The 72089-nt window shown below is 44.7% G+C and overlaps 1 protein-coding gene and 1 long non-coding RNA gene across 3 annotated transcripts; one reads left to right on the forward strand and one right to left on the reverse strand.

Moving 5' to 3' along the window:
* The first annotated feature begins 13448 nt into the window (after positions 1-13448).
* Positions 13449-25447, forward strand: LOC123933505. Of its 2 annotated transcripts, none has more exons than XR_006816619.1 (6): positions 13449-13491; positions 17056-17077; positions 18811-18899; positions 19079-19162; positions 20473-20574; positions 25414-25447. It is a non-coding gene; the product is annotated as an uncharacterized LOC123933505 (long non-coding RNA). The 2 variants fall into 2 exon arrangements; XR_006816618.1 differs by lacking the exon at positions 13449-13491 and adding an exon at positions 15245-15386.
* A 29490-nt stretch (positions 25448-54937) lies between these two features.
* Positions 54938-63672, reverse strand: LOC123934184 (transport and Golgi organization protein 1 homolog). Its single transcript, XM_045994187.1, has 8 exons — positions 63628-63672; positions 63484-63519; positions 63337-63404; positions 63120-63214; positions 62069-62133; positions 58231-58384; positions 56765-56901; positions 54938-55113 (listed from the first exon to the last, which is right to left on the reverse strand). The coding sequence occupies exons 1-8, from the start codon at positions 63670-63672 to the stop codon at positions 55093-55095; spliced, it is 621 nt and encodes a 206-aa protein (XP_045850143.1). The 3' UTR covers positions 54938-55092.
* Positions 63673-72089: the final 8417 nt, after the last annotated feature.

Here is a 72089-nt window from a genome sequence, read left to right on the forward strand (position 1 = left end):
TTTTGGAACAGCTTCAGGAGAATTGGTGTTATTTCTTCTTTGAAAGTTTGGTAGAATTCCCCAGGGGATCCGTCAGGTCCTGGGCTCTTGTTTTTTGGGAGGTTTTTGATCACTGCTTCAATCTCATTACTAGATATCGCTCTTTTCAGGTTGTTGATTTCTTCCTGGTTCAATTCTGGGAGTTTATAGTTTTCCAGGAATGCATCCATTTCATCTAGGTTGCTTAGCTTATTGGCCTATAACTGTTGGTAATAATTTCTGATGATTGTTTCTATTTCCTTGGTGTTAGTTGTGATCTCTCCCTTTTCATTCATAATTTTATTAATTTGGGCTTTCTCTCTTTTCTTTTGGATTAGTGTGCCCAGTGGTTTATCGATCTTATTGATTCTTTCAGAAAACCAGCTTCTAGTTTCATTGATACGTTCTACTGTATCTCTGGTGTCTACCTCATTGATCTCTGCTCTAATCTTGATTATTTCCCTTCTTGCATGTGGAGTTGGTTTGATTTGTTGTTGATTCTCCAGTTCTTTAAGATGTAGAGACAGCTGGTGTATTCTGGATTTTTCCATTTTTTTGAGGGAGGCTTGGATGGCTATGTATTTCCCCCTTAGAACCGCCTTTGCTGTAACCCATAGGTTTTGGACCGAAGTGTCTTCATTCTCATTGGTTTCCATGAATTGTTTAAGTTCATCTTTGATCTCCTGGTGGATCCAAGCATTCTTATGCAAGGTGGTCTGTGTTTGAGTTCCTTCTGAACTTTTCCTTGTGATTGAGTTCCAGTTTTAAAGCATTGTGATCTGAGAATATGCAGGGAAGAATGTCAGTCTTTTGGTATCGGTTGAGTCCTGCTTTGTGACCCAGTATGTGGTCCATTCTGGAGAAGATTCCATGTGCACTTGAGAGGAATGAGTATTTTGTTATTTTAGGGTGGAATGTTCTTTATATGTCTATGAGGTCCATCTGGTCCAATGTGTCATTCAATGGTCTTATTTCTTTATTAATTTTCTGCTTCGATGATCTGTCTATTTCTGAGAGAGGCATAGTAAGATCTCCTACTATTATTGTATTCATATCAATATGACTCTTTATCTTGATTAATAGTTTTCTTATGTAATTGGCTGCTCCCATATTGGGGGCATAGATATTTACAATTGTTAGATCATCTTGGTGGATAGTCCCTTTAAGAATGATGTAGTGGCCTTCTGTATCTCTGACTATAGTCTTTATTTAAAATCTAATTTATCTGATATGAGAATCGCTACCCCGACCTTCATTTGAGGCCCATTGGCATGAAAGATGCTTCTCCATCCCTTCACTTTCAGTCTGGGTGTATCCTTAGGTTCAAAATGGGTCTCTTGTAGACAACATATGAATGGGTCCTGTCTTTTTATCCAATCTGCAACCCTGTGTCAGTTTATGGGCGCATTTAGGCCGTTCACATTGAGAGTGATTATCGATAGGTTGTGATTGACATCGTGTTACCTTTGAAGTCTTTCTGTCTGTAGATTGTTTCTATATTTCTGTTCAGTGATATTCTTAGGATTTTTTCTCTTTTTCAGGACCCCCCTTAATATTTCCTGCAGTGTCGGCTTGCTGGTTGCATAGTCTTTTAAGCCTTGCCGGTCTTAGAATCTCTTTATCTCTCCATCCATTTTAAATGTCAGTCTTGCTGGATAGAGTATTCTTGGTTTCATGTTCTTCTCATTTAGTACTCTGAATATATTTTGCCAGCCCTTCCTGGCTTGCCAGGTCTCTGTGGAAAGGTCTGACATTATTCTAATGGGCTTTCCTCTGTATGTAAGGAGCTTCTTTGTCCTAGCTGCTTTTAAGAGGGTCTGTCGTGAAACATAATTCCTCATTTCAACTATAAGGTGTCGTGAGGACTTTCAAGAATCTAAAATCTTGGGAGGAAATCTCTCTGCCTCTAGTACATGAACGTTGTTTCCATTCGTGAGATTGGGAAAATTTTCATAGACAACTTCTTCCACTATATCTTCTAGACTTCTTTCTTTTTCCTCCCCTTCAGGGATTCCAATAATTCTGACGTTGGAACGTTTCATGGCATCATTTATTTCCCTGATTCTGTTTTCGTGGCTTCTGAGCTGTTTGTTCCAGGCTTCCTCCTGATCCTTTCTGTCTATCTGTTTGTCCTCCAGATCACTAATTCTATCTTCTGTCTCAGTTACCCTAACTTTTAGAGAATTTAGATTAGATTGGAACTCATTGAGAGCATATTGAACATCATCCCTGGTGGCTTTCAGTTCTGCCCTGATCAATTCTCTTTGGTCATCCATGGCTTTCTCCAACCTAGCTATTGCCTGGATAATTGTTAGTCTGAATACCTTTTCTGACATATTGTCTATGTTGATAGCCATTAGCTCTGTTGCAGAAGGTCCATCCTCTGTATTTTTCTTTTGTTGGGTATTCCTCCTCCTAGTCGTTTTGGTAAGAGATGACTGAACAGATGCAGCTGGATGTATAGATTGTGGTGCAGTCAAGGTGCACCCTGGAACGCTTCTGTGCAATCAGGGTTCCCCACCCAAATGAGAGAAAAAAAAAAAGAAAAAGAAATAGAAAAGAAGAAAGAAAAAAAAAAAGTAAAGAAAAAAAAATGATAGAGACAGGGAAAAAAACGAAGATACAAGAGAAGGCTCAGCCCAAATGGGCCCAAAGTAAGATTTATGAAGTATACAAACAAAAACAGACAAACAAAAAGACTGATAAAAGTATATGACAAGAGAAAAAATATATATATAAGCAAAAAAAGGGAAGAACCTCATCAGAAAGAACCCCAAGTATAAGATTTATATATTATCAGGACCAACACAAATGCACAGAAACACTGGCAGAGGGAAAAATTGGGAGAGTGGTTATAAATTCTCAGTGTGGGCGAGGAAGGTTATTTTGATTCTTCCTGGATGTATCTTGATGTTTTTATAAAGGGACTCAACTTTCCTAAGTTACAGGGGGATTAAAAAGTGGTTTGCCTAGAGGGGTAGCATTGATTGGGGAAAGGCGGTTACCTTGAAGTTTAACTCTATATGTATGGTAGAAAATAAAAATTAAAAAAGTATAAACTAGACTAAACTAAGGTAAAATTTAAAAAGAATTAAAAAAATAGAAAATCAAAAGAAAAACCTGGGTGTATGTATCAAAAAGTTCAGGTTATAAGGTTATTAAGGAATTTGATGTACTGGACATCTCAGTTTGATGGTAAATAGGTTAAAAAATTATCTGTATGCATTAAAAAAAAAAAGAACCAGAATATTGGTAAAGAGTTACAAATAAAAGTTGTATTTATGAAGTAGTGGTGGTTGTTCTCTTGTAGTCTTCTTCTTTTTTTTTTCCTTCCTTCCTGGTTGGTTTTCTGGGGGAGGGGCCTGCCACGTGGGTTTTCAGAAAATGATGTTCCCTGAGTTAGGTCCTCCCGCTCCCCTCAAGGGGGTGGGCTCTGAGGAAACTGTTTTTTTCAGGCTTTTGTTCTCTGGGGGGTTTTATGTTCTTTCATCTGTTTTCTCTCGCCTTGACAGCTTTTGATGGTTTTTGGAGTTTTAGAGGAGAGCAAACTGCACCCCGACCTCCCTCTCAGAGAGAAGCCTCAGAATGCTCTGCAGAGCTGCTGGCAGTGTCGGTTCTGAGTCACGGTCCCTGGGGATGCAGGAGCTCCTCGTTGTACCCAATACCAGGGTAGCGGCAGCTGTCTAGGCAGCTCCAGTCTGCCAGAGAGGTTCCGCGCAGAGATCGCACACTGAGATTTCCCCGCTGTCCCGGGCTGGGAATGTCTGGTTTTTCTGGATGCCAGAGCTCCAGGCTAGCGCCTATGAGCACCTCTCCCAAGGGAGGGTGTGGGACGCGTGCATTACAGGATTGCTGTCTGGCCAGGCTCCCAGCCCCTCACGGGAGCCGGACCCCACTTGTTCTTGGGTGCGCTGGCAGCTCAGGTGCACTGGCGGCTCAGGGATGGAGACCTGGTTTCTCCACCACACTCTCTCTGGCTCAGCGCCAGTGGAGGCTGTCCTGGGTCCAGGGTCTTAGGTCCCTGTCCCTAACCGCCCAGATTCCCACTATTTCCCCCAGCGATCCTTTGCTCTTTGTTTTTTGAGTGCTTTCAACCAGACTCCAAGTTAATGCTGGTCCCGAGACGCAGGACACTCTCGTATTGGGGTATTATTTTCCAATCGGTCACCTCTGGTGGCTCCCTCCCCCTTTTGTTTATCTTCTGATATAAGTCCGATGTTCCCACTCTGCTTTACCTGCCACTGGCATCTTCTGCTCCTGTAGAGATCCAGACGTGTATAATCCTGATCTCAGGCTGATTTCATGGTGGTCAGAGTTCTTTGGTAGGTAATCAGCTCACTTTAGGGTACAGGTTGAAACGGCGCCTCCTCCTACTTCCCCGCCATCTTGACTCCCCTCTTTTTAGTTTTTAATTTTACTTTTCGTATAGCCTCTATTTTTTAAGATTTATTTATTTATTTATTTATTTGACAGAGAGAATGACAGTGAGAGAAGGGATACAAACAGAGGGAATAGGAGAGGAAAAAGCAGCCTTCCTGCCAACCAGGGAGCGCCGTGCAGGGCTGGATCCCAGGACCCTGGGATCAAGACCCGAGTGGAAGGCAGAGGCTGAAGGATTGGGCCTCCCGAGTGCCCCTCTTTGCATAGTCTCTCACTTCCTTTTTTTGTTTGTTTTTAACTTATTTATTTGTCAGAGAGAGAGAGAATACACAAGCAGGCAGAGTTGCAGGCAGAGGCAGGGGGAGAAGTAGGCTCCCCACAGAACAAGGAGTCCAATGTAGGACTCCTTTCCAGGACCTTGGGATCATGACCTGAGCCCAAGACAGAGGCTTAACTGACTGGGCCACTGGGGGGAGGGAGGGGGACGGTGTCCCATTGCATAGTCTCTTAACATTAGGTCCCTTTATCATCTCCCTTTCAAGTTCATACCTGCTCCTCTGCTCACAGCTGAGGCAACAATTTATTGCAAAAAAGAAGTCTTCTCAACCAGTGTCTGGTTTAAAAAGGGTCACCTCAGGAGAACTAGAAAATACCTTTCTCTTACATTCCATTTTGTTCTGTGCTTGCTGGCTTCAGGCTTTAGAAACAGAGCTATCTGGAAACAGTTGGTAGAACAGTGACTAGAGTGGTGTCTAGATACAGCATGACTTAAGGAGGAAAAGAATTCCAGTTGACAAGATCATGAAGTCTGTGTTTTTCTTGGAAATTTTACAGCTGAATAGGACTCCAGATGACTGGGCTTCCCTTACTTAGCAAGGGATTTTCAAGAGGTGGGCTGGACAATCTTTTGAACTATTAGTAATTTAGATACTGGTATTTTATCTGTTATTTTTCAGATTGAAGTCCTAGGTGATCTTTCCTTTCCGTTGGTACCATTTTATAAATGAAGCCTCTTAAATTGTCTATTTTATCTTCTTTTTTCTTTGGATTTCATTTGTTTATTTGACAGAGAATGCCTCTGTGCCTGGAATTGAGCACACACGGGGGGGGGGGGGGCTTGGGGGGACTCGAGGAGGTGGCACGGAGAGGGGGAAGCTGACTCCCCGCCCAACAGGTCGTCTGATGCGGGGCTCAGTTCCAGAACCCTGGGATCATGACCTAGGCCAAAGGGAGATGCTTCACCAGCTGAGCCCTCCAGGTGCCCCTGTATATCGGTACTTCCAAAAGTCATTGATCTAATAATGAATTTCATGAGAGAGGATATGTCTGATGAGTTGGAATGTTCTGGTCAATAAGAATTTGTGACATTTTAAAGTTGGTAACTCTTAAACATTTCAGGAATAGAACACAAACTTTGAGAATCTATCAATTCTCAGTGAAAAGAGAGACTAATGCTGAACTGCAAGTTGGCTTCTAAAGAGATTTACATGCAACCTTCCAAAATCCATACCTCCTTGTAAAAACATTTGCAAACAGGAAATGTCCTATTCAGACATGAGTAAATTTAGTACACAGCAGCATGTTGATCCCTAACTGGGGAACTTTGGCTAAACTTAGTGTTGGGCCTAATCGTATTTGTTAAATCAGCTAGTGGTAACTTGAATCATTGGGATCCTCTCGTGGTTTTGAAAGGTGTATTTTCAGAATTAATTTTATTCAGAACATGCTCAGAAGATTGTACAAGGATATTTGCTTTGTTCTTCTCAGTGACCAGTGTAATCTTTACTTTTCAGTTTCGTTTTGCAAGCCCCAGAAGCTTGCTTTGTTTCCAGTTCATTGATTCTTGTCAAGTAAATAGATCAGTAGGCCTAATTAGTTTTTCCTATTCGTCCGTCCTTTATCCTGTCCCTCTAGTTTTATATGAAATACTGTTTTAGAAATGAGGATTGTATTTGTACCTCTTTACTTTCTCAAGTGTCTTCTCTATACAGTGAAATTTAAATTTGTAGTAGTTTTCTCCAAAGTTTTAGTAATAGTATGTTGAAATGTTGGAAAGTCTTTGAAATTCTAACATAATGACAGATATATCTGGACTATTTTGGTGTCATTTTAGCTTTTCTAACTCTAGTGCAAACAAATTAGATTTGTGAAGAAAGAGGTGTTGTGAGCTAAACTGATAACTTGGCATTCATGGGTGGTGTCTGCTACTTATTCTTTCGTCATCAAAAACTCTCTTACCGGGGCACCTGGGTGGCTCAGTGGATTAAGCCGCTGCTTTCGGCTCAGGTCATGATCTCAGGGTCCTGGGATCGAGCCCCGCATCAGGCTCTCTGCTCCGTGGGGAGCCTGCTTCCTCCTCTCTCTCTGCCTGCCTCTCTGCATACTTGTGATCTCTCTCTGTCAAATAAATAAATAAAAAAAAAACTCTCTTACCTTTATGCAATTGAGCAGATCTGTCTAGATGATAAAAAGTAATCTACAGAATGCGATTTTATTGTATTTTTTTAAATATTTTTTTCTTTCCATTAAAGAACAGGCTTTTGGGCTGGTGGATTGTCCTTTTGAGTAAGAATATTTTTGTTAGCAGATAAATCAGACTTTTTCTATAGGTCCGTTCTGGAGGATTATAATTTGACCTTCAACTTGGCAGATATTTGTATTAAATTGTGGAATACTGTTTATTGTATATGAATGAGCACATTTTTAAGTTTTGCCTCTTTAGAATCAAGAAAGCAATCTCGGCCTCCTCTCCTTTGCAGCAAAGAACAGCTGATGAATGCAGAGCAGTTTGTGCCATTTTCCACTCGAATTTCTATGACTTTGTTCATGTAACCCGGAAATTCCTTTTAATTGTTAGTTTAAACCTTTTTATCGCTACTCAGCCCCAGATCTAAGAAACTAACCAACCCAAGCCATGGAATTTTAAAAAAAGAAGGCTTCTGGCAAGTGGCTGTTGGTTTCCCTTTCTTCCCTTCCCCCTCTGGCTTTTCAAGACTCAGGGATTCAGCAGTGGTGAAAAGAAGTGCCACCTCTCCCTGTGTCCAGCCCCACAAAAACTTTCAGATGCTATGAAGCAAGAAACAGCGAAGTAGAATATTGTTCGCTAAACTTAGCCTGGCTGTATTTTTTGCTGGATCAGATACTGATGTGAAGATGGGGAAGAAGAGTAAGATTTTACTCTGCTCTAGGGAATGTAAGAGCACAGTGACCCCCAAATTACATAAAGTTGTAAAGCAGTTAAATCTATGAACTCTTCCAGCCATCCAGAAAACCCCTTTATGCCTTGGTGAAACCCTGATGGTACAGATTGTTTCTGAAAAGATGCATGTTAAAATTTATGGGTTGTGTTTTGTGTGTGTGTGTGTGTGTGTGTGTGTGTGTGTGTGTGTAATGGTAGTTACGGTATTGATCCTAAATGTAAATTTTAGATTTCTTAGTTGTTGTGTAATGGTGTGTAATTTTGAACTTAATTTTGATTCTTTCAAATGACTAATAAGGTTGAACATCTTTCATGTGCTTTGCTGTTTATATATATATTTTTGGTGAAGTGTCTGCATGAAACTTATACCAATATTTTTATTGGTTTGTTATTTTACAGTCAATATTCACTATTCACAGATTCTACATTTGCAAATTTTCATACTTGTGAAAGTGTATTAGAAACTGAAATCAATACTCAGTAGGATTTGCATACATTCATGTTTGCAGAACAGTGAACAATTTGAGTCACACAAGATGCGTGTTCCCAGGAGAGGTCAAACAGTCACCCTCTACCTCACTGTTTTAGCTCTCACGCTCAAGTTTACTTTTGACAGACTGTATAATGCAATGCTCTTCACACTTTTTTGTGTGTTTTGTTGGTGATTTCATTGATTAAAATGACTTTCAAATGTAATACTGAAATGATGTGTAATGTTCATGAGTGTAAGAAAGACACAATATGCCTTACAGAGAAAATGCATAAGCTAGGTAAGTTTTGTCCAGATATGAGTTATATAGTGCTATTGGCTATTATTTCAATTTTAATTATTAACATTGTGCATTAAATAAGGTGTCTTAAAACAGAAACACACATAAAACAAGGTTTTGTATTGATTAGCTTATGAAAATGTTTCAGTCAGAGACTCCTTAGCAACCTAAACCTATAGATCCCCTAGGAAGAATGTTCTCTGTTCAGTAATTCAGTGTGTGTGACGACTCCACAGACAGTACTAACATAAATAATGATAATCAAGTGTACTTACTTTGAGCATTCTTCATATATTCTGGATATAAATCTTCTGTCTGATATGTAATTTGCGGAAACTCCCTGTTTGTGGCTTGCTTTTTAATTCTCTTTACCGAGAAAGAGAGTAAAGAGCAAAGTGTTCTTTTTAGAGTAAAATATTTTAATTTTGATGTAGTTTAATTTGTAGATTTTACTTGTGGTTTATGGGTCTGCTTTTTGTGTGGTATCTGAGAAGACTTTGTCTGAAATGAGGTCATAAAGATTTTCTCCTAGGCTTTCTTTAAAGAGTCTGTAGTTTTGCATTTTATGTTTGCTTTATGAACTGTTTTAATTTTTCTATGCATTGTGAGGTATAGGTTGACATTCCTTTTATTGAACATGCATGTCTACTCATTCCAAAACTATTTGTTGAAAAGATTGCCTCTTTGCTATTGATTTACTATTGTACTTTATTTAGCATAATGTTTAGAGAAATAAGTTTGATCTTGAAGAAAAAATGATGGTAATGATAGGTATAAAATCAGTTTAAACTAGCTTCACAGTTTGTATGACCGATCTTGATGAATCTTGGCATCCATGCCCTGAAAAATGAATCCGTGCTGTCCCCACATCACAGAGAAGGACACGGAGGGTAAGAGAGGGGAAGTAATTTTCCAGGCAAAGAGTAGAAATTGGAAGAATGGAAACTGGTCCTGTTCTCCTCCAGAGGCTCAATTGTCAACTCGTTTTTTTTTCCCATTTCCTTAATAAACATTTACTTTTTAGACTATGAACCAGTGCTACATTCTGTCCCTCCAGGATTCTCCCCAGGACCCATCAGAGAGGGCTCTGGGGCCAGATTCTCCCTCCCTGTTCCAGGAGCCCCGGGTGACTCCTTCTGTCTGTTCAACAACCAGGACACAGAGGTCTTGGGGGGGACCCTTCCTTGGCCATGGGAGTCCACCTCTGCCTGGCTTTTCCACGCCCTGCTGGAGGGTGAGGTCAGGGTCAAGGGTAGTGAGGTGGCTGGGGAAGGAGAAAGAGGCCGAGGGTATCCCAGCCTGGTGATTCCACTTACCTGCCAGACCATTCTTCCCAGCTCCATCCAGCATCCCAGTGATCTGTTGCTGCTGCAACAGATCAGATCCCCGCCAGCACCAGCAGAGGTGAGGGGGAGATCTGCCCTGTGGGGACCCAGGAATCTTGTAAGATGCCTCCAGCCCTTTCCACGGCTGCCCAATCCCCCATTCCTTCCAGGGAGCCCCGGATCTCTGTTCCCCAGTCCTGTAGGATCCCTCACTTGCTCACCTTTCCCAGGGTCTAGGAATCTCTCAGTCTCACCAGGGGCCCAGAGCTCTCCCCTCAGTTCATGGGGTCCTCCTGCCATCTGGAGCCCGAGAGCTGATGTGAGCAAAGGGCAGGGCATAGCACAGGCCTGAAACAGGAGGGACCTGTGGTTGTCACCCGGGCTGCCATTAAGAGCTGTGAGACATGAGGCACCGGATCTCCGAAGACACTCAGCCCATGGAGATGATGACACCAAGGTCTATGTGTTCTCAACATGTGGCTTCTTCTTGTCCTCTGCACAGTTATGGAAACAGGTATGGACACTCTCAGTTCACTGAAGGAAATGAGCACTGGGCCAAACAGCAGGTAAGGAGGACAGCTGGATCTCAAACTCTAGGCTCCCGGCTTGTTTCCAGAGGCTACAAAGAGTTTCATAGCGATATGCCCGAGTTTTCATGGTGTGAGTGACCACCAAGGAGCCAACACCGATGCAATCGCATGAGGGTTTATTTGACAAGCTTAAGCTTGGGCCCAAGTATACCCGAAGCAGTGGAGTAGGGACTTGGACCCTGAACCAGATTACAGTCAGAGTTTTTAAAGGCAGAGTAGGGGTAGACTCAGCGGTGGGTGAGGACAAAGTGGGTGTTCAGAAGGGCTACCAGGGTAAAGAAGACTGTCAGGATATTGGAGGCTTGGTTATTATCAAGCCAAGGCCGTTTTTCCTTCAAATGAGGCACTAACATGAAGACAGTTGGGAGTTTCCTGGTGGAATGTCACATTCCTCCTATCAAGCGTCTTTGTTAGTGAAATTTAGCACTGGGACATTTGTGAACCAAGGGAGACTCCTGTCCTGCAGGATTGTGATTTCTACAAGTTAACTATTTGTTCACACATACTACCAAGGAGAGAGGAGCAGGTGGGGGGGGGGGTGCAAGGTGCCAGCTTTGGCTTTGTCAAGATGGCTGTACTTATGTCAGGGCTAGACTCGAGGTGGGTACAGCCTTGGTTTTCTTGACCTCCACAATGGATAGGAGGCTTACTCTGGCTTTGGGGACACCTCCTCAACTCCATGACTGATCTCACCTGTTTGAGGCCCCCAAACTCTGTTCCCTGCTTCTTTCCCTGCTCCCAATTCCAGATCTAATCAAGGTGACACTGGCCATCTTTCATGGACGTCCCGGGTCCCCCTCACAGGCTGGGCCTCTCTCCTGTTCACTTTTGGGCTAGTCTGACTCCACCCCTTCCATAGCTGGTCTGTCCTTTCACAACCAGGGCAGCCCAGCTCTGGGACTCTTGAGGTGGACAGCAGCATCTAAGCAGAATTTTACTTTGTTTTGTTATCCTTGTTTTGTTGCTGGCTTGTTTTTTATGGTTTCCATATATGTATGTTTAAGATGTTCTCCTAACTGAGGGTGGTGGGAGGGGAAGTGGGTGGGAAGGATGGGGTGGCTGGGGGATGGACATTGGGGAGGGTATGTGCTTTGGTGAGTGCTTGAGTTGTGTGAGACTGATGAATCACGGACCTCTACCCCTGAAACAAAAAATACATTATATGTTAATTAGAAAAAAAAGCTGTTGTTCTATTTAAGCAATACTAGAATGGTTCCTGTTTACAAGAAATTTACATAATGATAAAGTGGTGCTTTGTAGAGTACTGATATTCAGCTGTCTTGGGCCAGAAGGAGTTGAGGAAACATTGTGAGCGTCCTAGGGAGACACAATTTAGGAAGTTCAGCTCAGGACAGGGCCCAGGAGAGATGATAAGAAGGGGTTTGTCGAGTCTCCTGGGTCCCTGGCCCTGCCCACCTGCTTGGCTGTCCCCACCCAGCACATCTGGAGCTGCCAGCTCCCTGGGTGTTGTCCTGGATCCGCCAGGGGAGAAGCTGGTGAAAGTCTTCTCTTAAAATGCTCTCGTTCCTGGAGGTCCCAGGAGATGCCATGAGAGTCTGATCGGATTGTTTCCCTGTGAGGTTCATCATGTAAAGCCGGAGCTAGTGGGTAGGAGGGTCACAAAGTGAAGCGACAGATCTACTCTGTTGGAGGTGTTCAAATGTCTCGGCCAATTAGGGGTGGTTTTGAGACCATGCAGTCTTCTCACACTAATACCGGAGGATATTCCAGCCCAGAAGACATATTTGATTACAATTGTATCATGCTCCTATCATTCCATTCCAGTGTTGCTCTTTTTATTTCTTATTTCCTTTTTTTTAAAGATTTTATTTACTTATTTGACACACAGAGAGAGAGAGAGATCACAGGTAGGCAGAGAGGCAGGCAGAGAGAGAGAGAGGAGGAGGCAGGCTCCCCGATCAGCAGAGAGCCCGATGTGGGGCTCGATCCCAGGACCCCAGGATCATGACCTGAGCTGAAGGCAGAGGCTTTAACCACTGAGCCACCCAGGCGCCCCCCGAAGGCAGAGGCTTTAACCCACTGAGCCACCCAGGCACCCCTCTTTCTATTTCTTTACTCCTGTTCCATTGATAGAGGTACTTCTCAATTTCTAAACACATGGGAATTTCTAGTTCGCTTTTTAGTAGTAATTTCTAACACATTATATTACCATAACATGCTCTGTTGTTGTCTGTGATTTCATGCTTCTGAAAAAAAAATTGAAATTTCCCTTATGGCTAAAGTAAGTTGGGCGCATTTTTGTAACGGTCTCCTATGTGCCTAAAATCGGTGGATGTGGTCAGATGTATGGAGACAGCTATGGGATTCAGATGGTTTGCCATCAAGATCTACATCTTAAATAAAATCTTTAAAAAAAGAGAGGACTGGAACCTCCTCTTCTGATTGTGTATTTGCTTATTGTTGCAGTTTGGTCCTCCTTTGCTTTCTATGTTGTTCAGCCAGTGGCTCTCAGATGGGAGTTTGGAAAGGAAGGAGGGAGTGCCCAGAAGAGGGAACAGGGACCTGGGTTGGAGGGAGCAAACAAGAAGGATGGCCAAAGTTCCAGAGAGGACCTGTCGTTGGGATGGCACGTGGTGGGGTATCACATGGGAAGGGGCTTTGTACCAACGAGGTCACCTGTGGCATCCATGTTGAGCTACTAGGGGCAAAGGCAGCTGATTGGTGGAGAGATTAAAATGGTTCTAGGTTGCTAAGGAAACGTTCAAACCCGGGAAGGCTTGGTGGAGGATGGATTCTCCACACCAACTGCTCCTGAGAGTTCACTTTACCTGCTAATGTGTCCTACAGACCTTGTGCTTTACTAACCTGCTGACCTCCTAACCTTTGTGAACCTTGCTCCTTCGCCTCAAGTATTTAATTTGACCCTGACCCCTTCTCCTGACCAACACCTTCCCCATCCTACCCTCTATTTCCTCCCTTTTCCCATCCCTAATTACCACCCTGTCCCCTCCCCACCCCTCCCTAAGGCCCCACCCCTCCTTCCACTTCCCCCCAGCCATCTCCACCTCCTCCCTGGGCCCACAGTGCCCCTTAAAAGGATGAGGGCACTCTGGCTCCTCTTGCTCCAGTGTCCCAATTCACAAACCCAAATGTGAATAACTGTGACACTTCACTGGTGTCTTCCTCCTCCTCCTCCTCCTCCTCTAACTTGTGCCTTTCCCATTTACCTCTGGAGAACCGTCCTTGCTGTAAGTATATTAATATACCTTCTGTACTTTCATTCATAAATAAGCAGAAAATTTTATAGTCACTGAGCATTTTTTTTATTTTTTTATAAACATATAATGTATTTTTATCCCCATGGGTATAGGTTTGTGAATCGCCAGGTTGACACACTTCAAAGCACTCGCCATAGCACATACTCTCCCCAATGTCCATAATCCCACCCCCCTAGTCACTGGACATTTCTATGTCCATTCAGTACTACAAATTTCCCTCTAATATGTCAATTTTGATTATCACCTAGATTGATGTAGTTTTAAATTTCTACTGAAGTGCCTTCTTGATCCATATGTTCTTTTTCTTTTTAAGTTCAAGAATAATTGGCAAACAGTATAATGTGAGATTCAGGTGTACAACATGACTCAGCAATTCTGTACATTTCTCAGTGCTCACACCAGAAGTGAACTCTTCTTCTCCTTCACCTCTTTCACCCTTCCCTCCACCCACCAGCCCTCCCCACCATGTTCTCTTTAGAAGTGTGCTGGTGAATCTCCATTTTTGGTCAGTCCCAGTTATCTTTCTGTTCTCGATCTCTAGTTTGACTCATCTGTGGTCTGAGAACATAGTTCCTATGGTTTTTATTCCTTTGGTGGTTCACATGTGTTGCATGGTCTGGAATATGGGCTCTCTCGGTGACTGTTCCATATGAGCTTGAGAAGAATGTCTATACCTGGTTGTTGAATGAAGTATTCTGCCGATGTTAGTGGATGCAGTGGATGGGTGATGCTGGTCAGTTCACCTGCGTTCTCATGGAACTTCTGTATCTCTGGGTCTGTCAATGACTGATAAGAGGGTTTTGAATTCTCCAGCTGTAGGAATGGATTCATCTGTTCCCACCAGCAATATTTTCAGTTTCTGCTTCATGTGCTCTGATACTCTGTTGTTGATGCATGCGCATTAGAAATTGTTGTGTCTTTTTGGAGAAGTGACCCCTTCCTCATTGAAATAATGCCCATCATTAATCCTGATGGTTTTCCTTACTCTGTGGTGTGTTTTGAAGGATCATTTCACTGGCCACAGGTTTCTAGCTCGATGTTCCTTTAAACACTGTAAACATTTCATCCTTCTTGATGGCATGGTTTCTGAAAAGAAGTGTGATGTTCTTATCCTTCTTCCTCTGGAGTAAGGTGTTACTGCTCCCCTCTCTCCCTTCCCCCACCCACTCCCAACCGCTGCTCCAGATTTCCAGAACTGCTTCTTTGTGTCTAATGATCTGTAGCTGAATATTCTAGATTAGGCATCATCGGTGTTTTTTGTTCGTTGTTTGTGTGTGTGTTTTGGTATTTATCCTCTCTCAATGTTTTCATTTTCCTGGATCTTGATTTGGTAACTCCATTAATTTTGTACAATGCTCTGTCATTATTGCTTCAAATATCTCTCCGTCCATTCTCCTACAGGAATAGGTATTCCTGTTACATGTGTGTTACACATTTTGTAATGACCTACCAATCTTGGATTTTCTGTGCTGTCTTTGTCATTTTTGTCTCTGTGTTTCTTTTTTGGAAGTTTCTACTGGACATTCTTTACTGTTAATGAGTCTTTCCTCTGGTTTGTTTTGAGCCTCTTCAAAAGGCCAGCACAAGCACTCTTGATTTCTGTAATGGTGGTGTTGTCTGGAATCATATTACAGCCTTAGAGTTTCACATCTCTGCCCACATTTACCATCTCCTCTTCCTCTTGTGCACTTTTCCCTTAGACCCAGTATCATACATTGAAGAGACTTTAAAGTCCAGCCTGCTCTCCCCATCATTTCTGCCACAGGAAATGTGATTCTCGTGCTTGCTGTCATGGTTTTTACCTGCAGTATGCCTTGTTGGGTTGTGTTGAAAGCCAGATACTGTGTCCTGGTAAAGGAAGTGAGGTAAGTGGGAGTTGGGGTGAGGTTTTCTGTGCCTCTGGCTCGGGGTTAGACTGAGGTCCTCGCCGGTGAGACAGGGAGGAGGTGGCACTGGAGTGATTTCCCTCAGCTCTGTGGCTTAGTCTTTGGGAAACCCCCAGTTAGACTCTGGAGACATGGTTTCACTTGAGGGCAGACCCTTCTAAGAAGAAAGAGCTCTTTTGAGGTTCTTTCTACATGGGACTATCCCCTCTCCCTGCCAATGGAGAAAACTTCCCTTCAAAGAGAAAAGAAAAATATTACGTATTTGGTGTAGCCATCTACTTTCCACTTGCCCTGCCCGTGGGGCTGGTGACATGGGCCAGGGGAGCTCAGAGTTTCCTAACCAACATGGGAAATTAAAGGAATAACCACGACTTTCTGATTGCCCTCCCCTGATGCACTCTCCCCAACAACATACTATGGTTTGTTGATAGCATGGTGATATTCCAATATCCTGGCAAGATTTGGAGATTGGCCCCAAACTCTCATCATCCTGTAAAGTTTTAGAATGAGGAAATATGTTAATGGTGTCAAAATGAGGTCTTGCCTCGATGTTATTGAGCTATAATAACATCAGGGTGACTCGAATCTGAATTGCCTGGCTCCCCTTTTTGGAAACATCAGCTGTCATTTCTGTTGTGGCTTATGCTTCATCTCTCATCATGGGCCACTCTTTTTCTCATCCTATGACTTTTACTTCTTTTTGATGACACCACGTTTGAAACAGTCTCTGGGAAACTTCATAGCACCTGATGGACCGTGACTCTGTGTGAATTCAGCGAACAGCCAACTCTTTGTAAGGTTTCAGGAAAGCTTTGTAGAGAAGGAAAGAGGCATATCCTTGACACAGCCTTTGCTCCCTTGCCTCCCTGCCTTCCTTCTTTCCTCCTTCCTTCCATTTTCTTTCTTTCAGGATTTTAAAATAGTCCCAGGTTCCGTACTTCAGTGCAGATACTGGGTTGCAAAAAAAGTGAGGGAAATATGCTAAGTGAAATAAGTCCAGTGGAGGAAGTCAGTTATCATGTGGTTTCACTTATTTGTGGAACATAAGGAATAGCATAGAGAATATTTGGAGAAGGAAGGGGAAATGAATTGGCAGGCAGAATCAGAGGGAGAGATGAACCATGAGAGAATATGGACTCTGGGAAGCAAACCTAGGGTTTTAGAGGAGAGGGGTGGGCGGAGCCTGGTGATGGGTATTAAGGAGGGTAGGTATTTCATGGAGTACTGGGTGTTATATGCAAACAGTGCATCCTGGAACACTACATCAAAAACTAATGACAGACTGTGTGGTGACTAACATAAATAAAACTAGGGAAATGATGAATCAGTGGATTTTTTTCAATGTCTGCATGATCCCTTGTCAAAATTGAATAGGTTGAACATTCATTGACTACAATGTGAATAGAATTTGGGGTCAAAAATAAGCTAAACACACGTGTGCTCTTTATCAGAAATGGATTTTGAACAATGATGATGTAATCAGGAAATTCTAAGTTTGTCTTCTTTTTTAATCCTGCGAATTCATTCTGGTAAGCACAGTGATTATTGTAATACCTTTGGATTACATTTGCGGTATTTATCTGAACTATAGATTTTTACTCGTAATATATTTTGACATCCAGCTTATCTTTGTTTTTTCCTCTCTTAGATAAAGCCTCGACAATATGAAGGTAAGATTTTCGGCTTCAGTTTTCTTTACCAAAAATTCTCAGTATCGATGTTTGATGTGGGCATAATTTGACAAGGGATAAATATGGTGACTTCTGATGTCTCACTGACTTGTTATGTCTTGAAAATGGTTCTCTTCCCCATGTGGAGTCTAAGTGACAATGTGGAGGGAGTTGCCATCTCTAAGAGACCAGGACGAGGAACACCTGGTGGGACTAGGGAGAATACAAGGTGTAATTTTGCAGAGAGATGTTTAGGAGGCAAGTGACTATCACAGCCTGAAGTCTGGAGTGAGTACTTCACCATGAGCTGGCTCTTGGTGAAATGTCAAGAGGAGAAAACTCTCTGAGTCTAGCAAACACGCTACACTTAGAGAAGGAGGCACATATTTCCATGCAGAGCGTGTGTCACAGGAGAGGATTAAACTGTGGTTGAGTCTGAAGTGGAGGGAGCCTTATCTGCCAGGGGAGAATGAATGAAATAGAGCCTGTGTCAGCGGGGATAATGGATAATGCCTGGGGCACCTAGATTGTGGTGATTCCATGGTGCTGGCTTTTTACGGCCTGGGTGGTCGCCTGGCACTCAGGAAACCATCAAATGTCGTTGTTCATCGCTGTGAGTGTGGCAGTGGTGCTGGTGAGAAGAGAGGTCTCAGAGCAGGAGAGCGCTCACAGTGGGCCAGAAGAAGAGAAGTTAGCACTTTCAGGAAAGATGATAGAATTATTTTTTAAGACATTCTGTTTATTCATTTGACAGAAAGTGAGAGAGAGAGCGAGCGCACAAGCAGCGGAGTGGCAGGCAGACAGAGAGGGAGAATTGGGCTCCACGCTGAGCAGAGAATTGGATGTGGGATGCGATCCCAGGACCCGGTGTCCTGACCCCAGCAGAGGGCAGACCCTTAACCACCTGAACCACCCAGGTTCCCCAAGATGAGAGAATCAAGTGATTCTTAGAGGAGTCTGTGTTCTAGACCTTACATGTGTTATCCAGCTGTGATCAGGCTCCTCTGAATGTTGTTTTCCTGTAAGGGTAGAGGGTAACATTCTCCTGTTGTGATGAAAAAAGCTTGTCTTCTCGGGCGTGTGCATTATCCAGGCCCTCCAGAGACTCTGTGTAACATGGAGATTGTTACCCAAGTGTGTTTATAGCAGAGATCTTGTCCTCCAGAGCCCCCAGCCTGGGGTTCATGAAAGGCAGTCTGTGAGCAGCAGAAAGTCTCTGAAGGCCTGTGAGTTCTCACTCACCTGACATCTTGAGTTTTCCTTGTGTGGAATTCCAAGTAGGACCTGGAAGTGGACATGGCACTGAGCAGGACCAAAGGATAGATTTGCTCATTTTGGGTTGTGTGCAGGGTCCTGCTTTTGTATCTGAATTATTGGAGGAGAGAGATATTAGTTGATAGGATGCTCGGTTTTTCTCTCACAGCTCTGGCAATGACATGAGCATTTGCAGGGATCGGATTTTCCAAGAATGGTGCTTACAGATGGGAGAAAAATGAGAAGACATTCGATTGCCTTTCTCTATGTTTGAAAAACATTTTAAGTAGGAATCTCACTGATATAGAAAGTCTTAGGTTTCAAATGCTGCTACAACTTGCTTTCTTCAGGCACACTGGGAATGCTAGGAAGTTAGTGACACCCAAGTGTCAGAGAATGCTCTCTGGTGCTAACACACTGGGATTATTCAATGTCACTGTTTTTGCTAATTATCTTAAAATTCTTTTCTCTCCTTTCAGTTACATTAGACCAAATAAAGAAGAAGATTGATGACTTTAAAAAGGAAAACAGGGATCTTGAAAAAAACATAGCGAGTTGGGAGGAGAAGGTATGTGTGCCCTTTCAAATATTTTTTGTGATTTCATTTTGGTTACTTCCCCCTCAGGTAGTTCATTCTATTGATCTATTTTGTGCGATCCAGAAGTGGTTTTGTGAAAGGAGTCACAAAGATAGATTTCTCCAACATGCTATTTTGGAATTCTGATTCCTTTTTTGTATGTTCTATAGGTCAGGAAAGCAAAAGAAGCCAAGAAGCAGGCAGAAACGAAGAGAGAACATAAGCTTTCCCTTGCTGAAGTACATAAATTGAAAGTAAGAATCCTTTCTTTGCCTGAATTGTTTTCTAACAACAGAAATACGAGCAACTGAAATATTATTATTATTATTATTAATTTCTAAGATTGATTGCTTTGAGAGAAGGATAGAGTGAGGGGAGGGGGTCTGAAGGAGAGAGAGACAGAATGCTAAGCAGACACTGTGCTGAGTGTGTCGCCTGATGCAGGAATCAATCCCATGGCCCTGAGATCAGGACTTGAGGCAAATGAAATCAGGAGTCAGACACTCCACAGACTGGGCCACCCAGGTGCAACCCAGGTGTCCAAAGGAATGAATCATTGCTACTCATTATATATATATATAATAATATCTATTTTATATATATATATATAATATCTATTATATATATATATATATATATATATATATATATATTTCAGCACATTTTCTTGAAGGAGAACATCAAAAAGATGGAAGAGATTAATGAAAATTTGAAGGACACCTTTCAATGTAATCAGGCTCTCTTACAAGCTGAGAGAGAAGAATATCAAGAACGTGGACATGGTTAAGAGTTAGATGTTAGTTCTCCTATAATATGGCTTGGGAGGCTTTTGGTTCATTGGGTGAGGTGAGTGTGGCATACTCCTGTATGTGTGCAGATACTTAATCACTGAGCCATCCTGGTGCCCCTCCACATGATTTTCTAGGTGTAACTCTCCCGGATCCCAACCAAAGCCTGCAATTTCACTAATTCTCATCTTTGCTGGCTGGACTGGAACTTCACTTGTTGCATTCCAACCTGTCCCCAAAAGGTTACTTGTTCATTTACTGTGTATTCACTCACCTGTTCCAGAATTCACTGATATGTCCTGGGGATATTGGCTACCACTGCCAGGCTGGCTTTCTCCTATGCTTCCTTCTTCTCCATCTGGTTCTCATGTTTCTTCATGTGCTCTTTAGAAATTGGGTGCATTCACTACAAGTTCGCTCTCTTTGTCCAGTGTTTCCTTTTGTTTCAGATCAGGATGTTGGAGTCCCTCATTCGTGTTGAAATTCTCTGTCTTCCCTGGAGACTCAAGGTTGTGTTATTCCTTCTGACTCCAGGGATGTGGGACACTCTCTTTCACAGGCACCTGGGTTGTGTTCATTGGTAGGTTCTTCTTGGGGCAGGTCCTGTGTCCTGACCACCTTTCTCTCTTCAACACCATATCCCTGAGCCACACATTGACTGCCGCTCCAGAAGACATTTGCTGAAGGGTAGTTGACCATCGAGTGTGCTGGGAGGATAAATGGCAGAAATTCAGGACCTTGGCTACTGGACAATGTATATACCTTTCCCATCTTAGGAAGCTAGAAGAGACACTTTATGAACTGAATGCAACCAAGAATGAGCTGTCAGCTGCCGATGAAAATCTGAAAGTAGCCAAAGAAGAAATGGACAAGTACAGGTAAGTTCAGACACTACATATATTGGCTCCTGAAAAACCTGTTCCCTTTGTTTGTTTTTTTAATTTTTAAATTTTTTTATAAACATATAATGTATTATTAGCTCCCAGGGGCACAGGTCTGTGAATCACCAGGTTTACTCACATCACAGCACTCACCATAGGACATACCCTCCCCAATGTCCATAACCCCACCACCCTCTTCCTACCCCCCTCCCCCCGGCAACTCTCAGTTTGTTTTGTGACATTAAGAGTCTCTTATGGGGGCACCTGGGTGGCTCAGTGGGTTAAGCCGCTGCCTTCGGCTCAGGTCATGATCTCGGGGTCCTGGGATCGAGTCCCGCATCGGGCTCTCTGCTCGGCGGAGAGCCTGCTTCCCTTCCTCTCTCTCTGCCTGCCTCTCTGTGATTTCTCTCTGTCAAATAAATAAAATCTTTAAAAAAAAAAAAATCTCTTATGATTTGTCTCCCTCCTGATCCCTTCTTGTTTCATTTATTCTTTTCCTACCCCCCAAACCCCGAATGTTGCATCTTCACTTCCTCATATCAGAGAGGAGATCATATGGTAGTTGTCTTTCTCCCGTCGACTTATTTCACTAACCAAAATACTCTCTAGTTCCATCCACATCGTCACAAATGGCAAGGTTCATTTCTTTTGATGGCTTCATAGTATTCCATTATATATACATATATATATGTATATATACACATATATACATTATATATACATATATATATATATGCATATGTATATATATATATATATATATCACATATTTTTTATCCATTCATCTGTTGATGGACATCTAGGTTCTTTCCATAGTTTGGCTATTGTGGACATTGCTGCTATAAACATTGGGGTGCACGTGCCCCTTCAGATCACTATGTTTGTATCATTAGGGTAAATACTAGGACTTCTAGTACTATGTTGAATAGCAGTGGTGATAACGGACATCTCTGCCGTGTTCCTGACCTTAGCGGAAAAGCTCTCAGTTTTTCTCCATTGAGAATGATACTTGCGGTGGGTTTCTTATAGATGGCTTTGATAATATTAAGGTATGTACCCTCTATCCTGACACTTTGAAGTGTTTTGATCAGGAAGGGATGCTGTACTTTGTCAAATGCTTTTTCAGCATCTATTGAGAGTATCATGTGGTTCTTGTTCTTAATTTTCTTAATGTATTGGATCACATTCATTGCTTTGTGGATGTTGAACCACCTTGAAGCCCTGGAATAAATCCCACTTGGTGGTGGTGAATAATCGTTTTAATGTACTGTTGGATTCCACACCCTCACTTTAAATCTGGAGTTGTCTTAAGTCTAAAATGAGTTTCTTGTAGGCAGCATATTGATGGGTTTTGTTTTTTTATCCATTCTGATACCCTGTGTCTTTTGATTGGGGCATTTAGCCCATTAACATTCAGGGTAACTATTGAGAGATATGAATTTAGTGCCATTGTATTGCCTATAAGATGACTGTTACTGTATATTGTCTCTGTTCCTTTCTGATCTACAACTTTTAGGCTCTCTCTTTGCTTAGAGGACCCCTTTCATTATTTCTTGTAGAGCTGGTTTGGTGTTTGCAAATTCTTTCCGTTTTTGTTTGTCCTGGAAGCTTTTTATCTCTCTATTTTCAGTGATAGCCTAGCTGGACATAGTATTCTTGGCTGCATATTTTTCTCATTTAGTTCTCTGAATATATCACGCCAGTCCTTTCTGGTCCGCCAGGTCTCTGTGGATAAGTCTGCTGCCAATCTAATATTTTTACCATTGTATGTTACAGACTTCTTGTCCCTTGGTGCTGTCAGGATTTTCTCTTTGTCGCTAAGACTTGTAAATTTTACTATTAGATGATGGGGTGTGGACCTATTCTTATTGATTTTGAAGGGGGTTCTCTTCACCTCCTGGATTTTGATGCTTGTTCCCTTTGCCATATCAGGGAAATTCTCTGCAATAATTCTCTCCAATATACCTTCTGCTCTGCTCTCTCTTTCTTCTTCTTCTGGAATCCCAATTATTCTAATGTTTCATCTTATGGTATCACTTATCTCTCAAATTCTCCCCTTGTGGTCCCACAGTTGTTGATCTCTCTTTTGCTCAGCCTCTTTATTCTCTGTCATTTGGTCTTCAGTATCACTAATTCTTTCTTCTGCTTCATTTATCCTAGTAGTAAGAGCCTCCATTTTTGACTGCAACTCTTTAATAGCTTTTTTGATTTCAACTTGGTTATATTGTTGTTTCTTTATTTCTCCATAAAGGGCTTTTATTTCTCTGGACAGGGTTTCCTTAATATCTTCTGTGCCTTTATTGAGCCTAGCTAGAACCTTGAGAATCGCCATTCTGAATTCTAGATCTGACATATTACCAATGTCCATATTGATTAGGTCCCTAGCCTTCAGTACTGCCTCTTGTTCTTTCTTTTTTTTTTTATGGTGAGTTTTTTCACCTTGTCATTTTGTCCAGATAAGAATATATGAAGGAGCAAATAAAATACTAAAAGGGTTGCAAAGACCCCAGGAAAATGTGCTTTAACCAAATCATGGGTGGGGGGGATAAAAGGGGTAAAAAGAAGTTCAGGAAAAAAATTTAAAAATAAAACAAATAAAGAAAAAATATAAAAAAGAAAAAATATATATACAAATTAGACTGGTGACTAGAACAGGGTCACTCACTTAATTTTGGGTGTATTTTGGTCTCTTAGAAGAAATTACCTCCCAATATTTTAAAGAATTAAAAACATATATAAGGGTAAACACAATGAAGGGATGGAATGTGACTATTAAGATAAAAAAAAAATTTTTAATTCCTAAAAAAGGAGTTGAAAGGTAAGTTGTTTGGGAGAATAAAGAAAAAGAAAGTGGAGAGAATTTGCTTAGGGTGGAAACTAGAACAAGCCTGGTGGTAGATTTAGGGTGTATTTTGATCTATTATAAGAAGTTGTACCCAAAATTTTTAGAAGAAAAAAACCTATGTGTATACAAAAACTGAAGTTAGATACAAAGAAGGATAAAATATGACAATAATAATGAAGGTTCAAAAAAGATGTTTTTAATGAAAAATATTGTTCAGATAAACTAGTTTAAAAAAGTTATCTGAGGAAAAGGTAAACGTTAAAAGAAAATAGAAGAAAAAAATAAAATAAAATAAATTAAATAACTTTGCAAGACTAAAGTATCTTGGGGAGAAAGCCATGAATTCCATGCTTTGCTTTCTCCTCCTCTGCAATTCCACTGTTCTCCTTGGTAAGTGAACTTGGACTTGGCTGGATTTCATGTTAGCCTTCTGGGGAGGGGCCTGTTGTAGTGATTCTTGGGTGTCTTTGCCCAGGCGGAATTGCACCGCCCTTTCCAAGGGCCAGGCTAAGTAATCTGTTCGGGTTCGCTTTCGGGAGCTTTTGTTCCCTGAACACTTTCCGTAGAGTTCCAGAGGACAGGAATGAAAATGGCAGCCTACCAATCTGCGGCCTGGAGGAGCCGAGAGCTCAGGGCCCCACTCCCCAGTGCACCCTCAGAGAAAAGCGCTCAACCACTCCCATCTCTCTGGCCTCCAGCTGTGCTCCGAGCTCACCCAGCCTGTGACCAAGCATCTCTGTCTCTGGCACACAGCTCCACCTGGAGTCTCTGAACCCCTAGATCCCTGAGCTCTTCCGGGGGGCGTCTTCCCAGATCTTGTGGGGACCCCACTCACAGAGCAGTGGCCTGTGCCACGGATTTCGGTTCAAGGTAACCCCGAGTTGAGAGCTCACTCCTCAGCTCTGTCTCTGTAGCCGGGTTCCCTGCTCTAATACCTGCGAGTTCTGTGACACTCAGACACCGCCGATCCTTCTGTGACCCTGCGGGACCTGGGGCCACGCTGTCCCCGCATGAGCTTCACCCCGGATTAGCCTCTGGAGCGATGTCCCTCAGTGGAGCAGACTTTTAAAAGTCCTGATTTTGTGCTCTGTTTCTCTGCCGCTTGCTGGGAGCCAGCCCCTCCCCCCGCGGTCTATCCTCCCGTTGCTTTGGGAGCCGGCCCTTCCCCCCGGAGTCTATCCTCCCATCGCTTTGAATTCACTTCTCCGTGGGTCCTACCTTTCAGAAAGCGGTCAATTTTCTGTTTCTAGAATTGTTGCTCTTCTTCTCTTCAATCTCCTGTTGGATTTGTAGGTGTTCAGAATGGTTTGATAAGCTATCTAGCTCATCCCTTGCTACCTGATGTCATCTCAGCCTGCTACTTCTCCACCATCTTGACTCCTCCCTCCCTTTGGATTTTTAATCTTTGTACATTTTGAGGACTCAATTAAGTAATATACTCCAAAATTCAGAGGATGTATCCAGAGAGAATTAACAGACACAGAAAGATAAGGCACAAAACAATTATGTGACTAAACACGTCCTGATCCCCAGTGTTGGCCTGACTCTGTGGAAACTGGCTCCACTGCAGTGTCCTTGCAGTGGTATCTTGAGGAAAACAGTTTGTCCTCGGATGAGTCCTAGCCATAAACACGGTAGTGCCATCTGATGGCGCTGGTCTTTGCAACCCTGGGAACCATGGCGAAGACAGAGTTAAAGGAGAATAGAGCTTCATGACCAAAGACACTTGTCATCTGATAACTGAGGGAAAGATTGAAAACAGGTAAGGAAATTATGTCAATTCTGAACCTGCAGGCAAAGAAAAACGATTAAGGAAAGGCTGTAACAATAGCTTTGATCCTACTGTCCAATGATAGTCCGCTGAAAGTGTTTCCTGTGTCAGGATCCATTGTATGAGGGGACAGATCAGAGGAGGATGGCCACGTGGGCAGATGATTGAAAATCACACCCAGTGTTGGGTTTTGTCTGATGCAAACAATTGTCCCTCACAGACAACAAGTGGAAGAAATGCAAGATCAGCTGCAGAAGTCCAAGCTCACCTTCAATCACAAGGTAACCTGAGTTGTGTCTGACACACTGACCCTTTGGCGCCCCCTGCAGGTGATGGTAGTGGTCCTTAGAGCCCTGAACATGGGCTTTCGGTGTGTTGGCTTTTTTCAGATCGCAGTTCAGGAGAGGAATGCTCTGGCTAACTGGGTAAGTGTTTTCTTTTTCCTCGTCTTCGTTTGGGGCACAGTCAGGCACAACTGAGTGTGGGTGTGTTTTTCTCCCGCAGATGAAGGCTCGATATTGGGAAACAAGGATGATGCAGCAGAGCAGGGAGAACGCCTACCTGAAATACAGGTGTGAGAGTTTGACGTGCGTTTTTTCGGGTGTTTGCAGAGGTTACGGCTATGCTGTTTAGTGCCTAGGAGAGGACGTGGTGTTGTAATTCTTAGAGATGTCCATTCTTTTTCTGTGTTCAAGACTACGCATGATGGAAAGGGATACGCTGCCTGTGGGATCCATGAGGCGTGAACCGATGCCACGAAGGCCTGTGTTGCAGAAGCCTGTGTGGCAAGGTAGGGAGCACGATGTGAAATGCAGCAGCCTGATTTCTGCTGTGAAACCACATGTTGTCCTTCCCATTCCTGTGGGTGATTGCTGTGTGTCCTGGAGAGAATCACAAGCCTGCAGGTTGTCTGAAGGGGTGACAGGAGGGTGCTTTCCTCATATGCCCCCAGGCAGCAGGACACTTGCCCCTGTGACAGGTGGAGCTCATGCCCCTCCACTCCTTACCCCCTGCTACCTCCTTCAGAAGAGCTGAGCCTGAGAAGGTGGGAGCTGAGTGCCCTTCCCACCTTGACTCAGTGGTCAAGACTTGGCAAAAAAAAAAAAAAAAAGACTATTTGAAAAAGGGCAATTATTAACTCGTTATGGAGGTTCCTATATTTTTGTTTTATTTGTAATCTATAAGACCATATTCAGCAACGAAATATATTTTACTCCTCTCACGTTATCGGTGCAATGCCATAGCTTTATTGCTCAATCTGCCTATGTTTTCTTTGTTCGTGACTATACAAATGTCAAAGTCTGTTTCTTCCCTGAAATGTTTACTTGTTGGCCAGGCACACATGCTAGGTCTCATCTGCAGGATGGACAAATGAACCATCCACCTGTGGCCTGAGAAGAGAACGTGGGCCGTTCATATTGGGGGTTTGTGGATGTCACACACGCAAGGATATTCTCACTTAGATGTTTAATCTATGAAAAAAAGTGATTTTGCCTGATGTGTGTTGAGCACCCCAATTTTAGTGTTGATTTCCAGCCAGTTGTACCCCTACCTGTCCACGCGTGATGGTTTACTTACAGAAACACCGGAACCAGGGCCCTGGAGTGTCTCTGGCAAGAGTCAAGTGACTGGTGTTTCTCCTCGCAAAGGAGTCACTTGAGTCACGGGTGAAACCCTCTGATAAGGGACCCAAGTGAGGGAAAAAGTATGGGGGAGGAAGGCATGGAGGGCATGCAAACCACAATAAACCTCTGAGCTTTGTCTGATCCAGCACCTAGACCGGTTCACAGGATGAACAACAGCACCAGCCCTCAACGGGACCCATTGATGTCTACGGTAAGTGCCATGGGCGTTTTCAGTTGTGTCCTTTTCTGAAGTGGATTGCAGTGTGGACAGCTCCCTGTCCTGGCCTTGTGGCTGTTGCGTGTGTCCTGTGATCATCCCTTTCAGAGTGCACGCTGTTCACCCAGGAACCTCCGGGCTGCTCCATTAGAGATCATCAATTTCGTGCTTACTCCCAAAGCTGTAGATGCTTAGAGGCACATGTTGGTTATCACGGATGCTTACCTCATGCATGTGTATGTGTGTGTGTGTGTGTGCGTGCGTGCACACGCGCGTGTGTGCATGTGTGTAAATAACTCGAGGAGGATGACATCTCACTCCACAGTGAAGTTGGCTAGTCCGGCTGACTCCTTGTGGTTTGCTTTCCTGCGGGAGCAGGAGCATTTTTGATTTTCGTGTCAGGAGGCTAACCTGGGAGGATGTCTGCAGATGTCCTCACAGATGGAAAATAGGAAAAGCCAGGACTGCCTCACACTTGGGCCACATGCTTTGGGCAGCTTGAGTGTTGGTGGAGAAGATGAGCTGTGACCTCCCATGCGTCTCATCTGTGTGGATGAAGACATGAGCTGGAATCCCTCCAGTGGACTGCTGGGTGAGATGATGGTGAACTCTGGCAGATGCCAGGGGCGTCATAGAAAATGCCTCCTGGAGCAGCAGCCCCGAAGAGGGAATCCTGGGTGACTCCCTGCAGGCCCCACACCTCACACGTGTTTTAGTTGTGAGGGGCATGAACGTTTTCTAGAATGATGCAGCTCTCCTGGAAGGTGGCATTGGAGAAGGAGCCGGGTGCTGACAGCTCTTTGTTTTGGTTCCTTTTCTTGGTGTTGCAACTTTTGTCTGTTTTAGTAAAATATTTTCTTGTCTGTTCTGCAGGTCAGTAGAGGTGTGAGAGAGTTTCCTCATTGCCCAGGGCCCTTCCATATGCCCTACCACATGGGGCGGAATGTACCAGGCTTCCCTCCTCCTCATCCACCTCCACAGTGGTGGGCATGGGGGCCTCAGCCACACCTCGTTCCTCCACCACATGGTGAGATGATCTGAATTGATGTGAGTCGTAAAGCTTATTCATAGTTGAACCCCTTCTGTCAGTGGAGAGGATGGAGAGGTCGTACCACAAGGCATTGCAGTGCAATGATAAGCCCGAGTGAGGACATGGTAACATTCCTCCACTTTGGGTGGACGTCGATCTCATGGACTGTCTGGTTCACCATACAGAACGGGGCAGCAGGTGTCTGCCGTGGAGAAGAAAAGTGACATTTCATAGAAGACAGACATAGAAGCATTGCCCAGGTGCACTACGCGGGCATGATGTTTTGGGCTCTGGGCTGGATGAAGCACAACCTTCATATCACTCTCACGTGTGGAGGCCCCAGTTGTTTAGCATTATAGATTAATTCTGGAAACATCTGTTCCCTTGGCAGAGTGGTCATATCCATGATGGTGAGGGACAGTTCTCTCCTTTCACAGGGGTCAGGGGTGTCCTGTGAGAAACACGAAGGATATGCCAGAGGGAGAGAGGCGGAATAGGCTGGGGCAGCGGCAGAGGGTTGGCTTGAATCCTGTGTGGTCATCACCGTTCTGAATCCACCTCCACCCCTTCTCGAGCTTCCTTTCCCTTCAGAAGCCTGTGGTGCTCAAGGGAACAAGAGCAGCCCCGTGCCCAAGGAGGTTCCAGAGAAAAACCAAGTAAATACTGGGGTGTTTTCAGTTGTACCCGTTTCTGGAGTCCTGTTCCTCTCCGGGCAGCACAGTGTCCTGACGTGTGTCTGTTGGGTATCTCCTGGGATCCACGTGTGGTGTCGTTTCCTGTTCAAAGGGACAAGTGTTTGTGGGGAGCTTACAGGTGTCTCTGTTTCCAGATCATCACCTTGCAGTTGTGTTGGTGGAGCAGAGGCAGTGTTTGTGCTCAGGGCTTGACATTCAAGGGGAAACCGGGCTGGGGACACAATAAGATTCTGAAGTTCCTCAGGACACACGTGCGTGGGCCTGCCTGTTTGCACACATGGAGCAGTTGGCAAGTGCCATTGTTGGGAAGGAAATGTCTCCTTTGCACAATGGCAGACATCTGTCTCTTATATCGTGCACATCCAGCATCCGCATATGTCGTTCTGGGAGGGATGAAACACCTCTCACTTCAACTGCAGTGTGTAGAGTTTGAGCTGTCATTTCCTTAGTTGTGTAAATGCCAGACACAGGGCTGTGGTCCCTTCATTGATCATTAGTGTAGGGGTCTGCCCTTGTCCTCTGCATTCTGGAAATTTGTGGGAAATGCTCTTGTCTGGACTGGGAGGTGAGAATGAGAAACAGTGGCCAATGCTGGTGGCTGGTGTGGAGGGTTCGTTGGAATGTTGCTCAGTCACTTCCAGGGGGAGAAGCTTCTGTCCTTTCCATGGCATGTGTCAGATATGGATGCTGGAGCGTCCTCCACAAGGACCAGCAGTGCTGCCCACAGGCCTCTCATGTCATGACGGAGTGAAGGCCGCTACGGACATGGTAACTTTCTTCCAGTTGTTCTGTAGATAGAATTGATGGACCTTGTCTTCCAGTCATACTGAGGGGGTTGGCTGGTCCCTTGTGGTGACAGAGAGCTGCCCCTCTCTGAAAGCTGATCACAGTAAGTGTGTGTGCACACTTGGTACAGAGATGACACTCTGTGCTCTGGGAGGGATGAGGCCTGCTCTTAATGTGAGGAATTGAGGGTGTGTGTCTGAGGGAAGGGAGGGACACACTGATGAAAGGACATAGACGGTGCGTTCCGTATAAGGGAAGAACCAGAGATGTATCCAGAAAGAAGGGAGGGAGTCCCGAGTCACAGAGAAACAGGAGGTTGTGGATGCTGAGAAGCCTGGAGGTGCTCAGGGAGAGCGTGGGCTTCTATCAGGGAGTGTGAGGCCATTTCTGGCAGGCCAGCAGCTTGAGAGTGAGTGTGAGGACACCGCGTGGTCCACACCGACTGCTGCATGTGTTCACTCACACAGTGTGGATCACACCATTATTTGTCTCAGAATATTGTTTTTACTATGAAGCCATTCATTCAGAGTCTGTGAAAAGCATTATTTCCCTGAATTTCTGAAGGCTCTGAACCATGTGAAAGACTTGTGGAGATTTGGGAAATTTAACATGGTCTTTGGGGATTCTTGTCTGGCTGACTTTATGTCCCAGTGAGAAAAAGTGAAGACAGGACCGAGAACCGGTGAAGGGTGGCTGCCCTCCCCTTAGCCTGAGGCAGAGTGTTAGTGGGGGAGTCCTTGTTGACCAGGAGCTGCTCTAGCTGGAGCCCTGTCACCAGGCCTCTGCATCTGCATCACCGCCCTGCCTGCAGCTGTGCACCTCCCCCGGGACTTCAGTCCCAGTGTTCTGTGGATTTGCCTGTGTTCCTGATTTCTCAACCCAAATACCAGCTCTCAGTGGGGCCTTCTCGGGGCCTCAGCTTTTTTTAAATTTGTGATAGAGCATACTGGATTCTGAGGTCAGTAGAGCAGTAGGAGTTGAAGTACATAAAGAACCTGCAGGGGCCCCTGGGCAGCTCACTCGGTTAAGCAGCAGAATCTTGATTCCTGCTCAGGTCATGATCTCAAGCTTCTGAGATTGAGCCTCAAGTCGGGCTCGCTGCTGAGTGTGGAGCCTGTCTGTGATTCTCTTTCTCCCTCACCTTCTCCCCCATCCCTCTTCACTCACAAGTTTGTCCTTTCACAGTCTCTGTCTCAAAAAGAAAAAAAAATAATTGGCAAAGTGTCTGGGCTCTGACCATTCACTGTTCTCACATTTAAATAAAATTACCTCCAAGCCAATGACCGTCAAAATATGTTCATTTAAGTCCACAAAATACACTAAGAGTGTAATACCTCAGCCCAGATAGTGGCAATTCTCATTTCAAAGATAAAGCAAAGAGGCCCCTTTTCTTATTAAATTTCAGGTCCTTGCCACAATGAAGTAAAAGATAGTTAACAGAACGGGTACAATCAGCGATTTATATGTGAGATGTGAAGACAATTCATTTCTATTACATATAGACTCGCAGAGGCGGCCACACACTCAAGTGTTCATCCTCAGATACACTATGGGAGGCAGAGAGCATTTGGGAAAACATAAGGTCCCATTGTCCTAACCCAAATCCTTTTGCCTTACAGGCTAATCATTTTGTAATCTAAAGACAGCCTTGACCTCCAACAACCAGGCTCCAATGAGTTTGTATTTAGCAAAGATATGAATGCTTTCTGCCTGGTGGTCTGAATGCTTTCCCTGCCCATCCTGTCCCCTGTGATTTATCTCTCCTGGTATCCCCCCAATAAACTATTACCGGTTCTGTCTCTGTGTCAGCGTCTGCCTTCAGGAGGACCTACAGTCCCTCTCTTTCGAGCAGCCAGGGTGAAGCCTTCAGACACAGATAACACACTGGCAGCCATGGGGTGATGGAGGATAGAGCAAGATTACCCTTCGTGGTACCTCTACCGCAAGGGACCCCAGGAATCCTTCTGGGGAGGGGGCTCAGCTCGAATTTAGATCCGCTGCTTTTGTATTAACTCCGGAGACAGATCCTCTTGAGCACATGGACCCTCCTAGTTTAGGGGGTTAGTGATCAGCAAGACAGGTGGCTGTCCCCAGGCAGTGGTCTGCTGTGACAGCAGACAATGAGGTGTCTGGAGAGGCCCTGAGAAGCTGGTGAGGTGCTGAGAACCTGGAGGCCCTGCATTAATCCAGGTTTTGTGCAGGGGTTTCACCTTACCAGCTGTTCCCCAACTCAAGGGGAGCCTTGAGTGGAGCAGATGGTGACAGTTTTCTTGGTAAGACCCATGATGCCCCACAATCCTCCCACAGTTTTCCTGTTGAGGAATGGACATGGCAGAGGTCAATGACAGGAGACCCATCCCTTCCTCAGCAGGAGGAGTTGGGTGTTTGCTCCTGTCAGCTTTTAGGCCCTTTTTGCCAATCCCTTCTGCAGCAGAGCTGCTGCATCCTGCAAAGCCCTCCTTCTTCCCAGGTCATGGACGCAGCCGTCCTCTAGCAGCTTTGGGGTCATGGCTGGGCCACCGAAGTATCAAGGCCATTCTGTCCACATGCTGCCCAGGAGAGGCTGGTAACTGCACTGTGGCAGTCAGGGTCAGCCTGAGCAAACTTTATAAATGGGATTGTCACGCCCTGTGCAGGGCCTGGGCCGAATGAGGGCAGGAGAGAGGGGGAGACAGGAGAGGTGGTTCCCTGTGGTGTTCCTGGACAGAGCCACACAGAGTGGAAGGACTGAGGGTCTGCGGAGTGATAAAGAGACTGTCAGGGTAAGACATTGAGGGAGTGGTGGGGGGATTGGGCAAGTGCTAGCAAGGGAGAAGAAGTAAGGGAGACAGGGTAGAGAGAAGCAGAGACAAGAAGTTCAAGGATGAAAAGAGGTTGCTGGTCTAGGTGTGTGGAGGTGGAGCATGGACCATGGTGGAGGAGGTCTAGGTAGGTGCTCTGATCATTGGGACCAGAGAAGGTGGGAATCCTGGACATCAGATTTCCCTGAGCCCACAGCTCAGACCTCTCTGGGGCTGAGCTGTGCAGAGGTCGTTTCACTTGGGAAGATGGACGCACCTCTTTTTGCATGGAGTTGTGGGGCCAAGCCTCAGGATCCTTCAGGGGGAGAGACAGCACCCTCTGACCTTCCAGCTGAGATGCCATGACTTGCAGCATTGCCGGGATTCCCAGGGTGGCCAGCAGAGGGAACCTGTGCACCTCCAACAGAAAGGAGGCGGCTTCTCTGCGTGTGCAGCCATGGCCAGCAGAGGGCGCGCCATCGGCTTTTCGGACCCAAGGGGCCTCAGCAGGAAGGGCTTCTGTAGCTGCCCAGGGATCCAGCTCCAGTCTCACTGCCCCGGGATAGAGAGCCAGAGCTGTATTTCCAGCCGGTTGCCCCGACGGCCTGGGAGATCTTGGGGGCTGTGCAGCAACTTGTTGCCTCCTGAGGTGTGACAAAGAAGATGCCCTGTTGGCTGAGTGCTGAGGAGGGGGCTCTGGGAGCTTCTCCAGGAGGTGCTGGTAGGTGGGACGTACAGGTGCTTACATATTGGGGCTCTTCCCAGGGTTTGGTCCTCATTGTCCCTGAGGGCATTGGAAAAGACCCTATTTTACTCAGGGGTCTCAGGGATTGAGAGGTTAGGGGACACTGAATCAGAAATGCTGTGGTTGGTTTGTTACCGATGCCGACTTGCTTCTGGGTGAAATGGTGACTGAGCTTCAGAGGAACTGGAGCTACATTGGGTTGGGACAGGAATGCAGGAACTGTTGACCTTTAGGACCTTCTAGAAGGAGGAGCTAGGGTTCCCCTCTCTGAGTTCTGCTAGACCCAGTGCCCCAGGTAAAAGCACAGACTGTCCTGTACTGAACCATACTTTTATTACTTTATTATTTTATTATTGTTTCCAACAATGTTACAGTAGTTGGAAATCAAGTGAAAAATTGACAGGTACCTGATTCCATAAACTTTCCTTCTTTTAGAGTTAAATTCACAAGGAAAACAGGAATTGTTTTATGTATCCTTTCCAGTATTCACTGGAAGGAAACTCATCAATAATATCTTCAAAACGTGCCTTTTACCTCATCTCCTTTTCTCCGTTTTCTTTTTTAATGATTTTCTTTTTTAAAAATATTTTATTTATTTATTTGACAGAGATCATAAGTAGTCAGAGAGGCAGGCAGAGAGAGAGGAAGAAGCAGGCTCCCTGGTCAGCAGATAGCCCGATGCGGAGCTCGATCCCAGGACCCTGAGATCATGACCTGAGCCGAAGGCAGAGGCTTTAACCCACTGAGCCACCCAGGCGCCCTTTTTTTAATGATTTTATGCAAGTACGGTGGTGAAGAGGGAGAGGCAGAGGCAGAGGGAGAAGGTGACTCAACACTGAGTGGGGACCCCAACGTGGGACTCGATCCCAGGATCCTGAGATCAAGACCTGATCCACCGAGGTGCCTCTGTTTACCTCCTTTTTAACTGAGATTTGCCATGTTTTCTGATTTTCTCATGAGCCGGAAACAATCTTCAGCACTTTTAAATTGGTTACAGTTCAGTATGAGCTCTTTCACAGGATTCCACTGAGACTTCTTCTGTTCAAAGTGTGAAGACCACTTCTCAATATATGGAAGACTGTACTAAGCAAAATTTGTGAATCAGTGAAGAAAAGGCTGCTGCTATTTGTTGAAGATATTAACATAGATGCTTAGTTCCACTGATTCATGCACTTCCCACTTTTTTCTTTTCCTTTTTGCTTATTTGTAATTCAGATATCATACTCATAGCTCTTCCTGAGTTTTCCATGCCTCACACGTACAAGGTTCCTTTGTGACTTGTAAAGAAAACAGACCTTCTGGTGAGCATGCAGCTTTGTGTCCCTTCAGGATTTGTTGTTTACATCTCTGTTAACGTTTCCCACCCATTTGAAACGATCATGCCACCTTGGCATATTACAAAAGAAGTGTAATCCATATGCATCCATAAGATTTCATTTAATTATAGTATATTTCTTTATTTGAGATTTTCTCTTTATGACTAAGGCCTGAGAATATCTCCCAAGTTCATTGAATTTGCAAAAAGCATATATCCTAAGTAAGAAATTTTGAAAGTTTTCGTATTGGAATATGGAATATGAAAGATGCATGTTTGCACCTCCTAAATGGAGATAATGTCCCTGTTAAGGTTATTTGCTGAACAAGGTGCAAGTGGACATAATCATTGTGGGGGAAGAAATAATGTCTTCCATTCTCTTCCAAACATGCTGCAGTTACTCCATTATCTTATGTCTGGATATGGGCAATTATTTTTGCTTTTCAAATTTTTATTTAAGTTCTACTTAGTTAACATACAGTGTATGGATATAAGCAATATTACGACGGTATCCTTTTTTTTAACCATTTATTAATTTCATACATTAACATATCATTTTTTCTTCTCCATGCTAAGAAAATCAACAAATGTGTCATCAGTTTTTATGACCCAGCTCTATGTTTTGAGGATTTTATTTATTAATCTGAGAGATAGAGAAAGAGAGAGCATGCATGGAGGGGGTTAGGCAGAGGGAGAATCAGACTCTGCTGAGCAGGGAGCCTGCTGCATGGCTAGATCCCAGGACCCTGAGACAGGACCAGAGCAGAAGGCAGGTGCTTAACTCCCTGAGACACCCAGGCGCACCCTTCTGACATTCTTAATATGACATCTCTTATAATTGAAGCTTTTCCTCACTGATGGGCTGTGTCTGTTTTCCCATCAATAACCAAGGGGTAGCATTTTTCTTTGAATATTCTCAATGTTCCAGGTCTAACATAATGTTGTAGTAGCATTACAAATTCTTTTTGGATTTTGTTATACAAATAAGACTAGATCTTATTATCACTATATGATTAGGCATATAGACACTATAATAGTCTATAATGCTCTAAGTTCAGAATCCTTCCAGAGTATGGGCTTTCAATATATTCTTGTGATCCCCTAAGATGTAAATTGTTTATTGCACAAAACGTGACATCTAAATCACTCCCAAAATATTCTTTCATTTTAAAACATTTTTTTTTAATTTGCTACAAGGCACAACGGAATAAATGATGAGTTTGCATAATTTTTGAACTTTGTTTTGAAAAAAAAAAACCCTTCTCGATGAAATATTACGTCTTCATTGTGACAGATTCTGTTTCTATTCTGTGGTATCAGTGAGCCCAAGATGGCCCCTGTGTATTGGCAGGCTACAACCCATGAGCTAAAGACCTGTGGCTGGTGCCTAAGTCAGATTTGATTTCTACACATCCAGTCTTTTAAAAACATCACCCTGGAGAGCAGATGTTTAGGTATTGATTGCCGATCTGAATTCCATACATCGTGAAACTGTGAACAACATTTCCTTATCATAAATAAAGTCATTGAGTCAATCAAGCAATCCAGATTAACCCTTCAGCTCTAAAAGACCCTGAACAACTGTTGGCCTTCTAAATCCCTGATGCAGAGACCGCCGCCCCCCCACCACCACCAGCAAGCTGTAGAAAGGTATTACTTAGGCTCATGTGTACCCAGTTCAATGTCCCCGGTATTGGAAGGATTAATACGGTGATGAGCCACCCCTCTTGCAAACCTGTGAGTCCCCCAAGAAAGGGGGTTGAATGTTACTGCCACCTCATGGTCACATCTTTTTCCTTCAGCCTGAAACTCATTGAACTCACTCTACATCCTTCCAGTCTTGAAATGTCTTTTTAAATTGGAAATATTTGATTGTCCTCTTACTGCTGAAGAGGATGAAGGGGAAGAAGAGAAAAACGAGGTATCCTGAGAACAAGTGAGCCAGCCAACATGAAACACTTGGCCACATGTAATTTTTTGAACAGGTTCAGCCTTGGTGTGAAATATCATATCCTCTATTTTTCATTTTTTGAGGAACCTCCACACTGTTTTCCAAAGTGGCTGCACCAACTTCCATTCCCACCAACAGTGTGAGAGTGTTCTCCTTTCTCCCAACTTCCCCAACACTTGTTTCTTGGCCTTGTCAGTTTTTGACATTCTACCTGGTGGAAGGTGGTATCTCTGTGTGGTTTTGATTTGGATCTCCCTGATGGCTAATGATGATGAAGATTTTTTTCAAGTGTCTGTTAGCCATTTGTATGTCTTCTTTCCAGAAGTGTCTGGTCATGTCTTCGGCCCATTTTTTTGACTCGATAATTTTTTTTTGGGGGGGGGGGTGTTGAGTTTGAAAAGTTCTTTATAGATCTTGGATATCAGCCCTTTGTCTGTAGTGTCATTTGCAAATACCTCTTCCCATTCTGGGGGTTTCCTCTTTGTTGACGGTTTTCGTTTGCCATGCAGAAGCTTTTGATCTTGACGAAATCCCAAAAGTTCATTTTCACTTTTGTTTCGCTTGCCTTTGGAGGTGTGTATAGCAAGGGGTTGTGGCTGCAGTCAAAGAGGTTGCTGCCTGTGTTCTCCTCTAGGATTTTTTTTAAAGATTTTATTTATTTATTTGAGAGACAGAGAGCACAAGCAGGCAGAGAGGCAGGCAGAGAGAGAGGAGGAAGCAGGCTCCCTGAGGAGCAGAGAGCCCAATGTGAGACTCGATCTGAGGACCCTGGGGTCATGACCTGAGCCGAAGGCAGAGGCTTTAACCCACTGAGCCACCCAGGCGCTCCCTCCTCTAGGATTTTGATGGATTCCCGCCTCAGTTTGAGGTCTTTTACCAAGACATTTCACGACAGACAACAAAGCGATGGTTGGCAGCATGGGTGAAATAGGTGATGGGGATGAAGGAGCTGCTTGTCCTGATGAGCCCTGGAGAATGCATGGAAGTGTTGAATCACTCTGTTGTATTCCAGAAACTAATATAACACTGTATGTGAACTATAGTGGAATTAAAAGGAAATAGTTGGCAAACTGTGTTAGGTGTATGGAAATGTTCAGTCCTGTCTTTCCTATTTGGTTTTGTTGGTAAATCTTAACCTCTTATGAAGTGAGAAGTTTATTAGTAATCATTGTTTTTTATTTTTAACACATAATCTTGCATAATTAGCCCTACCATTACTTATTAGTAATTGACACCTAATCTCTTCTATTGTTTTATTTATTTATTTATTTTTTTTTTCAAAAATTTTTTTAAAGATTTTATTTATTTATTAGACACAGAGAGATCACAAGTAGGCAGAGAGGCAGACAGAGAGATGGGGGAAAGCAGGGTCCCCGCTGAGCAGAGAGCCTGATTTGGGAATCGATCCCAGGACCCTGAGATCATGACCGAGCTGAAGGCAGAGGCTTAACCCACTGAGCCACCCAGGCTCCCCTACTGTTTTATTTAAATAATAGTATTTATGTTACAGAAATTGAGTAATACACAATATAGAAATCACAGAAAGAGCAATTACGGATCTTTTTTTTTTTTTTTTAATTTATTTATTTGACAGAGAGAGACACAGTGAGAGAGGGAATACAAACAGGGGGAGTGAGAGAGGGAGAAGCAGGCTTCCCGCCATGCAGGGAGCCTGATATGGGGCTTGGTCCCATGATGCTGGGATCATGACCTGAGCCGAAGGCAGAGGCTTAACCCACTGAGCCACCCAGGCTCCCCTACTGTTTTATTTAAATAATAGTATTTATGTTACAGAAATTGAGTAATACACAATATAGAAATCACAGAAAGAGCAATTACGGATCTTTTATGTTAAGGTAAAACATATATAACATTATGTATTCTATCATAATGTAGTTTTCTAATCTAGAATGGATGTGTCATCACATGGCGCTCTGTGAAGTTGGTGCCTGCCATTCCAGTGGCTAATTATTCATGGGGAGAAAAATCATGGTTGTAATACTAGAACGATTAACACCAACAAAGGCTATTTAGAGATTACTGGAGGGGATAAAAGAGAGTTGATAGGGGGAACACCTGGGTGGCTCAGTTGGTGAAGCATCAGAGTCTTGATTTTGCCTCAAGTCATGATCTCAGGGTCATGAGACTAAGCCCAAATCAGGCTCCACACTGAGCATGGAGTCTGCTTAAGATTGTCCCTCTCAGCCACCTGGGTGACTGTGGGTTAAGCCTCTGCCTTCAGCTCAGGTCTTGATCTCAGGGTCCTAGGATCGAGCCCCATATCATGTTCTCTGCTTGTTGGGAAGCCTGCTTCTCCCTTCTCTCTGTCTACTTGTGATCTCTCTGTCTGTCAGATAAATAAATAGAATCTCTCTTAAAAAAAAAAAAAACAACAGGTTCTCCATCTCCCTCTACCCCACCCCAGCCATCCAGTCTTATTTCTCTCTTTCTCAAGAAAAAATATATGTATATGCATGCATGTAAGTATATATGGTTGATTTCAAGATACACAGTTAATTGTTAATGTTTATAGGAAGGGAACATGATTAGATTTTTTATTTTGTCACTACTGCAATACAGTGTTAATTGCTGTTCAGCTTGTAAAGCTGCACTTATTAATACTAATTTCAAGGATAGTGAGCACTCTGAAGCCTCAGAACCCATGCCTTCTGAGTCTCCAAGGAATGGGAATTTTTTCCTGGAGACAAAAGTGTTCACTGTTCTTGGCACAAGGTATACACTGTCAATAATCCTCCATCCCTTCTTAAAGGTGCATGTCTCTGTCCCTGGCAAGATTTGAAGAGTGCTTGGAAGAAGAGTTGCTTGAATTGAAATTTCTGGAGTGAAAGAGTGGGGTTGGAGTAGTCATGGGACAGAAGTTACTTATTATTGAAGAAGTATCAGTGTTGGGACTGTAAGTGATCATGAAAGTAAGGCATTCTGGCAGTCATTTGGTGTATGATGTTCAGTGCTACACTAATTTCTCAGTATTTCAGATCCCATGGGTCATGATAGGGAATACACCCATGAGAGGAGAGGGTTGGTGCCCTCTGGTGTCTTCACTGGCAAGCCCTGTCTTATACACACAGTGGCTGCCTCCTGCAGTTGGCTGCAGCTCTTTGCCTGAGGGTGTCCATTGGCTTCCTTGGCTTCATTGGCCATGGCAGTGAGCTCGTCATCCAGATAACCAATGTCCATAAGAGCAACTCTCATCCCGTGCAGGTCTTTTTGCACTTGGATGGGATGACTCAGGGCTGTTCTGCATGTCTCTTGGATGAGCCCAGTGGAGGGAGAGAGAGTTGCCCAAGCAGTGACCTCTAAACTAATGCCCTGTCTTATGTGTTGCCTGCACTCCTCCTTCATGTCTTAGCTCCCATCATTTCTTTTCACCAAAGAACCTTCCAGACAAACTACCTATACTCATATCCTTGTCTTAGAGTCACTTTCTGAGGAACCCAACCCCTCTTAACTCCTGGTGCTGCTGAGAATGGTGGGTGTTGTCCCTCTGTGCCCCAGGGGAGGATCTACCTTTTAAAAGATACACATTCTTGGGAGGTCTCAAAGCTCAGTCATGAGAATCAATTACATTTTTCCCTTGTGTAGGAGAACTGAAAATCCATGCATGCAAGGCAGTAGAGTGACCTAGATAATAGTGATATTATTCAACTTGTCACACAAAGTGGAACGCTCAGGCTGGAAGGAGACATACATTGTATTATTGTTATCAGTGGTACTTTTACTGAGTTCAAGCATCCTATCCCTTGAAGGGATTTTGTCCATAAGGGTACTTCTTGGCTATATGCTCACCCTCTACTCATGCCCAGTCCTTTTCTTTGTATCCAATCCTAGACTCACTCTCATCCAACCCTACCTCCCCATTCCCACCTTCTGTGTCCGTTCCTCCTCTTCTGCTCCCCCAAGGTTTCCCAAGATCCATTTTGGCTCCAGACTCTCCCCCCCCCTTTGGGTGTTGAAGGTTCCTTGCATCCACCATCTCTCCTGATCCCCTCTGGTTAGTAGGAAGGGGTGTCAGTATAAATGAAAGTCTTGCTCTAGCTTTCCTTATGTCCTGGCCCTCCAAGGGGGAATGGGCCCCAGTCTGGAGTCCAGGATTGCCTGGATATTAGTCTGTAGCAAGGAAGCAATTGAATTCAACTATAACTATAAATTGGGAATAAAGGAAGTCTCAATATATTTCAGAACAATGAAACCAACCAGGGTTGTTCTTTGATCATAATTGCAAATGTGCTGGATTAATCAAGAAAGGATAACTAGGATTTCCACATATATTTGCAAATTGAATAGCTTTTTGAATAAAACTATAAAAGGGAATCTCAAAGAAAAAATCGGTCTGATCTGAATGAAAATGATACTGCATATATGGCATTAAAATAGACTTCCTTCAGTCCTGGGAATTCACATTTGGATAGAAAGATTCATGGTGTTCAAATCATCGCATATTAACGGAGAAGGTATTACACCTAAAACATCTCTAGAAATGCCACTTATCTCTGTAACCTTACTAGGTGTCATTGTGGGGTTTGCATTACGTACATACATGGAAAAATGACAAGCTGATTCTCATGCTTGCTCTGTGTGGGATCTCCATGACACTTACTAATTTAAGTCATCAGGTTCATCATAAGCTTTTCTGTCAAGGGACTTCTGGACAGCACCCAGACTATGTGGCACCCCCAGGAGTCTGAGTGGGAGAGGCAGAGTCAGAGGTGACAGGGATAGAGAGAGGAAGGGACAAAGGGGAATTGCATAAAGATAGGTGGGATGTGGCCCAGGAGTGTGGAGGGGGATCCATGGCCCACGGAGGAGGGACTTTGAGTGTTGGGGCAAGAAAAGGCAGGAATCTTGGTCAATAGAGTTCTCTGAGTCCAGGGCTCCGATCTCCCTCCAGTGGCCATTTCACTTGGGAAGGTGGGTCTCCGTCATTCGGCCTGGGAATGTGGGGCCCAGCCTCAGGATCTGTCAGGGAGAGAGGTGGCTTGAGAGAGAGCATGCTGCTCTTTGGCAGGTAGTTTGTAGAGCTTGCCCTGTGGGGAGGTGACCCTGAGCCATCTCCCTCCCTGTCCTGTCCCTGCCACATTCCTCCTGCACCAGCAGGGCCTAGCTCACGTTCCAAAACCAGGCCCCAAGTCCTGCGGACTGGAACTGGCACAGAGGCACAGCTGATCTCAACCCAGAGTATTTGAGAATAAGGTGCATGTTCTCCCTCTGGAGCTAGCAATGTGCAGTAGGATGAAGGGTTGCTATCCTCATGTTCACTGCCCATCCTGACACAGAATGTTAGGTAGACAGTTTCAACCCATGCAGCCTTCTCTTACATCCAAGCAGAAACATCTACTTCACCAAGCCTCCTTCTGCTAGTGAAAAGATGGCAATTAGTACTCGAAGGTAAAATTGGTTCCTTACCATACTGATGGAAATGATTTCATCCATCTACCATGTCTAAAGCACCTTTCATTGAAAATACACTCTAAAGAGACATGCAGTAAATTCATAACACATGTGTAGCTCCCTCTAGGTTTGCATTTTGCCCCTGTCACCTGTGTGTCACCAAACACTTTATTGGTAAAGTCAAAATAAACTCTCACAATCAAGATCATGTTGCTAGATGTCTTGTATCAGTGGAATTTCATATATCCTGACCTGACTGGAAATTATTCCTAAAAGAAAGAAGAAAGAAAGAAAAATTATAGTAATGTAATGGGAGTGTTGGTGATTTATGTAGTATGAACATTTTGGTGGGTAAACACATTTATCTTCACATTTTATAAAAGGTTTTATTTATGTATTCGACAGAGATCCCAAGTAGGAAGAGAGGCAGGCAGAGAGAGAGGGGGAAGCAGGCTCCCTGTTGAGCCAAGAGCCTGATGCGGGGCTCATTCCCAGGACCCTGAGATCATTTCCTGAACCAAAGGCGGAGGCATCACCCACTGAGTCACGCAGGCGCCCCTGTTACTTTACATTTTGTATGCCAGCAGTCTTTATTGTTGAACGGAGTGGTGCAAGCACTACAAATTATGTAGTGACATTGTCAAGTTTGGTTCATTCTTCACTCACACAGAAAGAAGGAAGCATTATCTTTGTGTCTGAGGCGCTATCACAGAGGCCTGGCCCAGTGTAGAGAACAGGCTCCCTGGGACCAGAGCTGCCTCAGTGCCTTCGGCTGAGCAGCCCCAGCTTAGAGCATTGCGGGGATTCCCAGGGCATCGGGCAGAGGGCGCCCATGCGCCTCAGGTCGGCAGGGGTCGCTTCGTCTGTGCATGCACCACAGAAGACTTAGGGAGCAGACGGCATGCCATGGTGTCATCTGACGCTGGGTTCTTCACAGCTGGAAGGGTTTCTGCCACCAGCTGAGGTCCCACTGCCCCTCAGAGGGCCAGGGCTGCATTTGTAGCCAGTTCTGATGCTGCCCCAAAGAGACCCTCAGGGCTTTGCAGGAGCTTGGTGCCTCCTGTGGTGCGATGCAGAAGTGGCCTTGTTGGCAGAGAGCTGAGAAGGGGGCTCTGGGCGGCTTCCCGAGACATGCTGGTAGGTGAGCCGCCTCGTTGTTGCATTTTTGGTGTTGTTCCCACAGTTTGGTCCTCATTTTCCTTGAGGGTATTTAAATAAGACCTATTTTACTCAGGGATCCATGGATGGAGGCGTCATGGGATGCCATACCAGAGATGCTGTGGTTGGTTGGTTACAGATGCAGACTTGTTTCTGGGGGAGAAATCCCGACTCAAATTAAGAGGAACAGGAGGGGTGCCTGGGTGGCTCAGTGGGTTAAAGCCTCTGCCTTCAGCTCAGGTCATGATCCCAGGGTCCTGGGATCGAGCCCTACATCAGACTCTGCTCAGCGGGGAGCCTGCTTCCCTCTCTCTCTGGCTGCCTCTCTGCCTATTTGTGATCTCTGTCTGTCAAATAAATAAATAAAAATATTTAAAAAAAAGGGGGGAACAGGGCGCCTGGGTGGCTCAGTGGGTTAAGCCACTGCCTTCGGCTCAGGTCATGATCTCAGGGTCCTGAGATCGAGTCCCACGTCGGGCTCTTTGCTCAGCGGGAGCCTGCTTCCTTCTCTCTCTCTCTGCCTGCCTCTCTGTCTATTTGTGATCTCGCTCTGTCAAATAAATAAATAAAATCTTTAAAAAAAAAAGGGGGGGGGAACAGGAGCAGTATGTAGTTAGGAGCTGAAAACCCCAACTGCTGACTCTCAGGGTGTCCTAGAAGAATGTGCTTGGGGCCTATTTGCCGATTACTGCTGGAATCAGAGCCCCAGGTTAAAAAAAAAAAAAAGTGCTGTCCAGTTTGTAACCTTCAAGATTAGAATTATCAGCAAATGTTGGGTTTGTTGAGAAGGAAGGAAAAGTGAACGTAGGCTAAAGAAGCTGTGGCTGATCCTTTGGCACATTGGGGAACTTCAGAGACGTTCACTGTTGTCAGAGACAGGGGGCAATTTGAAAGGCTGTTAAGAACCAGAAGTGGGAAGGGGGGACAAGATGGCGGGGAAGTAGGAGGAGACGCCGTTTCAACCTGTACCCTAAAGTGAGCTGATTACCTAGCAAGGAACTCTGATCACCCATGAAATCAGCCTGAGATCAGAATTATACACGTCTGGATCTCTATGGGGGCAGAAGATGCCAGTGGTAAAGCCAAGTGGGAACGTTGTACTGATATCAGAAGATAAACAAAAGGGGGAAGGAGCCACCAGAGGCGACTGATTGGAAAGTAATACCCCAATACGTGAGTGCCCTGTGACTGGGGACCAGCATTAACTTGGAGTCTGGTTGAAAGCACTGAAAAAGAGCAAAGGATCATGGGGGGAAATTGTGGAAATTGTGGAAGTTGGGGACAGGGGCTGGGGCTGGGGCCAAGTCCCTGACCCAGGACAGCCATCCCTGGTGCTGAGCCAAAGAGAGTGTGGCGGAGAAGCCAAGTCTTGGTCCCTGAGCCGCGAGTGCACCTGAGAGCGTGTGGGGTGTGGCTCCCGTGAGGGGCTGGGAGCCTTGCCAGCCAGCAGAAGCACAACCCTTGGTACTCTCCACGTGCGTGCCACACCGCGCTACCAGAGTCTGAGTCGTGCCCCACACCCTCCCGTGGGAGAGGTGCACGCAGGCGCCAGCCTGGTGCTCTCGGACCCGGAAAGTCTGTGCACTCCCAGCTGGGGCCAGCGGGAAAATCTCAGTGTGCGAGCACGGCTTGGAACCTCTTTGGTGGTCCGGAGCTACCCAGACAGCCACCACTGTCGTGGTTTTGGTTATAAGCAGGAGTTCCTGTGTCCCCAGGGACCGCGACTCAGAACATGCCCTGCCAGCAGCTGAGGGGAAACTTATGTGCCCTGGAGCACTCACAGGGGAACTGACTGAGGCTTCTCTCTGAGAGGGAGGTCTGGGTGCAGTTTGCTCTCCTCTAAACCTCCAAAAACCATCCAAAGCCAACAAGGTGAGAGAAAACAAACAAATTAAAAAAAAAAAAAAAAAAACCCTCCAGAGAACAAAAGCCTGAAACACCGGTTTCCTCAGAGCCCACCCCCTTGATGGGGGTGGGGGAGCACTTAACTCAGGGAACAACATTGACTGAAAACCCATGCAGCAGGCCCCTCCCCCAGAAAGCCAACCAAAAAAAAAAGACAGGAGAACAACCACCACTACTTCCTAGATACAACCTTTATTTTTAATTCGTTCCCACTATTCTGGTTCATTTTTTTTTTAAATAGACAATTATTTAACCTATTTACCATCACAGTGAGATGTCCAGTACATCAAATTCAATAATAACCTTTTAATTTGAACTTTTTGATACATATACCCATGTTTTTCTTTTGCTTATCTACTTTTTAATTTTTAAATTTTAGTTTAGCTTATTCTTTATTTTTATTTTTTAATATTCATATAGAGTTAAACTTCAAGGTAATCCCCTTTTCCCAATCAATGCTACCCCTACAGGTAAACCAAGTTTTAATCCTCCTTTATCTAAGGAAAGTTGAATCCTTTAACAAAGATATCAAGATACATCCAGGAAGAATAAAAATAACCTTTCTCACCCACACTGAGAATTTATAACCACTCTCCCATCTTTTTCTTCTGCCAGTGTTTCTGTGTATTTGTGTTTGTTCTGGTAGGATACAAATCCTAGACTTGGGATTCTTTTTGATGAGGTTCTTTGTTTTGTTTTTATATCTATATATATACGTTTTTTTTCTCTTGTCATCTACTTTATCAGTCTTTTTGTTTGTCTGTTTTTGTTTGTATACTTCATAAATCTTACCTAGGGGCCTGTTTGGGCAGGGCCTTCTCTTTTATTTTATCTTTCCTTTTTTCCCTGTTTCTCTCTTTTTTTCTTTTTTTCTCTCGTTCTTTTTCCTTTGTTTGTGTGGGGACTCCTGATTGCTCAGAAGCCTTCCAGGGTGCACGTTGCCTGCATCATGGTCGACACATTCAGCTACGTCTGTTCAGTCATCTCTCACCAAAATTCCTAGAGGGAGGAATGCCCAACAGAAGTAAAATTAAGAGGCTGGGCCTTCTGCAACAGAGCTAAGGGCTATCGACATAGACAATATGTCGGAAAGGGAATTCAGGCTAACAATTAACTAGGCAATAGCTAGGTTGGAGAAAGCCATGGATGACAAAATGGAATTGATTAGGACAGAACTGAAAGCCACCAGGGATGATGTTCACAATGTTCTAATCTAAATTCTCTAAAAGCTAGGGTAACTGAGACAGAAGATAGAATCAGTGATCTGGAGGACAAACAGAGAGAAAGGATCAGGAGGAAGCCTGGAACAAACAGCTTAGAAACAATGAAAACAGAATTATGGAAATAAATGACACCATGAAACGTTCCAACGTCAGAATTATTGGAATCCCTGAGGGGGAGGAGAAAGAAAGAAGACTAGAAGATATAGTGGAACAAATTCTCCATGAAAATTTTCCCAGTCTCACGAATGGAACCAGCGTTCATGTACTAGAGGCAGAACAGTCTCCTCCAAGATTATTGAATCTAGAAAAACATCAAGGCACCTGAAAGTAAAATTGATAAATCATAATTGTAGACAGGATCTCTTGAATGCAGCTAGGACAGAGAAGCTCCTTACGTATAGAGGAAACCCTATCAGAATAACATCAGACCTGTTATTCTGGAAAGCCAGAAAGGACTGGCAAGACATATGCAGGGCACTAAATGAGAAGAACATGCAGCCAAGAATACTTTATCCAGCAAGACTGACATTCAAAATGGATGGTGAGATAAAGCATTTCCAAGACCAGCAAGGCTTGAAAGAGTATGTGACCACCAAGCCAACACTGCAGAAAATATTAAGGGGAGTTATATAAAAGAGGAAGAATCCTAAGAATATCATTGAACAGAAATATATGGAGACAATCTACAGAAAGAAAGACTTCAAAGGTAAAACAATGTCAATAAAAATGTATCTCTCAGGAGAGGAGTCAAGATGGCGGAGAAGTAGCAGGCTGAGACTACATCAGGTAGCAGGAGATCAGCTCGATAGCTTATCTAAACATTGCAAACACCTACAAATCCAACGGGAGAGCGAAGAGAAGAAAAACAGCAACTCTAGAAACAGAAAATCAACCACTTTCTGAAAGGTAGGACTGGCGGAGAAGTGAATCTAAAACCACGGGAAGATAGACCGCGGGGGGAGGGTCCAGCTCCCGGCAAGCAGCGGAGGAACAGAGCACAAAATCAGGACTTTTAAAAGTCTGTTCCACTGAGGGACATTGCTCCAGGGGCTAAGCCAGGGTGAAGCCCATGCGGGGTCAGCGTGGCCCCAGGTCCCACAGGGTCACAGAAGGATCGGGGGTGTCGGAGTGTCGCAGAGCTCGCAGGTATTAGAACGGAGAAGCCGGCTGCAGAGACAGAGCCGAGGACTGAACTCTCAGCTCGGGGTTACCTTGAACTGGTTGCGGGCTGGGTGAGCTCGGAGTGTGGCTAGAGGCTGGGGATGCGGGAGTGATTGGGTGCTGTCCTCTGGGGGCGCACTGAGGAGTGGGGCCCCAGGCTCTCGGCTCCTCTGGGCTGGAGACTAGGAGGCCGCCATTTTCATTCCTGTCCTCCGGAACTCTACGGAAAGCGTTCAGGGAACAGAAGCTCCCCAAAGCGAACCCGAGCTGATTACATAGTCCGGCCGCCAGTAAGGGCGGTGCAATCCCGCCTCGGGCAAAGACACTTGAGAGTCACTACAACAGGCCCTTCCCCCAGAAGATGAACAAAATATCCAGCCAGGACGAAGTTCATCTATCAAGGAAAGTAGGTTCAATTCCTAAGACAGCAGCGCAATTCCAAAGGAGGAGAAAGCAAAGCACGGAACTCATGGCTTTCTCCCCATGATTCTTTTTTTTTTTTTTCCATTTTATTTATTTTTTCAGTGTAACAGTATTCATTCTTTTTGCACAACACCGTGCTCCATGCAAAACGTGCCCTCCCCATTACCCACCACCTGTTCCCCCAGCCTCCCACCCCTGACCCTTCAAAACCCTCAGGTTGTTTTTCAGAGTCCATAGTCTCTTATGGTTCCCCTCCCCTTCCAAATTTTGTTTTTTGTTTAATAAACATATAATGTATTTTTTACCCAGGGGTACAGGTCTGTGAATCGTCAGGTTTACACACTTCACAGCACTCATGATAGCACTTACCCTCCCCAATGTCCATAGCCCCCTCCCCCTCTCCCAATCCCACCTCCCCCCAGCAACCCCCAGTTTGTTTTGTGAGATTAAGAGTCATTTATGGTTTGTCTCCCTCCCAATCCCATCTTGTTTCATTTATTCTTCTACCCCCCCTAACCCCCCATGTTGCTTCTCCATGTCCTCATATCAGGGAGATCATATGATAGTTGTCTTTCTCCGATTGACTTATTTCACTAAGCATGATACGCTCTAGTTCCATCCACATCATCGCAAATGGCAAGATTTCATTTCTTTTGATGGCTGCATAGTATTCCATTGTGTATATATACCACATCTTCTTTATCCATTCATCTGTTGATGGACATCTAGGTTCTTTCCATAGTTTGGCTATTGTAGACATTGCTGCTATAAACATTCGGGTACACGTGCCCCTTCGGATCACTATGTTTGTATCTTTAGGGTAAATACCCAGTAGTAGAGACTATGGACTCTGAAAAACAACCTGAGGGTTTTGAAGGGTCAGGGGTGGGAGGTTGGGGGAACAGGTGGTGGGTAATAGGGAGGGCACGTTTTGCATGGAGCACTGGGTGTTGTGCAAAAACAATGAATACTGTTACGCTGAAAAAAATAAAATAAAATGAAAAAAAAAAACAAACAAACGTGCAGAACAGCCCTGAGTCATCCCATCCAAGTGTGAAAAGACCTGCACGGAATGAGTGTTGCTCTTATGGACATTGGTTATCTGGATAATGAGTTCACTGCCATGGCCAAAGAAGACAAGGAAGCCAACGGACACCCTCAGGCAAAGAGCTGCAGCCAACTGTGGGAGGCAGCCACTGTGTGTACAAGACAGGGCTTGCCAGTGAAGACACCAGAGGGCACCAACCCGCTCCTCTCATGGGTGTATTCCCTATCATGACCCATGGGATATGAAATACTGAGAAATTAGTGTAGCACTGAACATCATACACCAAATGATGGCCAGGATGCCTTACTTTCATGATCACTTACAGTCCAGTCCCAACACTGATGCTTCTTCAATAACAAGTAACTTCTGTCCCATGACTACTCCAACCCCACTCTTTCACTCCAGAAGTTTCAATTCAAGCAACTCTTCTTCCAAGCACTCTTCAAATCTTGCCAGGGACAGAGACATGCACCTTTAAGAAGGGATGGAGGACTATTGACAGCGTATACCTTGTGCCAAGAACAGTGAACACTTTTCTCCCCAGGAAGAAATTCCCATTCCTTGGAGTCTCAGAAGGCATAGGATCTGAGGCTTAAGAGTGCTCACTATCCTTGAAATCAGTATTAATAACTGCAGCTTCACACGTTGAACAGCAATTGACAGTATATTGCAGTAGTAAAAAATTAAAAACTCTAATCATGTTCCCTTCCTATAAACATTAACAATTAACTGTATATCTTGAAATCAACCATATATACATACATACATATACAATATTCATATATATATTTAAAGATTTTATTTATTTATTTGGCACAGAGAGAGATCACAAGTAGGCATAGAGGCAGGCAGAGAAGAGGAGGAAGCAGGCTCCCTGCTGCGTGGAGAGCCCGATGCAGGGCTTTATCCCAGGACCCTGAGATCATGACCTGAGCCGAAGGCAGAGGTGTTAACCCACTGAGCCACCTAGGCAACCCTGTATTATTTTTTTAAAAGAGAGAGAGGAAGAAGACTGGATGGGTGGGATGGGCTAGTGGGAGAGGGAGAATCTTTTTTTTTTTAAAAGATTTTCTTGATTTATTTGACAGAGAGATCGCAAGTAGACTGAGAGGTAGGCAGAGAGAAGGGAGAAGCAGGCTCCCCACCAAGCAGAGAACATCATGTGGGGCTTGATTACAGGCCACTAAGATCAAGACCTGACCTGAAGGCAGAGGTTAAACCACTGAGCCACCCAGGCACTGGAGAGGGACAATCTTAAGCAGACTCCATGCTTAGTGTGGAGCCTGATTTGGGCTGAGATTGTGACCTGAGGCAAAATCAAGACTCCGATGCTTCACCAACTGAGCCACCCAGGAGGTCCCCCTATGAGCTCTCTTTTATCCCCTCCAGTAACCTCTAAATAGCCTTTGTTGGTATTAATTGCTCTAATATTACAACCACGATTTTTCTCCCCATGGATAATTAGCCCCTGGAATGGCAGGCACCAACTTCACAGAGCGCTATGTGATGACACACCCATTCTAGATTAGAAAACTACATTATGATAGAATACATAATGTTATATATGTTTTACCTTAACATAAAACATCTGCAATAGCTCCTTCTGTGGTTTCTATATTGTTGTGTATTACTCAATTTATGTAACATGAATGCTATTATTTAAAGAAAATAATAGTAGAGAATAGGTGTCAATTACTATAAGTAATGGTAGCACTAATTATGCAACAGTATGTGTTAAAAATAAGAAAAACAATGATTACTAGTAACCTTTTCACTTTATAATAGGTTTAGATTTACCAACAAACCAAATAGGAAGGACAGGACTGAACATTTCCATACACCTAACACAGTTTGCCAACTATTTTCCTTTTCTTTTATTTCCACTATAGTTCACATACAGTGTGATATTAGTTTCTGGAATACAACAGAGTGATTCAACACTTCCATGCATTCTCCAGGGCTCATCAGGACAAGGAGCTCCTTCATCCCCCTCACCTATTTCACCCATGCTGCCAACCATCGCTTTGTTGTCTGTCGTGAAAAGTCTGGATAAAAGACCTCAGACTGAGGCAGGAATCCATCAAAATCCTAGAGGAGAACACAGGTTCCAACCCCTTTGACCTCAGCCACAGAAACACTTTACAAGGCACATCTCCAAAGGCAAGCAAAACAAAAGCGAAAATGAACTTTTGGGACTTCGTCAAGATCAAAAGCTTCTACACAGCAAAAGAAAACCGTCAACAAAACAAAGGGGCAACCCACAAAATGAGAGAACTTATTTGCAAATGACACTACGAAGGGCTTATATCCAAGATCTATAAAGAGCTTCTCAAACTCAACACCCAGAAAACAAATAATCAAGTCAAAGAATGGGGAGAAGATGTGACCAGACACTTCTGCAAAGAAGACATACAAATCGCCAACAGACTCATGGAAAAATGTTCATCATCATTAGGCATCAGGGAGATTCGAACCAAAACCACATTGAGCTACCACCTTCCACCAGGTAGAATGGCAAAAACTGACAAGGTCAAGAAACAACAAGTGTTGGAGAAGTTGGGAGAAAGGAGAACCCTCTCACACTGTTGGTGGGAATGGAGGTTGGTGCAGCCAATTTGGAAAACAGTGTAGAGGTTCCTTAAAAAATGAAAAATAGAGGATATGATATTTCACACCAGGGCTGAACCTGTTCAAAAAATTACGTGTGGCCAAGTGATTCATGTTGGCTGGCTCACTTGTTCTCAGGATACCTCGTTTTTCTCTTCTTCCTCTTCATCCTCTTCAGCAGTAAGAGGACAATCAAATATTTCCAATTTAAAAAGACATTTCAAGACTGGAAGGATGTAGAGTGAGTTCAATGAGTTTCAGGCTGAAGGAAAAAGATGTGACCATGAGGTGGCAGTAACATTCAACCCCCTTTCCTAGGGGACTCACAGGTTTGCAAGAGGGGTGGCCCATTACCGTATTAATCTTTCCAATACTGGGGACATTGAACTGGGTACACATGTGCCTAAGTAATGCCTTTCTGCAGCCTGGCTCTGGGGGGCGGTGGTCTCTGCATCAGGGATTTAGAAGGCCAACAGTTGTTCAGGGTCTTTTAGAGCTGAAGGGTTAATCTGCATTGCTTGATTGATTCAATGACTTTATTTATGACAAGGAAATGTTGGTCACAGTTTCATGAGAAATGGAATTCAGGCAGGTAGTCAATACCTAAACATCTGCTCTCCAGGGTGATGTTTTTAAAAGACTGGATGTGTAGAAACTAAAACTGACTTATGCACCAGCCATAGGTCTTTAGCTCATGGGTTGCAGCCTGCCAATACACAGGAGCCATCATGGGCTCACTGATATCAAAGAACAGAAACAGAATCTGTCACAGTGAAGATATAATATTTCATCATGAAGGTTTTTTTTCAAAACAAAGTTCAAAAATTATGCAAACCCATAATTTATTTCATTTCATTTTGTAGCAAATAAAAATATTTTAAAATGGAAGAATATTTTGGGAGTGATTTAGATGTTTTGTGCAATAAACAATTTGCATCTTAGGGGATCACAAGAAAATATTGAAAGTCCAAACTCTGGAAGAATTCTGAACTTAGAGTATTATAGACTATTATAATTTCTATACGCCTATTCATAGAGTGATAATAAGATCTAGTCTTATTTGTATAACGAAATTCAAAAAGAATTTGTAATGCTACTACAACATTATGTGAGACCTAAAACACTATTGAGAATATTCAAAGAACAATGCTACCCCTTGGTTATTGATGGGAAAACAGAAACAGCCCATCAGTGAGGAAAAGCTTCAACTATAAGAGACGTCACATTAAGAATGTCATAAGGGTGCGCCTGCGAGTCTCAGGAGCACCTGCCTTCTGCTCTGCTGATTTCTCAGGATCCTGGGATCGAGTCCCATGTTGGGGTCCCCACTCAGTGTTCAGTCACCTTCTCCCTCTGCCTCTACCTCCCCCTCTTCACCACTGTACATGCATAAAATTGTTAAAAAAGAAAACAGAGAAAAGGAGATGAGGTAAAAGGCACGTTTTGAAGATATTATTGATGAGTTTCCTTCCAATGAAGACCGGAAAGGATAAATAAAACAATTCCCGTTTTCCTTGTAAATTTAACACTAAAAGAAGGAAAGTTTATGGTATCAGGTAACTGCCAAGTGTTCACTTGTTTTCCAACTACTGTAACGTTGTTGGAAACAATAAACACTGAAAAGTAATAAAAGCATAGTTCAGTACAGGACAGTCTGTGCTTTTACCTGGGTCACTGGGTCTAGCAGAACTCAGAGAGGGGATCCCAGCTCTTCCTTCTAGAAGGTCCTGAAGGTCAGCAGTTCCTGCATTCCTGTCCCAACACAATGTAGCTCCAGTTCCTCTGAAGCTCAGTCACGATTTCTCCCCAGAAGCAAGTCGGCATCGGTAACAAACCAACCACAGCATTTCTGATGTGGTTTCCCCTAACCTCTCAATCCAGAGACCCCAGAGTAAAATAGGGTCTTTTCCAATGCCCTCAGGGACAATGAGGTGGCCCAGCCATGACCCCAAACCCTGGAAGAGCCCCAATATGTAAGCACCTGTACTTCCCACCTACCAGCATGTCCTTGAGAAGCTTCCAGAGCCCCCTCCTCAGCACTCAGCCAACAAGGCATCTTCTCCGCCACACCTCGGGAGGCAAAATGTTGCTGCAAAGCCCCCACGATCTCCCTAGGGCATGTGGGGAACCGACTGGAAATACAACTCTGGCTCTCTGTCCCGGGGCAGTGAGTCTGGAGCTGGATCCCAGGGCAGCTACAGAAGCCCTTCCTGCTGTGTCCCCTTGGGTGCAAAAAGCCTATGGCCCGCCCTCTGCTGGCCATGGCTGCACACGCAGAGAACCCACCCCCTTTCTGTTGGAGGTGCACAGGTTCCCTCTGCTGGCCACCCTGGGAATCCCTGCAATGCTGCAAGTCATGGCATCTCAGAGGGTGCTGTCTCTCTCCCTGACAGATCCTGAGGCTCTACCCCACAACCCCATGCAAAAAGAGATGCGCCCACTTTCCAAGTGAAACGGCCTCTGCACAGCTCAGGGAAATCTGATGTCCAGGATTCCCACCTTCTCTGGTCCCAATGCTCAGAGCGCCTACCTAGACCTCCTCCACCATGGTCCATGCTCCACCTCCACACACCTAGACCAGCAACCACTTTTCATCCTTGAACTTCTTCTTTGTCTCTGCTTCTCTCTACCCTGTCTCCCTCACTTCTTCTCCCATGCTAGCACTTCCCCAATCCCCCTACCACTCCCTCAGTGTCTCACCCTGACAGTCTCTTTATCACTATGCAGACCCTCAGGCCTTCCACTCTGTGCAGCTCTGTCCAGGAACACCACAGGAAACAACCTCTCCTGTCTCCCCCTCTCTTCTGCCCTCATTCGGCCCAGGCCCTGCCACAGGGCGTGACAATCCTGTTTATAAAGGCTGTTCAGGCTGACCCTGACTGCTGCAGTGCAGTTACCAGCCGCTCCTGGGCAGCATGTGGACAGAATGACCTTGATACTTTGGTGGCCCAGCCATGACCTCAAAGCTGCTGGAGGACAGCTGTGTCCATGACCTGGGAAGAAGGAGGGCTTTGCAGGATGCAGCAGCTCTGCTGCAGAAGGGATTGGCAAAAAGGGCCTAAAAGCTGACAGAAGCATACCCCCAACTCCTCCTGCTGCTGAGGAAGGGATGGGTCTCCTGTCATTGACCTCTGCCCTCCCCATCCCTTAACAGGGAACTGTGGGAGGACTGTGGGGCATCATGGCACCAAGAAAATTGTCACCATCTGCTCCACTCAAGGCCCACCTGTAGTTTGGGGGCAACTGGTAAGGTGAAACCACTGCACAAAACCTGGATTAATGCTGGGCCTCCAGGTTCTCAGCGCCTCACCAGCTTCTCGGGGCCTCTCCAGACACCTCATTGTCTGCTGTCACAGCAGACCACTGCCTGGGGACAGCCACCTGTCTTGCTGATCACTAACCCCCTAAACTAGGAGGGTCCATGTGCTCAAGAGGATCTGTCACCGGAGTTAATACAAAAGCAGCGGATCTAAATTGAAGCTGGGCCCGCTCCCCAGAAGTATTCCTAGGGTCCCTTGCAGTAGAGGTACCATGAATGGTAATCTTGCTCTATCCTCCATCACTTCACGGCTGCCAGGGTGTTATCTGTGTCTGAAGGCTTCACCCTGTGCACTCGAACAAGAGGGACTGTAGGTCCTCCTGAAGGCAGACACTAACACAGAGACAGAACCGTGAATGGTTTATTGGGGGCATACCAGGAGAGACAAAGCACAGGGGAGAGGATGGGCAGGGAAAGCATTCAGACCACCAGGAAGAAAGCATTCCTATCTTTACTGAATATAAACTCATTGGAGGCCGGTTGTAGGAGGTCAAGGAACGCTTCAGATTACAAAATGATTAGCCTATAAGGCAAAAGGATTTGGGTTAGTACAATGGGATCTGCTGTTTTCCCAAATGCTCTCTGCCTCCCATAGTGTATCTGAGGCCTTGGCGGAACACTTGAGTATGTGGCCGCCTCTGTGTGTCTATATGTAATAGAAACTAATTGTCTTCACATCTCACATATAAATCAATGATTGTACCTGTTCTCTTAACTATCTTTTACTTCATTGTGGCAAGGACCCGAAATTTAATGGGAAAAGGGGCCTCTTTGCTTTATCTTTGAAATGACAATTGCCACTATCTGGACTGAGGTATTATTACACTCTTAGTGTATTTTGTGGACTTAAATGAACATATTTTGACGCTCATCAGCATGGAGCTATTTTAATTTAAACGTGAGAACAATGAATGGTCAGAGCCCAGACACTTTGCCATTTTTTTTTTCCTTATTGAGACAGAGACTGAGAAAGGACAAACTTGTGAGTGAAGAGGGAAGGGGGAGAAGGTGAGGGAGAGAGAGAATCCCAGACAGGCTCCACACTCAGCAGCGAGCCCAACCTGGAGCTCAATCTCAGAATCTCGAGATCATGACCTGAGCAGGAATCAAGATTCTGCTGCTTAACCAACTGAGCCGCCCAGGGGCTCCTGCAGGCTCTTTATGTACTTCAACTCCTACTGCTCTAGTGACCTCAGAATCCAGTATGCTCCCTCTATCACAAATTTTAAAAAAGCTGAGGCCCCGAGAAGGCCCCACTGAGAGCTGGTATTTGGGCTGAGAAATCAGGAACACAGGCAAATCCGCAGGACACTGGGACTGAAGTCCCGGGGGAGGTGCACAGCTGCAGGCAGGGCGGTGATGCAGATGCAGAGGCCTGGTGACAGGGCTCCAGCTAGAACGGCTTCTGGTCAACAAGGACTCCCCCACTAACACTCTGCCTCAGGCTAAGAGGAGGGCAGCCACTCTTCACTGATTCTCGGTCCTGTCTTCACTTTTTCTCACTGGGGGACATAATATCAGCCTGACAAGAATCCCTAAAGACCATGTTAAATTTCCCAAATCTCCACAAGTCTTTCACATGCTTCAGAGCCTTCAGAAATTCAGGGAAACAATGCTCTTCACAGACTCTTGAGTGAATGGCTTCATGGCAAAAATGACATTCTGAGACAAATAATGGCGTGATCCAGACTGTGTGAGTGAATACATGCAGCAGTCAGTGTAGACCATGCGGTGTCCTCACATTCACTCTCAAGCTGCTGGCCTGCTGGGAACGACCTCTCCCTCCCTGAGAGAAACCCAGGCTCTCCCTGAGCACCTCCAGGCTTCTCAGCACCCACAACCTCCTGTTTCTGTGTGACTCGGGGCTCCCTCCATTCTGGATACATCTCTGGTTCTTCCCTTATACGGAACACACCGTCTAAGTCCTTTCATCAGTGTGTCCCTCCCTTCGCTCAGACACACACCCTCAATTCCTCACATTAAGAGCAGGCCTCATCCCTCCCAGAGCACAGAGTGTCGTCTCTGTACCATGCACACATGCACACCTGCTGTGCTCAGCTTTCAGAGAAGGGCAGCTCTCTGTCACCACGAGGGACCTGCCAACCCCCCCCCCCAGTATGACTGGAAGACAAGGTCTATCAATTCTATCTACAGAACTACTGGATTAAAGTTACCATGTCCGTAGCGGCCTTCACTCCGTCATGACATGAGAGGCCTGTGGGCAGCACTGCTGGTCCTTGTGGAGGACGCTCCAGCATCCATATCTGACACATGCCATGGAAAGGACAGAAGCTTCTCCCCCTGGAAGTGACTGAGCAACATTCCAACGAACCCTCCACACCAGCCACCAGCATTGGCCACTGTTTCTCATTCTCACCTCCCAGTCCAGACAAGAGCATTTCCCACAAATTTCCAGAATGCAGAGGACAAGGGCAGACCCCTACACTAATGATCAATGAAGGGACCACAGCCCTGTGTCTGGCATTTACACAACTAAGGAAATGACAGCTCAAACTCTACACGCTGCAGTTGAAGTGAGAGGTGTTTCATCCCTCCCAGACCGACATATGCAGATGCTGGATGTGCACAATGTAAGAGACAGATGTCTGCCATTGTGCAACGGAGACACTTCCTTCCCAACAATGGCACTTGCCCACTGCTCAGTGTGTGCAAACAGCCAGGCACACACACATGTGTCCTGAGGAACTTCAGAATCTTACTGCGTCCCCAGCCCGGTTTCCCCTTGAATGTCAATCCTTGAGCACAAACGATGCCTTTGCTCCACCAACACAACCACAAGGTGAATATCTGGAAACAGAGATGCCTGTAAGCTCCCCACAAAGACGTGTCCCTTTGAACAGGAAACGACACCACACGTGGACCCCAGGAGATACCCAACAGACACAGGTCAGGACACTGTGCTGCCCAGAGAGGAACAGGACTCCAGAAACGGGTACAACTGAAAACGCCCCAGTATTTACTTGGTTCTTCTCTGGGACCTCCTTGGGCACGGGGCTGCTCTTGTCCCCTTGAGCACCACAGGCTTCTGAAAAGGAAGGAAGCACTAGAAGGGGTGGAGGTGGATTCAGACTGGTGATGACCACACAGAATTCAAGCTAACCCTCTCGCCCTGCCCCAGCCTATTCCCCTCTCCCTCTGGCGCGTCCTTCATGTTTCTCACAGGACTCCCCTGACCCCTGTGGAAGAAGGAGAGAACTGTCCCTCACCATCACGGATATGACCACTCTGCCAAGGGAACAGATGTTTCCAGAACTAATCTCTAATGCTGAACAACTGGGGCCTCCACACGTGAGAGTGATGTGAAGGTTGTGCTTCATCCAGCGCAGAGACCAAAACATCATGCCCACGTAGCACACCTGGGCAATGCTTCTATGTCTGTCCTCTGTGAAATGTCACTTTTCTTCTCCATGGCAGACACCTGCTGCCCAGTTCTGTACGGTGAACCAGACAGTCCATGAGATGGACGTCCGCCCAAAGTGGAGGAATGATACCATGTCCTCACTCGGGCTTATCATTGCATTGCAATGCCTTGTGGTACCACTTCTCCATCCCCTCCACCGACAAAAGTGGTTCAACTATGAATAAGCTTTACGACTCACGTCAGTTCAGATCATCTCACCATGTGGTGGAGGAACGAGGTGTGGCTGAGGCCCCCATGCCCACCACTGTGGAGATGGATGAGGAGGAGGGAAGCCTGGTACATTCTGCCCCATGTGGTAGGTCATACGGAGGGGCCCTGGGCAATGAGGAAACACTCTCACACCTCTACCGACCTGCAGAACAGACAAGAAAATATTTTAGTAAAACAGACAAAAGTTGCAACACAAGAAAAGGAACCAAAACAAAGAGGTGTCAGCACCCGGCTCCTTCTCCAATGCCACCTTCCAGGAGAGCTGCATCGTGCTAGAAAACGTTCATGCCCCTCCCAGCTGGTGCCAGTACAATTAGGGGGGAGAGGGCAATGGCTGTGACAGGAATAACCTGTCACCAAACATCACTTCCCATGTCTACCCAGCAAGAAGTACTGTCTTACAGATGAGAAAGGATCATTGCAAACTAGTAAAGCAGCACATTCCAGACATGGAGGCATCGACATCCAGGACAACACTTCCTCTTTCCTCCTCAGCCACGGTAGAAGATTTTGGTTTGGTCAGAATAGAGAGCATGTGACAAAATTGAATGACCTTTCTCCACAAAGTTTCCGAGCCACTTGAGGGGAATCGTTTGCTGGTAAGTCCCTGTCTCCACGCTGCCTTGCCTCCTGACAAAGGGGTCCTCTACACTCTACAGTTTCTGTCCATGGCCACAAAGACACTTCAGGAATTAGGGACTTGCGGTCTGACAGGGGCACTAGAAAAGTGTCTTCTGAGGAACATGATACTAAAAACCCTTATTTACATTCAGCAGCTGTGTTTGTCCTTTGTTTTTTTTTTTGTTTTTTTTTTTGAGATTTTATGTATTTGACAGACAGAGATCACAAGCATGCAGAGAGGCAGACAGAGGGAGGAATGGAAGCAGGCACTCCACTGAGCGGAGAGTCTGATATGGGGCTTGATTCCAGGACCTAGGATGGTGACCTGAGCCTAAGGCAGAGGCTTTAACCCACTGAGCCACACAGGTGCCCCCTGAGTTTGCCTTAAAACACAGTGATTTGGAAGTTTCAACCTACTGAGTTCCAGAGTAATTTTGTCCACGGGAAATGAAGATGGGAAGGCCATATAAGAGAATTCACAAAAGGGTATATGATTCCCGATGTAAAACTCCACATGTGTGATGAGAAAAGAAATCAGCTCACACACTAACTTAGGACCAAATGACCTGCTCCTGAAGCCCAGCTGAAGGGCTGGGAGGCACTGGTCACACAGGTAATCACTGACGTCCCCCTTCAGAACGTGTGAGCCAATGTGTGACTACGACAGTGCACCTGAGAGCTTTGACACTTCAAAATACTTGTAGAAAGGGTGTTAAGAGGGCTGGTTCTGCATGGCACGTTTTCCAGAAGAAGTAAAATGGGGATGACTCGTGAAACATGCCCTGAGAACCATTCCAGACTGCAAAGGAGACAGTATAAAATGCACAGAGAGTTTTCCCCAGTTTTCTTTTGTGAGGATTACCAGACCCATCTATCCCCAGCATGAGCACAACACCAGTGCACCTGAATGTAACCTAAAGGGAGTCGGGCCGGCCAGAGGACTTCACTGTGGAGGGAGGGGTCCTCCTCCCCCAGTTACTTCCCCAGTGTGCGCTGTGGGCAGGCAGGGGTGCACACACACGCACACGCATCTTCCCCACCACCACGTTCCAAGACAGTAGCATCGGTGCCAGAACGGCTACCCATCCCCTGTGTCTCCCCTAGAAACTGGGGTGAACAGATGCCATGGGGAAAACTACTGTCACCACATGTTAATATAGGTCTGCACCTCGACAGAGACAAGGAGTCTGCTGCCAAGGATAATCAACTCAGGAAAAAACTCCATTCAGTGGCCAAAATTAGCAAGACAGGAAACAATGTGTGTTGGAGAGGATGTGGAGAAAGGGGAACCCTCTTACACTGTTGGTGGGAATGCAAGTTGGTGCAGCCACTTTGGAGAACAGTGTGGAGATTCCTCAAGAAATTAAAAATAGAGCTTCCCTATGACCCTGCAATTGCACTAATGGGTATTTGCCCCAAAGATACAGATGTAGTGAAAAGAAGGGCCATCTGTACCCCAATGTTTATAGCAGCAATGGCCACGGTCGCCAAACTGTGGAAAGAACCCAAATGCCCTTCAATGGGTGAATGGATAAGGAAAATGTGGTCCACATACACGACGGAGTATTATGCCTCCCAACTTTTGCAGCAACATGGACGGGACTGGAAGAGATTATGCTGAGTGAAATAAGTCAAACAGAGAGAGTCAAGTATCATATGGTTTCACTTATTTGTGGAGCATAACACATAACATGGAGGACATGGGGAGATGGAAAGGAGAAGGGAATTGAGGGAAATTGGAAGGGGAGATGAACCATGAGAAACTATGGACTCTGAAAAACAACCTGAGGGTTTTGAATGGGCGGGGGATGGGAGGTTGGGGAACGAGGTGGTGGGTAATAGGGAGGGCACATATTGCATGGAGCATGGGTGTGGTGCAAAAATAATGAGTACTGTTACACTGAAAAGAAATTTAAAAATAATGGGAAAAAATCTGCATTCAGTACAGGCCAGTATCTATGTCTGGGACCACACTTCCCCCATCACGGCAAGCACATCATCTCCTTCTGTACATTGAGAACAGACACAATGAGAGGCCATGGGAAGCCTGCTGTCCACACTTCGAAGTGCAGCCAATCGTGGGTCAAGTGGCAGCCCACCAGCAACCCACCTGACCAGCTCTGCTTCCCTCCCTGACAAGGAGGTGTGCTATGCTGCACAAGGGCTGTCCATGGCTACAGACACCACTGAGGAAATAGGAGTGTCCAGAGTCCTGCAGAGGACCTGGAAGAGCACTTTCTGAGAGAAGCACGACCCCTAGAGTGAGTGAGACCAGCTCTATGATCCGTATCCCCAACATTCGGGCACTCCTTAGCTCAGGCACAGAGCAAATGCATAGTCCTTGGTGCTGAGAACCACTAACAGGCCGATTCAACATCCCCAAATGCAAACCGATGTGTCTGGAGAGTACATGCAATGCTCCCAGGATGGGTCAGGAGAGACGCTATGAGCTGGCACAGCCACCAGACCCCATCAGCACCCGCTCACGGGAGCACAACTGAAACACGTGTGAGGTGTGGGGCCTGCAGGGAGTCACCGGGATTCCCTCTTCGGCGATTCCCACTTTGGCCTCTTCGGGGCCGCTGCTCCAGGGGGCGTTTTCTATGACGCACCTGGAACCTGCCAGAGTTCACCATCATCTCACCCAGGGGCCAACTGGAGGGATTCCAGCTCACGTCTTCATCCATACAGATGGGACGCACGGGAGGTCACAGCTCACCTTCTCCACCAACACTCAAGCTGCCCTAAGCATGTGGCCCAAGTTTGAGGCAGTCCTGGCTTTTCCAATTTTCCATCTGTGAGGACCTCTGGAGACATCCACCCAGGTTAGCCTCCTGACACGAAAACCAAAAATGCTCCTGCTCCCGCAGGAAAGCAAACCACAAGGAGTCAGTCGGACTAGCCAACTTCACTGTGGAGTGAGATGTCATCCTCCCCGAGTTATTTATACACACACACAGACAGACACACACACACACATGCACGAGGCATCGTGTAGATGCTTAGAGGCATCTACAGCTTTGGAAGGAAGCACGAAATTGAAGATCTCTAACGGAGCGGCCCGGAGGCTCCTGGGTGAACAGCGTGCACTCTGAAAGGGATGATCGCAGGACACACGCAACAGTCACAAGGCCAGGACAGGGAGCTGTCCACACTGCAATCCTTTTCAGAAACGGACACAACTAAAAACGCCCACGGCACTTACCGTAGCCATCAATGGCTCCCATTGAGGGCTGGTGCTGCTGTTCATCCTGGGAACCAGTCTAGGTGCTGGATCAGACAAAGGTCAGAGGTTTATTGTGGTTTGCATGCCCTCCATGCCTTCCTTCAGCATCTTGCACTCTTTCCACACTTGGGTCCCTTATCAGATGGTTTCACCCGTGACTCAAGTGACTCCTTTGCAAAGAGAGACACCAGTCACTTGACTCTTGTGGGAGGCACTCCAGGGCCCTGGTTCCAGGGTTTCCGTAAGTAAACCATCACATGTGGACAGGTAGGGGAACAACTGGCTGGAAATCAACACTAAAATTGGGGTGCTCAACACACATCAGGCAAAATCACTTTTTCTTCATAGACTAAACATCTAAGTGAGAATATCCTTGCGTGGGTGCCATCCACAAACCCCCAACATGAACGGCCCACGTTCTCTTCTCAGGCCACAGGTGGATGGTTCATTTGTCCATCCTGCAGATGAGACCTAGCATGTGTGCCTGGCGAACAAATAAACATTTCAGGGAAGAAACAGACTTTGACATTTGTATAGTCACAAACAAAGAAAACATAGGCAGATTGAGCAATAAAGCTATGGCACTGCACCGATAACGTGAGAGGAGTAAAATATATTTCATTGCTGAATATGGTCTTATAGATTACAAATAAAACAAAAATATAGGAACCTCCATAACGAGTTAATAATTGCCCTTTTTCAAATAGTCTTTTTTTTTTTTTTTTTGCCAAGTCTTGACCACTGAGTCAAGGTGGGAAGGGCGCTCAGCTCCCACCTTCTCAGGCTCAGCTCTTCTGAAGGAGGTAGCAGGGGGGAAGGTGTGGATTGGTGTGAGCTCCACCTGTCACAGGGGCAAGTGTCCTGCTGCCTGGGGGCATATGAGGAAAGCACCCTCCTGTCACCCCTTCAGACAACCTGCAGGCTTGTGATTCTCTCCAGGACACACAGCGATCACCCACAGCAATGGGAAGGACACCATGTGGTTTCATAACAGAAATCAGGCTGCTGCATTTCACATTGTGCTCCCTACCTTGCCACACAAGCTTCTGCAACATAGGCCTTCCCGGCATCGGTTCACGCCTCATGGATCCCACAGGCAGCATTTCCCTTTCCATCATGCGTAGTCTTGAACACAGAAAAAGAATGGGCATCTCTAAGAATTACAACACCACGTCCTCTCCTAGGCACTAAACAGTATAGCCGTCACCTCTGAAACACCCGTAAAAATGCACGTCAAACTCTCACACCTGTATTTCAGGTAGGCGTTCTCCCTGCTCTGCTGCATCATCCTTGTTTCCCAATATCGAGCCTTCATCTGCGGGAGAAAAACACACCCACATTCAGTTGTGCCCGACTGTGCCCCAAACGAAGACGAGGAAAAAGAAAACACTTACCCAGTTAGCCAGAGCATTCCTCTCCTGAACTGCGATCTAAAAAAAGCCAACACACTGAAAGCCCATGTTCAGGGCTCTAAGGGCCACTACCATCACCTGCAGGGGGCACCAGGGGGTCAGTGTGTCGGACACAACTCAGGTTACCTTGTGATTGAAGGTGAGCTTGGACTTCTGCAGCTGATCTTGCATTTCTTCCACTTGTTGTCTGTGAGGGACAATTGTTTGCATCAGACAAAACCCAATACTGGGTGTGATTTTCAATCATCTGCCCACGTGGCCATCCTCCTCTGATCTGTCCCCTCATACAATGGATCCTGACACAGGAAACACTTTCAGCGGACTATCATTGGACAGTAGGATCAAAGCTATTGTTACAGCCTTTCCTTAATCGTTTTTCTTTGCCTGCAGGTTCAGATTGACATAATTTCCTTACCCGTTTTCAATCTTTCCCTCAGTTATCACATGACAAGTGTCTTTGGTCATGAAGCTCTATTCTCCTTTAACTCTGTCCTCGCCATGGTTCCCAGGGTTGCAAAGACCAGCGCCATCAGATGGCACTACCGTGCTTATGGCTAGGACTCATCCTAGGACTAACTGCTTTCCTCAAGACACCACCCCAAGGACACTGCAGTGGAGCCAGTTTCCACAGAGTCAGGCCAACACTGGGGATCAGGACGTGTTTAGTCATGTAATTGTTTTGCGCCTTATCTTTCTGTGTCTGTTAATTCTCTCTGGATACATCCTCTGAATTTTTGGATATATTACTTAATTGAGTCCTCAAAATGTACAAAGATTAAAAATCCAAAGGGAGGAAGGAGTCAAGATGGCGGAGAAGTAGCAGGCTGAGATGACATCAGGTAGCAGGGGATGAGCTAGACAGCTTGTCAGACCATTCCAAACACCTACAAATCCAACAGGAGATCGAAGAGAAGAAGAGCAACAATTCTAGAAACAGAAAATTGACCACTTTCTGAAAGGTAGGACCCACAGAGAAGTGAATCCAAAGCGACGGGAGGATAGACCGCGGGGGGAGGGGCCAGTCCTGGCAAGCGGCAGAGCAATGGAGCACAAAATCAGGACTTTTAAAAGTCTGCTCCATTGAGGGACATCGCTCCAGAGGCTAATCTGGGATGAAGCCCACGAGGGGACAGCGTGGCCCCAGGTTCCGCAGGGTCACAGAAGGATCAGCGGTGTCTGAGTGTCGCAGAACTCGCAGGTATTAGAGCAGGGAACCCGGCTACAGAGACAGAGCTGAGGAGTGAGCTCTCAACTCGGGGTTACCTTGAACCATAATCCATGGCACAGGCCACTGCTCTGTGAGTGGGGTCCCCACAAGATCTGGGAAGAACCCCCCAGAAGAGCTCAGGGATCTAAGGGGTTCAGAGACTCCAGGTGGAGCTGTGTGCCAGAGACAGAGATGCTTGGTCACAGGCTGGGTGAGCTCGGAGCGCAGCCGGAGGCCAGGGAGACGGGAGTGGTTGAGCGCTTTTCTCTGAGGGTGCACTGGGGAGTGGGGCCCTGAGCTCTCAGCTCCTCCAGGCCACAGATTGGTAGGCCGCCATTTTCATTCTTGTCCTCCGGAACTCTATGGAAAGTGTTCAGGGAACAAAAGCTCCCGAAAGCGAACCCGAGCAGATTACATAGGCTGGCACCTGGTAAGGGCGGTGCAATTCCGCCTGGGAAAAAGACACCTGAGAATCACGACAACAGGCCCCTCCCCCAGAAGGCTAACATGAAATCCCGCCAAGTCCAAGTTCACTTACCAAGGAGAACAGTGGAATTGCAGAGGAGGAGAAAGCAAAGCATTGAATTCATGGCTTTCTCCCCAAGATACTTTAGTCTTGCAAAGTTATTTAAATTTTTTTTATTTTAGTTTTTTTCTTCTGCTATTTTCTTTTAACGTTTACCTTTTCTTCGGATAACTTTTTAAAACTAGTTTATCTTAACAATACTTTTCATTACAAAATCTTTTTTGAACCTTCATTATTATTGTCATATTTTATCCTTCTTTGTATCTAACTTCAGTTTTTGTATACACATAGGGTTTTTTCTTCTAAAAAATTTTGGGTACAACTTCTTATAATAGATCAAAATACACCCTAAATCTACCACCGGGCTTGTTCTAGTCTCCAGCCTGAGTAAATTCTCTTCACTTTCTTTTTCTTTATTCTCCCAACCAACTTACCTTTCAACTCCTTTTTTAGGAATTAAAAAAAATTTTTTTTCATTTTAACAGTCATATTCCATCCCTTCATTGTGTTTACACTTATATATGTTTTTAATTCTTTAAATATTGGGAGGTAATTTCTTCTAAGAGACCAAAATACACCCAAAATTAAGTGAGTGACCCTGTTCTAGTCACCAGTCTAATTTGTATATATATTTTTCTTTTTTATATTTTTTCTTTATTTCTTTTCTTTTTGATATTATTTTTCCTGAACTTCTTTTTACCCCCTTTCTCCCCCCCCGCCCCATGATTTGGGGTCTCTTCTGATTTGTTTAAAGCACATTTTCCTGGGGTCTTTGCCACCCTTTTAGTATTTTATTTGCTCCTTCATATATTCTTATCTGGACAAAATGACAAGGTGAAAAAACTCACCACAAAAAAAAAAAAAAAAAAGAACAAGAGGCAGTACTGAAGGCTAGGGACCTAATCAATACAGACATTGGTAATATGTCAGATCTAGAATTCAGAATGACGATTCTCAAGGTTCTAGCTAGGCTCAAAAAAGGCACGGAAGATATTAAGGAAACCTGTCCAGAGAAATAAAAGCCCTTTATGGAGAAATAAAGAAATGACAATTTAACCATGTTGAAATAAAAAAAAGCTATTAAAGAGGTGAAGTCAAAAATGGAGGCTCTTACTGCTAGGATAAATGAGGCAGAACAAAGAATTAGTGATACAGAAGACCAAATGACAGAGAATAAAGAGGCTGAGCAAAAAAGAGACAAACAAGTATGGGACCACAAGGGGAGAATTTGATAGATAAGTGATACCATAAGATGAAACATTAGAATAATTGGGATTCCAGAAGAAGAAGAAAGAGAGAGCAGAGCAGAAGGTATATTGGAGAGAATTATTGCAGAGAATTTCCCTGATATGGCAAAGGGAACAAGCACCAAAATCCAGGAGGTGAAGGGAACCCCCTTCAAAATCAATAAGAATAGGTCCACACCCCATCATCTAATAGTAAAATTTACAAGTCTTAGCGACAAAGAGAAAATCCTGACAGCACCAGGGGACAAGAAGTCTGTAACATACAATGGCAAAAATATTAGATTGGCAGCAGACTTATCCACAGAGACCTGGCAGACCAGAAAGGACTGGCGTGATATATTCAGAGAACTAAATGAGAAAAATATGCAGCCAAGAATACTATGTCCAGCTAGTCTATCACTGAAAATAGAGAGATAAAAAGCTTCCAGGACAAACAAAAACGGAAAGAATTTGCAAACACCAAACCAGCTCTACAAGAAATAATGAAAGGGGTCCTCTAAGCAAAGAGAGAGCCTAAAAGTTGTAGATCAGAAAGGAACAGACACAATATACAGTAACAGTCATCTTATAGGCAATACAATGGCACTAAATTCATATCTCTCAATAGTTACCCTGAATGTTAATGGGCTAAATGCCCCAATCAAAAGACACAGGGTATCAGAATGGATAAAAAAAACAAAACCCATCAATATGCTGCCTACAAGAAACTCATTTTAGACTTAAGACAACTCCAGATTTAAAGTGAGGGTGTGGAAAACAATGTACCATGCTAATGGAAATCAGAAGAGAGCTGGGGTGGCAATCCTTACATCAGATCAATTAGATTTTAAGCCAAAGACTATAATAAGAGATGAAGAAGGACACTATATCATACTCAGAGGGTCTTTCCAACAAGAAGATCTAACAATTTTAAATATCTATGCCCCTAACGTGGGAGTAGCCAACTATATAAACCAATTAATAAAAAAATCAAAGAAACACATCGACAATAATACAAAAATAGTAGGGGACTTTAACACTCCCCTCACCGAAATGGACAGATCATGCAAGCAAAAGATCAACAAGGAAATAAAGGCCTTACATGACACACTGGACCAGATGGACATCACAGATGTATTCCATTCCATCCCAAAGCAACAATACACATTCTTCTCTAGTGCACATGAAACATTCTCCAGAATAGATCACATCCTTGGTCACAAATCAGGTCTCAACTGGTATCAAAAGCTTGGGCTCATTCCCTGCATATTTTCAGACCACAATGCTCTGAAGCTAGAACTCAATCACAAGAGGAAAGTTGGAAGGAACTCAAATACATGGAGGCTAAAGAGCATCCTATTAAAGAATGAAAGGGCCAACCAGGAAATTAAAGAAGAATTGAAAAATTCATGGAAACAAATGATAACGAAAACACAACAGTTCAAAATCTGTGGGACACAGCAAAGGCAGTCCCGAGAGAAAATATATAGCGATACAAGCCTTTCTCAAGAAACAAGAAAGGTCTCAAATACACAATCTAACCCTACACCTAAAGGAGCTGGAGAAAGAACAACAAAGAAAGCCTAAACCCAGCAAGAGAAGAGAAATCATAAAGATCAGAGCAGAAATCAATGAAATACAAACCACAAAAACAATAGTAGAATGAAACTAGGAGCTGGTTCTCTGAACAAATTAATAAGATTGATAAACCCCTGGACAGACCTATCAAAAGGAAAAGAGAAAGGACCCAAATTAATAAAATCATGAATGAAAGAGGAGAGATCACAACCAACACCAAAGAAATACAAACAATTATAAGAATATATTATGAGCAACTGTGTGCCAACAAATTTGACAATCTGGAAGAAATGGGTGCACTGTTAGAGACAATATAAACTACCACAACTGAGCCAGGAAGAAATAGAAAACCCAACCCATAACCAGTACAGAGATTGGAACAGTCATCAAAAATCCCCAAACAATAGCCCCAGGGCCAGATGGCTTCCCAGGGGAATTTTACCAAACATTTAAAGAAGAATTAATTCCTATTCTCCTGAAACTGTTCCAAAAAACTGAAATGGAAGGAAAATTTCCAAACTGGTTTTATGAGGCCAGCATCACCTTGATCCCCAAACCAGACAAGGATCCCATCAAAAAAGAGAATTACAGACCAATATCCTTGATCAACACAGATGCGAAAATTCTCACCAAAATACTAGCCAATAGGATCCAACAGTACATTAAAACGATTATTCACCACCACCAAGTGGGATTTATTCCAGGGCTTCAAGGTGGTTCAACATCCACAAAGCAATGAATGTGATCCAATACATTAAGAAAAGAAAGAACAAGAACCACATGATACTCTCAATAGATGCTGAAAAAGCATTTGACAAAGTACAGCATCCCTTCCTGATCAAAACACTTCAAAGTGTCAGGATAGAGGGTACATACCTCAATATTATCAAAGCCATCTATAAAAAACCCACCGCAAATATCATTCTCAATGGAGAAAAACTGAGAGCTTTTCCGCTAAGGTCAGGAACACGGCAGAGATGTCCGTTATCACCACTGCTATTCAACATAGTAGTAGAAGTCCTAGTCTCAGCAATCAGACAACAAAAAGAAATGAAAAGCATCCAAATCAGCAAAATAGAAGTCAAACTCTCACTCTTTGCAGATGATATGATACCATATGTGGAAACCCCAAAAGACTCCACTCCAAATCTTCTAGAATTTGTACAGGAATTCAGTAAAGTGTCAGGATATAAAATCGATGCACATAAATCAGTTGCATTTCTTTACACAACAACAAGACAGAAGGACGAGAAATTAAGGAGTCAATCCCATTTACAATTGCACCCAAACCATAAGATATCTAGGAATACAGCTAAGCAAAGAAGCAAAGAAAGTATACTCAGAAAACTCTAAAGTACTCATGAAAGAAATTGAGGAAGACACAAGGAAATGCTCATGGATGGGAAATGCTCATGGATGGGAAAAACAAACACTGTGAAAATGTCTTTGCTACATAATGCAATCTACACATTTAATGCAATCCTCATCAAAATACCGTCCATTTTTTTCAAAGAAATGGAATAAATAATCCTAAAATTTATATGGAGTGGCGCCTGGGTGGCTCAGTGGGTAAAAACCCCTGCTTTCGGCTTGGGTCATGATCCCAGGGTTCTGGGATCGAGCCCCACGTCAGGCTCTCTGCTCAGCAGGGAGCCTGCTTCCCCCCACTCTCTCTCTGCCTGCCTGTCTACTTATGAGCTCTCTCTGTCAAATAAATAAATAAAATCTTTAAAAAAGTACACTATTACTGAAATATACATCTATCAATAACTGATAACATATTGATTATATATAATTACTTTAAAAAATTACGTGGAACCAGAAAAGACCTTGAATAGCCAAAGGAATATTGAAAAAGAAAGCCAAAGTTGGTGGCATCACAATTCTGGAATTCAAGCTCTACTACAAAGCTGTCATCATCAAGACAGCATGGTTCTGGCACATAAACAGACACATAGATCAATGGAAAAGAAGAGAGAGCCCAGAAAAAGACCCTCAGCTCTATGGTCAACTAATCTTCGACAAAACAGGAAAGAATGTCCACTGGAAAAAGACAGCCTCTTCTACAAATGGTGTTGGGAAAATTGGACAGCCACGTGCAGAAAAATGAAACTGGACCACTTCCTTACACCACACATGAAAACAGACTCAAAATGGATGAAGGACCTCAATGTGAGAAAGGAATCCATCAAAATCCTTGAGGAGAATGCAGGCAGCAACCTCTTCAACCTCAACCACAGCAACTTCTTCCTAGAAACATTGCCAAAGGCAAGGAAAGCAAGGGCAAAAATGAACTATTGGAACTTCATCAAGATCAAAAGCTTTTGCACATCAAAGGAAACAGTTAACAAAGTCACAAGACAACTGACAGAATGGGAGAAGATATTTGCAAACGACATATCAGATAAAGGGCTAGTATCCAAAATCTATAAAGAGCTTAGCAAACTCAACACCCAAAGAACAGATAATGCAACCAAGAAATGGGCAGGGGACATGAACAGACATTTCTGCAAAGACATCCAGGTGGTTAACAGACACATGAAAAACAGGTACACATCACTCAGCATCAGGGAAATACAAATCAAAACCACAATGAGATACTATCTCACACCAGGAAGAATGGCCAAAATTAACAAGTCGGGAAATGACAGATGCTGGCGAGGATGTGGAGAAAGGGGAACCCTCCTACACTGTTGGTGGGAACACAAGCTGGTGCAACCACTCTGAAAAACAGCATGGAGGTTCCTCAAAAAGCTGAAAATAGAACTACCCTACGATCCAGCAATTGAACTACTGGGTATTTACCCTAATGATACAAATGTAGTGATCTGAAGGGGCACGTGCATCCCAATGTTTATAGCAGCAATGTCCACAATAGCCAAACTATGGCAAGAAACTAGATGTCCATCAACAGATGAATGGATAAAGAAGATGTGGTGTATATATATACAATGGAATACTAGGAAGCCATCAAAAGAAATGAATCTTGCCATTTACAACGATGTGGATGGAACTAGAGTGTATTATGGTTAGCGAAATAAGTCGATGGGAGAAAGACAACTATCATATGATCTCCCTGATATGAGGAAGTGGAGATGCAATGTTCAGGGTTTGGGGGGTAGGAAAAGAATAAATGAAACAAGAAGGGATCAGGAGGGAGACAAAACATAAGAGACTCTTAATGTCACAAAACAAACTGAGGGGCGCCGGGGGGAGGGGGGTAGGGAGAGGGTAGTGGGGTTATGGACATTGGGGAGGGTATGTGCTATGGTGAGTGCTGTGATGTGAGTAAGCCTGGCGATTCACAGACCTGTGCCCCTGGGAGCTAATAATACATTATATATTTATAAAAAAAATTTAAAAATTAAAAAAAAAAAACCAAAGGGAACAGATTTTTCAGTAGCCACTATATGTAGTGTCTGAACTTACCTGTATTTGTCCATTTCTTCTTTGGCTACTTTCAGATTTTCATCGGCAGCTGACAGCTCATTCTTGGTTGCATTCAGTTCATAAAGTGTCTCTTCTAGCTTCCTAAGATGGGAAAGGTATATACATTGTCCAGTAGCCAAGGTCCTGAATTTCTGCCATTTATCCTCCCAGCACACTTGATGGCTTATGTTGGAATGTCTCCGCTAAAAGCACAGACTGACAACACAACAGGGAAATGAATGAAGGTCCCATTTAGGGTTAAAGAAAAATCAAACTCTGGTTGCTGGCCAGGCTCCCTGCAATCAGGGCTGTCTTTATACTTCTCTACTTTAATTCACTCACCATGTCATCAAATAACATTGCACTTTGTGCCCTCTTGGAGTATGTCTTTGGTTTGAGATGGTGAAGGCTCATTTCAATTCAAAGTGAAAAGCCAAGCCTAATGAGCTACACTCATTAGGATGAAGCAGGGGCCCATCATTAGTCTCACACCTCCGTGGGAAGCCCTGATCCTCAGACCACGGCTGTGCCCCACACAGTCAGTCAGCCCAAAGGAACCTTCCAGAATATGGCTTCACTGGCATGGAAACTCACTCCCACACTTCTCTAGGCTTTAGAAGTA

This window comes from Meles meles, chromosome 21 (assembly GCF_922984935.1).
Source record: "Meles meles chromosome 21, mMelMel3.1 paternal haplotype, whole genome shotgun sequence".
Classification (NCBI taxonomy): Eukaryota; Metazoa; Chordata; class Mammalia; order Carnivora; family Mustelidae; genus Meles; species Meles meles.

What these genes read in the sequence shown, in the direction of transcription:
- LOC123934184 (XM_045994187.1), bottom strand. Translation starts at nt 63,672, where the DNA reads ATGCAAGATCAGCTGCAGAAGTCCAAGCTCACCTTCAATCACAAG. An exon ending in AGCTCACCTTCAATCACAAG is followed by an intron (nt 63,520 to 63,627) that starts GTAACCTGAGTT and finishes GGCTTTTTTTAG; the next exon opens with ATCGCAGTTCAGGAGAGGAA. An exon ending in CCTCGTTCCTCCACCACATG is followed by an intron (nt 56,902 to 58,230) that starts GTGAGATGATCT and finishes AATGTTGCTCAG; the next exon opens with TCACTTCCAGGGGGAGAAGC.